At 44.4% G+C, this 72089-nt stretch overlaps 1 pseudogene; it reads right to left on the bottom strand.

The window, feature by feature from the left end:
* Window positions 1-22354: 22354 nt before the first annotated feature.
* LOC123408996 lies at window positions 22355-27698 on the bottom strand (annotated as a pseudogene).
* Between the last annotated feature and the right edge of the window lie 44391 nt (window positions 27699-72089).

Raw genomic sequence — 72089 nt, forward strand, 5'->3', positions numbered from 1 at the left:
TCTTACCTCTCTAAGCTCCATTGTTGCTCCACAAGCTTAAAAGTGCCCGATCTCTCTCCCTAGCCAATCAAACTTGTTGATTCTTTAGGGATTGGTTGAGAAGGCCTAGATTCACACTTCCACCGAGAGAAAAGTTGATTCCCCCACCTATCCCTTGCGGATCTTGTTACTCTTGGGTGTTTGAGCATCCTAGACGGTTGAGGTCACCTCGAAGCCATATTCCATTGTGGTGAAGCTTCGTGGTCTTGTTGGGAGCCTCCAAGCTTTGTGTGGAGTTGCCCCAACCTTGTTTGTAAAGGTTCGGTCGCCGCCTTCAAGGGCACCTATAGTGGAATCGCGGTACCTTGCATCGTGCGAGGTCGTGAGGAGAATACGGTGGCCTTAGTGGCTTTTTGGGGAGCATTGTGCCTCCACACCGCTCCAACGGAGACGTACTTCCTGTCAAAGGGAAGGAACTTCGGTAACACATCCTCGTCTCCATCGGTTCCACTTGTGGTTATCTCTATCCTTTACTTTGTGTTTGCTTTCGCGTGTGACTATATCTTAGTAGTCTTAATAGCTCTCGTTGTTAGCTTCTATAGGGTTCACCTCATTGTCATATTATTTGTGAACCCGTATAGTGTTTACCTTAACTTGCTAAGATTAATTAAAAAGTGGTCGTTGTCTATTCACCCCCCCCTCTAGCCAACCATATCGATCCTTTCAATCGCTCTCTGGAACTGCTCCCGCAACCCCCCGCTCACCCCGATCGCCCGCCGGCCCCGCGCCGTTCCTGCTCGCCCCCGCGCGCCGCTCCCGCTCGCCCCGCTCGGCCGGCGCTCGCCCCCGCGCGCCGCTCCCACCACCTCCTCGCGCGGCGTGCCGGCGCCAATCGCCATGGGCCTCAAGCTCCTGCGGCTCGCGGCGACGCTCCTCTCCCCGGGGGCCTCCGGCGCGGACGCGCAGAGCGCGGTCCTGCGGGCGACGGCGCACCACCCGTCGATGGCTCCGCTGTACGCGCACCACCTGGACGCACTCCTCGCCTTGGGCCGCAGTTCGCGCCTCTCTGTCGCGGCGCTCGAGGAGGCGTTCACGAACCGCCTGCGCTTCCAATGTTCCTGTTGAAATTTGACGTACCACATCCACGCTTCGAGGTAGCATCGACATGGTCATCTGATAAAGGTCGGACTTATGGGTATACAAAGGATCCACGAGGAACAACTTATGAAATAAGTCATATAGTTTTCGCATGGAAAAATGGTGAATCTTACGTATAGAAGAAGTTATAACAATAGGTCCTTTGGCCCGGTGTGCTAGACAAGACATCACCGTACCGGGTTACATAAGACCAAAGTTATAATTATTGGGAAATGTTCCAACCATCATATGTGCCCGAGATTCAGATCTGATTGGTGTGAGGACACCTCAGGCTCAAGATACCTGAGAAGAAAAGATGATGATGCAGGGTTCTCAGGATATGAACTACACAAGCAATCCTTGGATCACGAGTTGGATTGTAAGACACATGAACACAATGTCAAGACATTTGTGTCCACGTGGAATTCTTACAACACAATGCAACCGAGTTCTGGTTTGGGAACCATCACCGAGGATATCCAGGTCCTTGCGTAATCCTCGTTTAGCTCTTATGAAGGAACTTCTTTTCCCTTGATCAAATCAGTCAGTGGCTTGGGGTGCTAACAAAAGTTACATGAAGTGAAGATAGCAAATCTTCAAAACATATAACACTTCGCACATGCGTGAATGACTTGGGGTGGCCAGAGAGGAAGTGGAATAAAACTTCCTCGTATTCACGGTGGTAAGAACATACATGAACTTTGGGAAAACATTCCTGCTATCAAACATATTATTCATGAGGTAGGCACGAAGATAATGCTTTCAAAAGCTTCATCACGAACTATGGAGAACTTGAGGGTGCGACCGATGGGCTAAACAACAATCCCATAAGATTTTGATAGGGATGAATTTCCAAAATTTATAATATCAAGGAGATAGCATTTGTCAAATCAAATGGTATAATGTCGTATGTTCAAGGGAACAACAACAGTTAAACATTGGTTGAATGGTGCGCTCGGAAATACGGACGGAGCAGCACAACCAATGTCAAAAATGATGAGCCAACACCCAACACACTAAGAATGAAACAATCAATTCTTAACCTCAAGGCAAAAGGGTTGCCAGAAGTATTGGAATCACACATCAGGGTTCACTTGTTGGTATTCCGGTTTGAAACAACACGACACCAAGAAATGAATCGTGATGGCGAGAAGTATTACTATATCAAGAATTCTTAAGAGGTGCATAATTCTCACGACATCCTTGACATAAGGATGGTAATACTCCAAGGTAGAAGATAACATAAGCTGAATAGCAAGGAACTTAAGGGATCACACCAAACACGAACATGTTTGTGTTGGAGGGAAGGCAAAAAGGTTGTTGATGAAAACAGAAATCATCGAGGGGCAAGGATGGCATTTCTCATCATGCATCCGATCGGTGCCCTGGAAGAGCTCAGAATGCTAATGATGATCACGACACAATTGTCGAGAACTTCACGAAGATGTAATCAATCAGCGAAGATATCAAGCGAGGGAATGGTGAAGCAAGAGGTTGCCGGAATCACAGATAAGACTGCTAGCTTAGAATTGAGATTGCCTTTCAGGACAACCAACATGATGTGGAAAGCTCGATGCAAGCTTAACACACGGTTGGAATTGTGTTCGAGGGATGAAGGGTATAGATAGCATGGTCGAGCTCCAACATGACGATGATGACATAGCTTAACAGCTTGGAATGACATGATTGAGTACAAACTCGTAAACAAGGAAGATTACTAAAAATTGTTGAATCGCAATGCGTACTCGATTTCGTTATCGATGTACTCGCATGTCCAACAACTCAGACACGAGGAAAACTGGAATTAATGAAAATATCATAGTTGATGAGGAGCTCACACGAAAATATGTAGCTCCATGATATCCTCGAGATACGAGGGATAATACTCGAAGGTAGATCAACGTTAAGGCTTGGGCCGATGTGTTGATCTGAAGAAGACAAGTACCTTTAACTCGCCTGAGAATGAAGTCATTGTAGGACAACATGGTCGGAACCATGATTGTAAAGGAGAAGATCACAGATACCAGATTTAATCCACAGAATGAATGATTATCGATACGAGAAGTTTGATAGGATCAACATCGTTTCCATGGGCATGAACACAAAGTTCAAGGTCGACTCCCACTTCATCAATGCATCACCTGCCATTTATTCCTCGCCTTTGATCAGGTTGTAGCCTTGAAAGAACATTCGGCAAAAACACCAGAAGAGCAAGACTCGTGAAAACTCTTCGGGTAATATTGATTTAGTAAGGCACAGGTTCAACCCATAGGGGCATCTTAGGAACATATACCATACACTCCAAGAATAATTAACACATGCTTTACAACAGTGCATGGCCGACAAAAGTATAGGATAGAATTTATCAGAGGGAGGAGACACAATTTACCAATGGCATCATGTGTCAGGGGAAGCAGTCACAAGAATTTTCGAAAGCAAAAGATGCCGTCGGATAATAACCCAGAATGAGTCTGGCAGTCCACAAAGATCTTATGTGAGTATCGGTACTCAATCATAGGGATATAGGATGCAATGCATCGGGTAAATAGAACATCTGAAAAATACCGATACTTAAATACCAAGGGAATTCATAATTTCCAGATTGGTGTATCAGATTCAGAGGCTCCAATGAAGGATGAATAAGCTGATTAGAATTAGATGGGCAATCAATCAAAGTCATATTGTTGAGAACCAACTCTGTATGGAAGGACGTCTGAGCCGGAAGATAATTCATGAATATCAACAGATGATTGTGTGCATTCACACAAAGGCAGAATCAATAAGATCACAGGAAAATCACAAAGGATTTTAGTGTAGGCTGCTAGACATATGGATTTAACCATAACACCAGCTGGTGAGAAAGGTCAAAAGCAATAGGCTACTGGGGATTCCGAAAGATCGAATAGTAATCCGAAGAACTTTCGAAACCCATGACAACTGATGATGGACGAATCCCTGATAAGATAATTCGTTGCATCTCGTAAAACAAGAGCAATTAGAAAAGAAGGTACGAACGACATTTGCAGGTAGTCATCCATAGTGGTTGACGAAGGAAGGGTAATCGCAAGAGCGATGGGCACAAGTTCTCGAGAGAAAGCATCGGAGAATATCATCGGAGTTTCCTGACGAATCGAGTCATTATCAGGAATGAGGGGCTCTTCGGAAGGAAGTATTTACGAACCTAATGTTAGAGTTAGTAAAATCTTTAACCCGAAAGAGAAGAGAGAGTAGAGCCCAGAGTATAGGAAAGGAGTAAAAGATACTAATACCACCCAATTGAGATGTGGGCCCGTAAGCCACAACATCAGTGTTAGTAAAGTTTTTTTTTAAACACTAGACTCAACTTCGGCCAAGGAGTTGGAAAGGGGGCTACCTACAGGCAGTCGGCTCTGATACCAACTTGTGACGCCCTCGGTTTAATCGTACGCTAACCATACACGCAAATGTGTACGATCAAACCCAAGGACTCACGGGAAGATATCACAACACAACTCTAGACACAAATAAAATAACATCAGCTTCATATTACAAGCCAGGGGCCTCGAGGGCTAGAATACGGAAGCTCGATAAACACACGAGTCAGCGGAAGCAACAAATATCTGAGTACAGACATAAAACATGGGGTGCCTTAGAGAAGGCTAGCACAAAAGATACAACGATCGAACGAGGCGAGGCCTCCTGCCTGGGAACCTCCTAACTACTCCTGAGCTTCAGCGGCCTCCACGAAGATGACACCATCGGGGCGGCAGGCGTCGGCAGGAAACTCCACTCCTGGGCTCCATCATCTGGTCGCAGCAAACGGATCAAGGGGACAAGGGGGGAGCAAAGCAGCGGTGAGTACTCATCCAAAGTACTCGCAAGTCTTACATCTGATCTATTCTAAGTATGCATCAGTATCAAAGAAGGGGGGGTTATATGTGGACTGACTGCAGCAATGCGAGAATAGAGAGAGAAGGCCTAGTCCTATCGAAGACTAGCATCTTCAGGGTCTTGCAGCAATAGACGAGAGTAGAACACGGGTAAAACATTAATAGCCATATTGTTGCAGCAATATTAAAGTGAGGTCACGCCTAAAGATCCTCCCTCGACTCCCTGCGAGGAAGCAATCCCGAGGCAAACTAATGATCCAGTTAAGTAACAATTGTAGTTGTAAAAGATCGGGGCACAACTCCAAGTCGTCCTGTAACCGTGGACACGGCTATCTGAATAGTTAATTTTCATCCCTGCAGGGGTGCACCACATGTCCCGTCACGCTCGATAACACTCTGGCCGGACATACTTTTCTGGGTCCTGCCCGGCCTCGGAATATCGACACGTCGCAGCCCCACCTAAGACTAATTAGAGAGGCCAGCCCGCCGGTCTAACTCCTAAGCACAAAGGGTTCGTGGGCCCAGTTCCCCTTCGCGCTCCTGCACGTGGCGTGGGCGGCCGACATCACTCCTAGCATCCCTTAATCACAAGAGCGATGCATCTCGGGACCACTCGGGCGCGCGCCGCTACATTGCTAGCATCTGAAAAGCTTCGGCTGATACCGCGACGCCGAGTACCCATAATTCTTCCCGCGTAGCCGGTTAGTGCGAAAAGGTCTCCGACCAACCCAGATCAAATACCCAAATCCATTAACATTTTAATTAGGCCAACAACACAGTCTCACGGGAATCCACCCGTCTTACAACTAATCACCAATGATCCCAGTAACATGGTCGAGTAACTGTGTGGTTGTAATATCGGGGGGGAATCCGAGGTATCACCCTCGTTGGATTCCGAACGATGTACCCGTCAAGGTGGGCTTAGAGGAATCACCCTCGAGGGTCCCACACCTGAGGGGTTGCACGACAGAGGCATCGTCAGGAATGGTGAAAGAGGAATCACCCTTGATAACTACGACCGACTAGCTATACTGCAGAGGTATCATCAGGAGTACTTAGCGAGGTGTCACCCTCGGTACCCGATAGTATCTCTGTAGCGTCGTACAACTAAGGGGGGTGTATGTGCTATGTCAGGGCTGGCTCGTCGATCAGGGATCGAGATTTGAAAACAAGCAGGGCAACTGAACTACGGGGTCAAAGGGGATGACTGCTCCACCTATACTAAGCAGATTTAAAGTACATGACTGAATGTAGCAGTTCATCAAAAATAGGCTATGCATCAGATATAGGAGCCAACTACAACAGTAGCAAAATTCTAATGCAAGCATGAGGAAGAAAGAATAGGCGATATAGGAATGATCAAGGGGGATTTGCTTGCCTTGCTGCTCTGCGGCAAAGGACTGATCGGCAGGGTCGTAGATGTACCCGACAACAGCGTCAGTCTCGGGGTCTACCGATAAGAAGAGGGGGAAGAAACAATAAATAATAGCAACGGTGCAACACAAAGCATGACATGGCAAGATGCAGGCTAGACATGAGCTAGTGCAGCAACATCCGTCATAGACGGGTCGGAAGAATATCTGACGATATTCTCCGGGTCTCGGGCTACTACCAGTCATACTGGAAACAATGGAAAAGTTCCATGTTTGCTATGCTAGGGATGTGTGACAGACGAATGGACCGTGTATCCGGGTTCGTCTCGTTCTGCTGATCAACTTTCATGTTGAAAATATTTTGATCTGACTTACGGATTATTTAATTTTAATTTTTAAAGTTTTATTCAATAATTAGGAATTAAAAACAATTTTAAATAATTTAATAAAAAGCTATTATGACATCAGCATGATGTCATGCTGACATCATCAGTTGACTGGTCAACTGACTAGCGGGTCCCGAACGTCATAGGCACAAGTTTTAATTAAGATTAAATATTAATTAATCAGATTAATTTAGTGGGGGACCCACGTGTCATATTCTAATTATTCTAATTAATTAATATATCTATTTATTTATTTAATAAAAACATTATTTTTATTTTTATATTTTAATTTCACTTTTCTTTAAAAGGGGTGTGGGGCCTCCCTGTCATAGACAGCGGGGTGCGTTGGCCCCACCGGTAAGTGGCTTTAGGCCAAATACTCGATTTTATTCACAGATACATAATCATGCAAATATCGTATTCCTCCAAATATCTATATACGCAAATACATACATCGCATCTCATACATACATACATACATACACATCTAATACATCATTTATTTCATTTATTTATTTTAACTCTCACAACTCTCACCTCTCTGTTAACACAAAGAACTTCACAGAGAGAGAGAGAGCTACATCTCCACGAACTCCTACATGAACCTAACGGCGCCGGATCGGAGTGCCGTTCGTCGAAACGAAACCGGGACGGCGAGGGGAACGAGATCGTGGGAGGAGCCCGAGGAGGGGCTCACCGACGTTGACGAGAGGGCCCGGTGAAGCCGGAGTTCTCGGGAGGCGGAGGTGACGGCGAGGAGGAGGACGAGGCGGTGACGGTGACGGCGCGGTTCCGGTGAGGACGGTCGCCAGAGAGGTCGTCGAGAGGGGCCCCGGTGAGGAGGGCCCCCCGGAGATGGAGCCGCCGAGAGGGCTCCGGCCGGCGCGGGGGGCCGACGGGAGACGAGGTTCGGGGGGGGGGGTGAGGGCTTCGGCCGGCGATGCTTGTAGGGTGGAGGTGGTGCCGCGGGGGAACTGGGGGCCAACGAGGGAGATGGCAGGGAGCCGCCGACAGCAGGATGGGGGCCGACGGGAGGGGAGTCGGGCGAGGCTGCGGGAGGCGAGGTGTGGGAGGAGAGGGACTCGGTCCCTGGGAGGCAGGGAGGGGCCGATGGGAGCTGTCGGTTGGGAGAGAGAAGGGAGCGAGGGGAGGAGGGGTTACCGAGAGAGAGAGATGGGATGGATCGGGAGTAGGGAGAGGTGGGTTCCTCTCGTGGGTAGTGGGGGGGATCGAGCAGATGGGGAAGGGGGTCTTGTGCGGGGGGGGGGGGGGGGGGGTTGGTGGGCGCTGGGTGGCGGCGGCTGCTGGGAACGGGGAGAAGGCGCTAGGGTTTGGGTGAGAGTGGCCGGCTGGGCCACTTTGGCCGAGTCGGCCAGGGGGGCTCGGTTGCTGCTTCTTTTTTCTTTTCTTTTTTTATCTGTTGTTTCTTTTTTTCTTTATTTGTATTTCATTTTCAGTTTTATTTTACCCTTATTCTTATTTCTTTATATACATATTTTTCTACACGCTAGTTTAGAAAATATATTAACCAATATTATCTGCTACAACTCAAACATTTTTATTTCTTTACATTTGAAAATTTAATTCATTTGTCTTTAAACTAAATATGATAACTGCTTTGATTCTTATTAGATGACAACCTAGCTCGGTTAAACATGATGACCTAGCATCATTATGGTGTGGTTACTGTAGTTTAACTATCGGGGTGTCACAAGCATCCGATTCTAGGAGAGTACAATCGGCGTCATTGACATTCAGAAAAGCAGCTGGGGTAAAAGAAGCACGCAATGGTGCATTTGTTCTTGTAGCTGGTGGTCTTGGTGAAAGACTTGGTTACAAAGGAATAAGGTAATGTGGTTCGAGTTCCTAATAGTGTATTTACAACCAAGAATCGGAAAGACTGTCGTGTTGACGTATCACAGTTAAAATTTTGTATTCATGATTTGCAATGGTAGCAGGTATATACATCAATTTGCTCGACAAAATCATGCTTTAGAGCATCCATATCCCTAGGTGGTAAACAGACGCTAAGGGCGGAGGAACTGGCTAGCACCAGTGCTAAGGGATGTGAGAATAGGTGCTAGGATTTTTTTTAGCATCAATGCTACGCCAAATAAATTACTTTTAATTAGCTTATGTATATGAAATTACAATTTAAATGACAAAACTGAAGAACATAGCATCTATAGTTGGTGCTATGGGATGTGGTAGAAAATACTTAAAGAAGTGTATATATAGAAATCTGATTTATCCACCTTGGCACTCGATTTTTAGAGACAATTGGGATGTGGATGCTCTTAGCGATATTTTTTTTGCTGTCATGCAGCTATGGTACCGTTTTGTGTTATTTTATCAGAATATTTCCACTTTCACACACCGTGCTACAATACATTTTCAACACTTGTTGGATAGCAGTATTGCACATCATGCCAAACACATAACTTTTTAGACTGCACCGCAGGAAATTTGTGTAGGTCTTATTTCATATGTAATTCACAATATGAACACGGAACCTATTCCCCATGGAAATCTATTGTTCTGTTGGGTGACCTTGACATCTAGCAAAACTTCTGAAAGTATCATGTCACAGATTTTGTTAACTATTTCATCGCGCAGGTAGCATTCCCCAGGGAGACAACCACTGGGAAATGTTTTCTTCAACATTACATAGAGTCTATTCTGTCTTTACAAGAGGTGAGCTGCAAAATGGAGGGTATGTAGACTATGATGCTTGTCATTATTGATTAGTTTTCTCACTAGTATGGCAGTATTTGTATACTTCCTATGATACCTGCCACTGTTGATCATTTCAATTTAGTTTAAAATTTTCTTGAAATGAACTACCATTCTGTACAATGATGTTCTTGGTACAGTTTCTGTTGGTTGGTGTGGCTGCCCGAATGAGCTGCCGTCAGCCCGTAGAAGTACCTTGAATGGCTATTATTAGTATGTAAAAAAAGGATGACGTTCAAATATATATCACTTAGTATGTGAGGCCGAGGTACACCATTGGATTAGTACTGTTAATTTGATATTATTTACTTATATAGACTAGACCAACATGATTTTAGGCTAGATTAAAGACCTGAATCAGATAAGTTAAACCTGTTCTGTTTGGTCTCCAGTTTCTGAATTCAGTCTGCACATTGATAGAGTGCAATTCTACCTCTCCTTTTCCCAACCTGAAAGAACTTTAGAGAACATGTTGAATATAGAAACGTAATTTTTTGTTTCCTGTGAATGGCTCATCCAGCATGATTTTAACTGTTTATCTTCATTATGTCAAAATTCTCTTATCCAGGGCCTCAAGAAAATCCAGGCATTGCTTTAATTGATCAAATTTTCATTCTTTGAGTGTGCAGGTGAATGCCATACTAAGATCCCATTTGCTATTATGACTTCTGATGATACAAATGCACTGACCATCAAGCTTTTGGAATCAAACTCCTATTTTGGAATGGAACCATCACAAGTGAAAATTCTGAAGCAGGTGGCTTTCTATTTTGCCTTTTTTCCATGTGTTTCTTACGGTGCCAAAAACATACACATCTGTTGCTTTTGGTGCTGACTAATGCTTATTTGTTTTAGGAAAAAGTAGCATGTCTAGTTGACAACGATGCAAGGCTTGCATTAGATCCAAACAACAAGTACAAGATCCATGTTGATAATTTCATATGATGGCTTATACCAGGAGTATTAAGTATTGTTGTTTTCATCTTCTTGAGTTTGCACTTCTCTTACTTCTGGTTTTGTGTTTCGGCAGACAAAGCCACATGGGCATGGAGATGTTCATTCTCTTCTTTATTCAAGTGGATTACTTGAGCAATGGTATGCCTGTTGGTTAAGGAACTGGGTGTATTCTTTTCGTTGACTTCATGAATCGGACAACTTTGCCTTTTTTGCAACAGTGGCGAAGGTGTTGGGGAACGTCGCATGGGAAACAAAAAAAAATTCCTACGCGCACGAAGACCTATCATGGTGATGTCCATCTACGAGAGGGGATGAGTGATCTACGTACCCTTGTAGATCGTACAGCAGAAGCGATTAGAGATCGCGGTTGATGTAGTGGAACGTCCTCACGTCCCTCGATCCGCCCCGCGAACAATCCCGCGATCAGTCCCACGATCTAGTACCGAACGGACGGCACCTCCGCGTTCAGCACACGTACAGCTCGACGATGATCTCGGCCTTCTTGATCCAGCAAGAGAGACGGAGAGGTAGAAGAGTTCTCCGGCAGCGTGACAGCGCTCCGGAGGTTGGTGATGATCTCGTCTCAGCAGGGCTCCGCCCGAGCTCCGCAGAAACGCGATCTAGAGGAAAAACTATGGAGGTATGTGGTCGGGCAGCCGTGAGAAAGTCGTCTCAAATCTGCCCTAAAAGCCCCATATATATAGGAGGAGGGAGGGGGACCTTGCCTTGGGGTCCAAGGGAACCCCAAGGGGTCGGCCGAGCCAGGGGGGAGGACTCTCCCCCCCCAAACCGAGTCCTACTTGGTTTGGTGGGAGGGAGTCCTTCCCCCTTCCCACTTCTTCCTTTTTTTTCTTTCTTCCTTTGATTTTTCTTCCTTGGCGCATAGGATTTGGTGGGCTGTCCCACCAGCCCACTAAGGGCTGGTGTGACCCCCACAGATACCTATGGGCTTCCCCGGAGTGGGTTGCCCCCTTCCGGTGAACTCCCGGAACCCATTCGTCATTCCCGGTACACTCCCGGCAACTCCGAAAACCTTCCGGTAATCAAATGAGGTCATCCTATATATCAATCTTCGTTTCCGGACCATTCCGGAAACCCTCGTGACGTCTGTGATCTCATCCGGGACTCCGAACAACATTCGGTAACCAACCATATAACTCAAATACGCATAAAACAACGTCGAACCTTAAGTGTGCAGACCCTGCGGGTTCGAGAACTATGTAGACATGACCCGAGAGACTCCTCGGTCAATATCCAATAGCGGGACCTGGATGCCCATATTGGATCCTACATATTCTACGAAGATCTTATCGTTTGAACCTCAGTGCCAAGGATTCGTATAATCCCGTATGTCATTCCCTTTGTCCTTCGGTATGTTACTTGCCCGAGATTCGATCGTCAGTATCCGCATACCTATTTCAATCTCGTTTACCGGCAAGTCTCTTTACTCGTTCCGTAATACAAGATCCCGCAACTTACACTAAGTTACATTGCTTGCAAGGCTTATGTGTGATGTTGTATTACCGAGTGGGCCCCGAGATACCTCTCCGTCACACGGAGTGACAAATCCCAGTCTTGATCCATACTAACTCAACTAACACCTTCGGAGATACCTGTAGAGCATCTTTATAGTCACCCAGTTACGTTGCGACGTTTGATACACACAAAGCATTCCTCCGGTGTCAGTGAGTTATATGATCTCATGGTCATAGGAATAAATACTTGACACGCAGAAAACAGTAGCAACAAAAAGACACGATCAACATGCTACGTCTATTAGTTTGGGTCTAGTCCATCACGTGATTCTCCCAATGACGTGATCCAGTTATCAAGCAACAACACCTTGTTCATAATCAGAAGACACTGACTATCATCGATCAACTGGCTAGCCAACTAGAGGCATGCTAGGGACGGTGTTTTGTCTATGTATCCACACATGTAAATGAGTCTTCATTCAATACAATTATAGCATGGATAATAAACTATTATCTTGATACAGGAATTATAATAATAACTATACATTTATTATTGCCTCTAGGGCATAATTCCAACAGTCTCCCACTTGCACTAGAGTCAATAATCTAGCCCTCACATCACCATGTGAATTACATTGTAATAAATCTAACACCCATACAGTTCTGGTGTCGATCATGTTTTGGCCGTGGAAGAGGTTTAGTCAGCGGGTCTGCTACATTCAGATCCGTGTGCACTTTGCATATATTTACGTCCTCCTCCTCGACGTAGTCGCGGATGAGGTTGAAGCGTCGTTTGATGTGTCTGGTCTTCTTGTGAAACCTTGGTTCCTTTGCTAAGGCAATGGCACCAGTGTTGTCACAGAACAAGGTTATTGGATCCAGTGCACTTGGCACCACTCCAAGATCCGTCATGAACTGCTTCATCCAGACACCCTCCTTAGCCGCCTCCGAGGCAGCCATGTATTCCGCTTCACATGTAGAATCTGCTACGACGCTTTGCTTGGAACTGCACCAGCTTACTGCACCCCCATTAAGAATAAATACGTATCCGGTTTGCGACTTAGAGTCGTCCGGATCTGTGTCAAAGCTTGCATCGACGTAACCTTTTACGGCGAGCTCTTCGTCACCTCCATACACGAGAAACATCTCCTTAGTCCTTTTCAGGTACTTTAGGATATTCTTGACCGCTGTCCAGTGATCCACTCCTGGATTACTCTGGAACCTGCCTGCCATACTTATGGCCAGGCTAACATCCGGTCTAGTGCACAGCATCGCATACATGATAGAGCCTATGGCTGAAGCATAGGGGACGGAGCGCATATGCTCTCTATCTTCATCAGTTGCTGGGCACTGAGTCTTACTCAATCTCGTACCTTGTAACACTAGCAAGAACCCTTTCTTGGACTGTTCCATTTTGAACCTCTTCAAAACTTTATCAAGGTATGTGCTTTGTGAAAGTCCTATCAGGCGTTTTGATCTATCCCTATAGATCTTAATGCCTAGAATGTAAGCAGCTTCTCCTAGGTCCTTCATAGAGAAACTTTTATTCAAGTAACCTTTTATGCTCTCCAAAAGCTCTACGTTGTTTCCAATCAGTAATATGTCATCCACATATAATATTAGAAACGCCACAGAGCTCCCACTCACTTTCTTGTAAATACAAGATTCTCCAACCACTTGTATAAACCCAAATGCTTTGATCACCTCATCAAAGCGTTTGTTCCAACTCCGAGATGCTTGCACCAGTCCATAAATGGATCGCTGGAGCTTGCACACCTTGTCAGCATTTTTAGGATCGACAAAACCTTCGGGTTGCATCATATACAACTCTTCCTTAAGGAAACCGTTAAGGAACGCCGTTTTGACATCCATCTGCCAAATTTCATAATCGAAAAATGCAGCTATTGCTAACATGATTCTGACGGACTTAAGCATCGCTACGGGAGAGAAAGTCTCATCGTAGTCAATTCCTGGAACTTGTGAAAAACCCTTTGCCACAAGTCGAGCTTTATAAACGGTCACATTACCGTCAGCGTCCGTCTTCTTCTTAAAGATCCATTTGTTCTGAATAGCTTTGCGGCCCTCAGGTAGTATCTCCAAAGTCCATACTTTGTTCTCATACATGGATCCTATCTCGGATTTCATGGCTTCTAGCCATTTGTTGGAATCTGGGCCCACCATTGCTTCTTCATAATTTGCAGGTTCATTGTTGTCTAACAACATGATTGTCAAGACGGGATTACCGTACCACTCTGGAGCAGCGCGTGATCTCGTCGACCTGCGTGGTTCAACAGAAACTTGAACTGGAGTTTCATGATCATCATCATTAACTTCCTCCTCAACCGGCGTCGCAATCACAGGGGTTTCCCCTTGCCCTGCGCCACCATCCAGAGGGATGAGAGGTTCGACAACCTCGTCAAGTTCTATCTTCCTCCCACTCAATTCTCTCGAGAGAAACTCCTTCTCGAGAAAAGTTCCGTTCTTAGCAACAAACACTTTGCCCTCGGATTTGAGATAGAAGGTGTACCCAACTGTCTCTTTTGGGTAGCCTATGAAGACGCACTTTTCCGCTTTGGGTTCCAGCTTTTCAGGCTGAAGCTTTTTGACATAAGCATCACATCCCCAAACTTTAAGAAACGACAACTTTGGCCTTTTGCCATACCACAGTTCGTATGGTGTCGTCTCAACGGATTTCGATGGTGCCCTATTTAAAGTGAATGCAGCTGTTTCTAATGCATGACCCCAAAACGATAACGGCAAATCAGTAAGAGACATCATAGATCGCACCATTTCTAATAAAGTACGATTACGACGTTCGGACACACCATTACGCTGTGGTGTTCCAGGCGGTGTTAACTGCGAAACAATTCCACATTGTCTTAAGTGAGTACCAAACTCGAAACTCGGATACTCACCCCCACGATCAGACCGTAGGAACTTGATCTTCTTGTTACGATGATTTTCCACTTCACTCTGAAATTGCTTGAACTTTTCAAATGTTTCAGACTTGTGCTTCATCAAGTAGACATAACCATATCTACTTAGATCGTCAGTGAAGGTGAGAAAATAACGATATCCGCCGCGTGCCTCCACGCTCATCGGACCACACACATCGGTATGTATGATTTCCAATAAGTCACTTGCACGCTCCATTGTTCCGGAGAACGGAGTTTTAGTCATCTTGCCCATGAGGCATGGTTCACAAGTGTCAAGTGAATCAAAGTCAAGTGACTCCAAAAGTCCATTAGCATGGAGTTTCTTCATGCGCTTTACACCAATATGACCCAAGCGGCAGTGCCACAAAAATATGGCGCTATCATTGTTTACTCTAACTCTTTTGGTCTCAATGTTATGTATATGCGTATCGCTATCGAGATTCAATATGAACAATCCTCTCACATTCGGTGCATGACCATAAAAGATGTTACTCATAGAAATAGAACAACCATTATTCTCAGACTTAAAAGAGTAACCGTCTCGCAATAAACAAGATCCAGATATAATGTTCATGCTCAACGCAGGCACTAAATAACAATGATTTAAGTTCATCACTAATCCCGATGGTAGTTGAAGTGACATGGTGCCGACAGCGATTGCATCAACCTTGGAACCGTTTCCTACGCGCATCGTCACTTCGTCTTTCGCCAGCCTCCGTCTATTCCGCAGTTCCTTCTTCGAGTTGCAAATGTGAGCAACAGAACCGGTATCGAATACCCAGGCACTACTACGAGAGCTGGTTAAGTACACATCAATAACATGTATATCAAATATACCTGATTTTTCTTTGCCCGCCTTCTTATCTGCCAGATACTTGGGGCAATTGCGCTTCCAGTGACCCATACCCTTGCAATAGAAGCACTCTGTTTCAGGCTTAGGTCCAGCCTTGGGTTTCTTCGGCGGATTGGCAACGGGCTTGCCGCTCTTCTTCGAATTGCCCTTCTTGCCTTTGCCGTTTCTCTTGAAACTAGTGGTCTTGCTCACCATCAACACTTGATGTTCTTTACGGAGTTCAGACTCTGTGACTTTCAGCATCGCAAACAACTCGCCGGGAGACTTGTTCATCCCTTGCATGTTGTAGTTCAACACAAAGCTTTTATAGCTTGGCGGCAGTGATTGGAGGATTCTGTCAGTGATAGCTTCTTGCGGGAGTTCAATCCCCAGTTCAGCTAGACGGTTTGAGTACCCAGACATTTTGAGCACATGTTCACTGACAGACGAGTTTTCCTCCATCTTGCAAGCATAGAATTTATCGGAGGTCTCATACCTCTCGATCCGGGCGTTCTTCTGAAAGATGAACTTCAACTCCTGGAACATCTCAAATGCTCCATGACGCTCAAAGCGACGTTGAAGTCCGGTTCTAAGCCATACAAGACTGCACATTGAACTATTGAGTAGTCCTCCTTACGCGCTAACCAAGCGTTCTTAACATCCTGATCAGCCGTAGCGGGTGGTTCATCTCCTAGCGCAGCATTAAGGACATAATCCTTCTTTCCAGCTTGTAAGATTAGCTTAAGATTATGAGCCCAGTCTACAAAGTTGCTTCCATCATCTTTCAACTTAGCTTTCTCTAGGAACGTATTAAAATTGAGGATGACACTTGCGTGAGCCATGATCTACAACACAAATATATTCAAAGTGGACTTAGACTATGTTCAAGATAATTAGAGTTCAACTTAATCAAATTACATGCTAAACTCCCACTCAAAAAGTACATCTCTCTAGTCATTTGAGTGGTTCATGATCCACCTACACTATCCCAAGTCCGATCATCACGTGAGTCGGGAGTAGTTTCAGTGGTAAGCATCCCTATGCTAATCATATCATCTATATGATTCATGATCGACCTTTCGGTCTCATGTGTTCCGAGGCCATGTCTGCACATGCTAGGCTCGTCAAGCTTAACCCGAGTGTTCTGCGTGCGCAACTGTTTTGCACCCGTTGTATGTGAACGTTGAGTCTATCACACCCGATCATCACGTGGTGTCTCGAAACGACGAACTGTAGCAACGGTGCACAGTCGGGGAGAACACAATTTCGTCTTGAAATTTTAGTGAGAGATCACCTCATAATGCTACCGTCGTTCTAAGCAAAATAAGGTGCATAAAAGGATTAACATCACATGCAATTCATAAGTGACATGATATGGCCATCATCACGTGCTTCTTGATCTCCATCACCAAAGCACCGGCACGATCTTCTTGTCACCGGCGCCACACCATGATCTCCATCATCATGATCTCCATCAACGTGTCGCCATCGGGGTTGTCGTGCTACTTATGCTATCACTACTAAAGCTACATCCTAGCAAAATAGTAAACGCATCTGCAAGCACATATGTTAGTATAAAGACAACCCTATGGCTCCTGCCGGTTGCCGTACCATCGACGTGCAAGTCGATATTTCTATTACAACATGATCATCTCATACATCCAATATATCACATCACATCATTGGCCATATCACATCACAATCATACCCTGCAAAAACAAGTTAGACGTCCTCTAATTTTGTTGTTGCATGTTTTACGTGGTGACCAAGGGTATCTAGTAGGATCGCATCTTACTTACGCAAACACCACAACGGAGATATATGAGTTGCTATTTAACCTCATCCAAGGACCTCCTCGGTCAAATCCGATTCAACTAAAGTTGGAGAAACCGTCACTTGCCAGTCATCTTTGAGCAAAGGGGGTTACTCGTAACGATGAAACCAGTCTCTCGTAAGCGTACGAGTAATGTCGGTCCAAGCCGCTTCAATCCAACAATACCGCGGAATCAAGAAAAGACTAAGGAGGGCAGCAAAACGCACATCACCGCCCACAAAACCTTTTGTGTTCTACTCGAGAAGACATCTACGCATGAACCTAGCTCATGATGCCACTGTTGGGGAACGTCGCATGGGAAACAAAAAAAAATTTCCTACGCGCACGAAGACCTATCATGGTGATGTCCATCTACGAGAGGGGATGAGTGATCTACGTACCCTTGTAGATCATACAGAAGAAGCGATTAGAGATCGCGGTTGATGTAGTGGAACGTCCTCACGTCCCTCGATCCGCCCCGCGAACAATCCCGCGATCAGTCCCACGATCTAGTACCGAACGGACGGCACCTCCGCGTTCAGCACACGTACAGCTCGACGATGATCTCGGCCTTCTTGATCCAGCAAGAGAGACGGAGAGGTAGAAGAGTTCTCCGGCAGCGTGACGGCGCTCCGGAGGTTGGTGATGATCTCGTCTCAGCAGGGCTCCGCCCGAGCTCCGCAGAAACGCGATCTAGAGGAAAAACTATGGAGGTATGTGGTCGGGCAGCCGTGAGAAAGTCGTCTCAAATCTGCCCTAAAAGCCCCATATATATAGGAGGAGGGAGGGGGACCTTGCCTTGGGGTCCAAGGGAACCCCAAGGGGTCGGCCGAGCCAGGGGGGAGGACTCTCCCCCCCCAAACCGAGTCCTACTTGGTTTGGTGGGAGGGAGTCCTTCCCCCTTCCCACTTCTTCCTTTTTTTTCTTTCTTCCTTTGATTTTTCTTCCTTGGCGCATAGGATTTGGTGGGCTGTCCCACCAGCCCACTAAGGGCTGGTGTGACCCCCACAGATACCTATGGGCTTCCCCGGAGTGGGTTGCCCCCTTCCGGTGAACTCCCGGAACCCATTCGTCATTCCCGGTACACTCCCGGCAACTCCGAAAACCTTCCGGTAATCAAATGAGGTCATCCTATATATCAATCTTCGTTTCCGGACCATTCCGGAAACCCTCGTGACGTCCGTGATCTCATCCGGGACCCCGAACAACATTCGGTAACCAACCATATAACTCAAATACGCATAAAACAACGTCGAACCTTAAGTGTGCAGACCCTGCGGGTTCGAGAACTATGTAGACATGACCCGAGAGACTCCTCGGTCAATATCCAATAGCGGGACCTGGATGCCCATATTGGATCCTACATATTCTACGAAGATCTTATCGTTTGAACCTCAGTGCCAAGGATTCGTATAATCCCGTATGTCATTCCCTTTGTCCTTCGGTATGTTACTTGCCCGAGATTCGATCGTCAGTATCCGCATACCTATTTCAATCTCGTTTACCGGCAAGTCTCTTTACTCGTTCCGTAATACAAGATCCCGCAACTTACACTAAGTTACATTGCTTGCAAGGCTTATGTGTGATGTTGTATTACCGAGTGGGCCCCGAGATACCTCTCCGTCACACGGAGTGACAAATCCCAGTCTTGATCCATACTAACTCAACTAACACCTTCGGAGATACCTGTAGAGCATCTTCATAGTCACCCAGTTACGTTGCGACGTTTGATACACACAAAGCATTCCTCCGGTGTCAGTGAGTTATATGATCTCATGGTCATAGGAATAAATACTTGACACGCAGAAAACAGTAGCAACAAAAAGACACGATAAACATGCTACGTCTATTAGTTTGGGTCTAGTCCATCACGTGATTCTCCCAATGATGTGATCCAGTTATCAAGCAACAACACCTTGTTCATAATCAGAAGACACTGACTATCATCGATCAACTGGCTAGCCAACTAGAGGCATGCTAGGGACGGTGTTTTGTCTATGTATCCACACATGTAAATGAGTCTTCATTCAATACAATTATAGCATGGATAATAAACTATTATCTTGATACAGGAATTATAATAATAACTATACATTTATTATTGCCTCTAGGGCATAATTCCAACAGAAGGGAGGCCAGTAAATGTATCCAAAATTCAAAGTTGAGATCTTACATGATTCTGCAAACAGTTCAAGTAAAAAGGGCAAGAGATACAGTGATTCTGAGAGGGATGTTTCTTGGGATAGCGATCAGGAAGAGGTTACACGCGTGAAGCCTCCACAAAAGTGGGATGACTTGATTTCACGTGTTGTAAATTCAGGGTCAGGCTTGCTTCTGACGACATATGAGCAGCTAAGAATCATACGGGAGAAGTTGCTTGATATAGAATGGGGATATGCTGTATTGGATGAGGGTCACCGCATAAGGAATCCTAATGCCGAGGTAACTCTGGTGTGCAAGCAATTGCGGACTGTGCACAGGATAATTATGACATGAGCGCCTATTCAGAATAAACTTTCAGAACTGTGGCCTCTGTTAGATTTCGTGTTCCCTGGGAAATTAGGCGTCCTGCTGGTGTTCGAGACCGAGTTCTCTGTTCCAATAACTGTCAAAGGGTATGTTAATGCAACACCATTGCAAGTGTCCACAGCGTACAGATGTGCTGTTGTCCTGCATGACTTGATCATGCCGTATCTTCTTAGGAGAATGAAAGCAGATGTCAATGCACAACTTCCCAAGAAAACAGAGCAGGTTCTTTTCTGTAGTTTAACTCAAGAGCAACGTGCTACTTATCGTGCATTTCTTGCTAAGATTCAGGAATGAAATTCAGGAATCTGCCAAGATTGCTCTAAGTGTCTATTTTCTTTCTTGGCTTTTATAACAGGCACTCTGGAAACAGTTTGCCTTGCCGCATCTACGGAGTGGGAGCAGGACATACCTGACCTGCATATCTTTTTCATTTATACATTAGTAATGATGTGACGTACTAACCAATTTTTAGTAACCCTGATGATCCAACTATATATTTTAATCATATATTATTCAGTTCGTATTTGATTCCAACGGTTGTACTTCTGTATCACAGGCTTGTACAAATTAAATCATGAGAATGTCATGGGCTTGCTTGGCTACCGTGGAGAAGGGCATTCTTTCGCCGGTGCTGTTGATTTTTTGAATATGCTTCGAGTTGGCCGCTTTCAATATGTACATGTATAAGCTAGAAAGAGATTTGATCGCCTCAGATATCATGTAATTCCATGTGATGAGAAATAAGTCATTCATCTGTTTGACAAGCAATTTTCTCTTTACTGTACCATATTGTTATTTTTTAGTTGTCATTTAGGTTAATAAGAGCAGGGAGGAGCTTGACGATGCCGTCCGGCGGCATCGTGACCTTGACTAATATTTCTTCCTGATTTTGAGACTAATATTTCTATCAGCTTGACTATTATCACTCTGTTGCATCTCGGTTTATAGTGGGAGAAACCTATTTTAAAGACCTAACTAGCACAACAGTATATGAGATTCAATTCACATCGGTAGGTCAATGGTGGTATGCTCAAACTTCCTATGAGAAGTAAGCGAACTACCTACAGAATGATGCAAAAAATCATAATCCTTGTGTGCACGCTTGCCGCTTGTTGAATGATGATGATTTCAGTAAGTTTGGCTTTCACAGATGAAAAATTTGAATTATGAATTATGCAAATTAATTTTTAAAATAATTATTTTTAGATGAGCATTGTTGTGGTTAATATGATATTAAATTTTTCCTTGTATTATATTATGTTTGATTAGTATATACTGGCATACACGTGCGTTGCACGTGCCCGTGTACTAGTGTAAAATAAGATCACAACTTGCAAAAATAAATGTGTACCAAAAATAATCTAAATTTGCCAAAATAATAAAGAACTTACATAGTATCTTGCAAAACTTTTCGAAACTAAAGTTGGTTCAAGAATGTACAATATTGAAGAAAAAAATGTTTCTTTTAGAAACTATATAAAGTGACCTTACAGAAACTAAAGTAGTTTCTTTCTTTAGTTTTCAAAAATTAAACGAATCTTCGAGAAACTAAAGTTATTTCTTGTTTTATGATAAACGCGCGAGGTGTGCAACACTGAACAAAAGAGCCTACAAAAATATGTAGTCTCTATAGCACAAAAGAAATTGTACATGCTATTCCAAGACAAGTACACAATTGTTCACCTCCACCTACTGTTCCAGAGTTGCTATCAAATATACTACATATCCCAAATCAGGCATGACAGGTCAACTGACCGATGGATTGCTCGGAACCCTGCGTTGCAGTCCACCACCTGCCTCTGCCGCAGGCACCCCCTCCGCCGCATGGATCTGCCCATCGGTGCTTGTCGCCGCCATGGGGGCAGTTGATCTGCTACCATGGTAGACATGCCCGCCGGCGCCCCCTCCACCTCACCATTTGGGGAAACCTGGTGGAGCTGAGGAAACCGAGGTAGACGTGCCCGAACGCATCGGAGCCGACACCACTGGATCATCGGGATCTCCCCCGCTCGTCCGCCCCCGTCGGTGGCACGGGCGTCAGAGGCAGCACACGGTGCGGCGGAGAGGGGCTCTTGGGACGGCGGGGCGGCGGCGAGCGGGGTGGGGGGTGGGGTTGGGATGGCTGGCGAGGTTGGGCGGGTGGGGGCAGGTGCGGGGGTCGGCTGGCGCAATGTGGGGGTCGGCTGGGGGCTGGCGGGGCGGCGGCGGGGCTAGGCAGTCGGGGGGTGGGATGGCTGGTGCGCTGGGCGGGTGAGGGCTGGCGGGGCGGGTGCTGGGGTCGGCTAGCGCGACGTGGGGGCCGGCGGAATGGGGGTCGTGTGGAGGCTGGTAAACATTAAATCTTTTGTAGGATGTAGAACAAATAATGGAAGCCATCACCAAAGGTTTTCCACTCGACACACCATGTAAACTCGGGTGCTTCGAAAAATCGACGACGAAAGTGTGGCTGTCGTAGAAAGTAGAAATTTTAGAAAAAGAAGTAAAGCTGCTAAACAAATAAATCACAGTTCATGACCAGTCCCCCTTGCTCTTCTCTTCATGAATACTAATTAAAGATAAATCTTTAATTCTTTATATATCACGTTCATAACTATTGTGTGATATTGCTAAACAAAAGCTATATCCTTATTTAGTATCACCTCCGTTTCGAATTACAAGATGTTTTTGGATATTTCAGTATGGACCACATACTGACTAAAATGACTGAGCAAACACAGTAAAACATGTCTATATACATCTGCTTCAGAGAAAGTTAAAACATCTTATAATTCGGAAAGGAGGGAGTACTTATGTACAACACACAAATAGCATACCCACAAACCCAGAAAGAGCATATCATTGGGACATGCAAAGAAATGTGTATGAAATACAAAAGCGATGACAAGTGAAGGGCAAGAAAGAGGGATTCAGACGCCAAACCTGTCGAAGGTAATTGATATAAATTTGCCATCTGGCTTCAAAACCTTATGGATACCTTTTGTGCATTTTGGTTACATTATCCACTGTTGTAGGATTGGGGTTGCATGGATCACCACTGTCCACAAACAACACATTCTATCAAAGGATATTTCTGTATAAGTTTATAGGCAATATCTAATAATCTAATCGCAAGATGACAAAAATATCTAAGTTTGGATGCTATGAAAGAACAGAGATGTTAGGATAAGTCAATAGACATAGTGCATCTTTCTGTGTATTTTTTAAGGTGCTGAGTTAAGTATCTTGATTGTTCGAACTGACTCCTTTTCCCTGGTTGTGCAGCTATCCTAACAGTAAAATTGTTAGTTAATTATCAAGATAACATGCAGATGCAACCACCTCATTGGCCAATATGTTGTGTTAAACAACTTGTATTAGTTATCGCATTTGACAACCACACAAACGAATTTTTAACATAGTTATTAACTACGTTAGGAGTGTACCGATTGGTGAGAGGCTCTTCATAGGAGGAGACCTCAATGGAAACATGGGCACATCTAACACAAATTTTGAAGGGGTGCATGTGGGATTTGTCTATGGCATCAGGAATCAAGAAGGAGAAGACATCTTAAGCTTTGCGCTAGCCTACAACATGATCATAGCTAACACCCTCTTTAAGAAGAGAGGATCACATCTAGTGACTTACAGTAGTGGGCAACACTCTAGCCAGATTGATTTCATCCTCTCGAGAAGAGAAGACATGTGTGCATGCCTAGACTGTAAGGTAATACCTCAAGAGAGTTTTATCCCTCAGCATAAGCTTGTGGTTGCTAACTTCTACTTTTGGATTTGTGTCCAGTGGGACAAGCATGCCAAAGTCACGAGAACAAAGTGGTGGAAGCTCAAGGGGCAGGTAGCTCAGGCGTTTAAGGAGAGGGTCATTAAGGAGGGCCCTTGAGAGGAAGGAGGTGATGCATACAACATGTGGATGAAGATGGCGACTTGCATTCGTAAGGTGGCCTCAGAGGAGTTTGGAGTGTCCACGGGAAGTAGAAAGAGAAGCTAAAGATACTTGGTGGTGGAACGCTGATGTCCAGAAGGAAATTAGGGAGAAGAAAGATTGTTTCAGACGCCTATGTTTGGATAGGAGTGTAGACAATAGAGAGAAGTACAAGATGGCAAAGGAGGCCGCAAAGCGAGCTGTGAGTGAAGCAAGGGTTCGGGCGTATGAGGACCTCTACCAATGGTTAGACATGAAGGAAGGCGAAAGGGACATCTATAAGATGGCCAAGATCCGAGAGAGGAAGACAATGGATGTTGACCAAATCAAGTGCATCAAGGAAGGAGAAGAGCAACTCCTAGTGAAGAACGAGGAGATTAATCATAGATGGCGGGAGTAGTTTGACAAGCTGTTCAATGGGGAGAGTGAGAGCTCTACCATTGATCTAGACGACTCCTTTGATGAGACTAGCAGACGTTTTGTGCGGCGAGTCCAGGAGTCGGAGGTCAAGGAGGCTTTCAATAGGATGAAAGGAGGCATGTCGATGGGCCCTGATTGTATTCCCATTGAGGTGTGGAGAGGCCTCGGGGACATAGCTATAGTATGGCTAACCAAAATTTTCAACCTCATTTTTCGGGCAAACAAGATGCCATAAGAATGGAGACGGAGTATATTAGTATCAATCTTCAAGAACAAGGGGATGTTTAGAGTCGTGCTAATTGTCGTGGAATTAAATTGATGAGCCATACAATGAAGCTATGGGAGAGAGTCATTGAGAACCGCTTAAGAAGAATGACAAGCCTGACCAAAAATCAGTTTTGTTTCATGCCTAGGAGGTCAACCATGGAAGGAATTTTCTTGGTACGACAACTTATGGAGAGATATAGGGAGCAAAAGAAGGACTTGTATATGGTGTTCATTGACTTGGAGAAGGCCTATAATAAGATACCGCAGAATTTTATGTGGCGGGCCTTGGAGAAACACAAAGTTCCAGCAAAGTACATTACCCTCATCAAGGAGATGTACAATAATGTTGTGAAATGTGTTCGAACAAGTGATGGCGACAGCAGCAGGGATAGGACAGCAGCAGGGATCAGCTCGGAGCCCTTATCTTTTTGCCTTGGTGATGGATGAGGTCACAAGGGATATACAAGGAGATATCCCATGGTGTATGCTCTTTGCGGACGATGTGATATTAGTGATGATAGTCGGACGGGGGTTATCAGGAAGTTGGAGTTATGGAGGCAAACCTTAGAATCGAAAGGTTTTAGACTTAGTAGGACTAAGACCGAGTACATGAGGTGCGCTTTTAGTACTAGTAAGCACGAGGAGGAGGGGGTGTTAGCCTTGATGTGCAGGTGGTACCCCACAAGGACACCTTTCGTTATTTGGGGTCAATGTTGCAGAAGGAAGGGGATATCGATGAAGATGTGAACCATCGAATTAAAGTCGGATGGATGAAGTGGCGCCAAGCTTCTGGCATTCTCTATGACAAGAGGGTGCCACAAAAGCTAAAAGGCAAGTCCTATAGGACCGCGGTTCGACCAACTATGTTGTATGGCGTTGAGTGTCAGTCGACTAAAAGGCGACATGTGCAATAGCTAGGAGTGGTGGAGATGCGCTTGTTGAGATGGATGTGTGGCCACACAAGGAAGGATCGAATCATAAATGATGATATACGAGATAGAGTTGGGGTAGCGCCAATTTAAGAGAAGCTTGTCCAACATTGTCTGAGATGGTTTGGGCATATTCAGCACAGGCCTCCAGAAGCCCCAGTGCATAGCGGACAGCTAAAGCATGCTGATAATGTCAAGAGAGGTCGGGGTAGACCAAACTTGACATGGAAGGAGTCCGTAAAGAGAGATCTAAACGACTGGAGCATCACCAAAGATCTAGACATGAGCACGGGTGCATGGAAGCTTGCTATCCATGTGCCAGAACAATGAGTTGGTCGCGAGATCTTATGGGTTTCACCTCTAGCCTACCCCAACTTGTTTGGGACTAAAGGCTTTGTTGTTGTTGTTGTAGTAGTAGTTAATAACTACGTTTATACTGGAATTCGGCACACATGATCTTGTCTTCCGCATCTTTTATAATGTGAATGACTGAATGGTCATTCAGATAAGGATAGGAATAACACAGTAGTGTAAATAGCTCCTCGGCCCATCTTCTGAAATTGTGTAATAGATGCAGTTGTGCATTTCCACTAAAACACCAAGTAATACTATCACATACCACCGGTTGTATATATCTCGATGATCTTGATAATATGTTAAAAGTATAGAATCATGTTGCTATATAGCGAGGGCAGTATACTACTCTCTTCGTTCCTAAATATAAGAGCTTTTAGGATTTCATTAGAAACTACATACGGATGTATATAGACATATTTTAAAGTATAGATTCACTCATTTTGCTCCGTATGTAGTCCATAGTAAAATCTTTAAAAGGGCTTATATTTAGGAACAGAGGGAGTATTAGCTAAGACAGTCTATCTGCACACACTTCGGCTGCATTTGGCATTGAGGTGGATTACAATAATCTTGAAGGCCTAAGAAGCTTTTGCTTATTTTGTCATTTGACGAACCAACTTTTTCCTATTTCTCCGGATATTTTTCCTCAGCAGACTGTGCAACTCTAGCCGCTTGGAAAAATCTCTTTGATTTGTTTTTTCCTGTGACACAATCAAGCAAACTCAAATCCCATAGGATTAGAATGGACATGACATTCCATTCCTTTATTTTTCCTATTCCTACAATTCTACAATCCTGCGAATCAAAGAGGCCGTGAATTCACAAGAGCACAGTTCAAGAATTCAAACCAAGTTTTCATGTTGAAGGTGATATTACTGGCCGCATGTCAAATTGCAGGTGTAACCAGGAAAAAAATTAGTGTCTCAACACACATTACTACTATGCAACCACAACCTTTGTTGGTTAATATGTTTGTTATTTTGAGTTGCAGTTAGCGTTAAGCATAGCATAGCTTTTAAAAAATGACAACACAAAATATTGATAGGTTGGAACAGTGGGAGGCATCAAAGTCCACAACACGCATACCATGGTCCCTTTCTCGATCACGAGGTCGAAGCTCTCGCTCTCGAATGGAAGATCAACCATGTCAGCCACCACCACACCCACACCTTCATGTAGCAGAAGTCAATTTCTCACTCAAACGGCCAAATGCAAGCGGTGACAAACATACATGCACAAAGTACATTCCCGACCAAACTGGCGAACTCTACTGACCACTGGCGCCCTGCTCCGCTAGTCTGTCGCGCATCCTCTGGACGGCGACCAGTGAGAGGTTGATGCGGGTGATGCCGCCAGCGACGCCCTCCCGCAAGAGCTCATCCCCAATCCGCGAATTGCCGCAGCCGACCTCCAAAACTTGCTATAATTGCAGAGCACGCAACAAATCACGACACGGTTCAAAATTCAGGAGCTCACGAACTAAGATCCATGAAAGTTATGTGAGGAATCGGGGAAAGAGGCGCGGGGGAGCACGGACCAAGAGGGAGGGAGAGAGGAGCGGGGCGAGGAGGTGGCGGAAGTGGGAGAAGTCCTTGAACCACTCATAGTGCTCCTCCTTGTCGAACCTCCCGTCCCTGCGAAGCCACGAGGCGAGATGCATGGGTCCGCTTCTCGATGGGTGGCTTGGAGCTCCGGGGAGTAGAGCGGAGTGATAAGGAAGTTGTGAGCTACCAGTAGGAGGGGTCGAGGTAGCTGGACGCGGTGCACGGCGTGATGTTGTCAGCCATCGCCGCCGCATGCGGGGTGCGGGTGATTTGCTTGGCAGCCCCTGACGCTGGGAGAGCATGTGCGGGTAGGCGGGGCGGGTGTGGGGGTGGGGGTGGGTGGGCGCGATATCCGGGCGGGCATGGGGCTGGGTGAAGACGTGCAAAGGGTGTTGGGTTGTCCTTTCGTTAACGAAGTCATTTCGTTAACGATGTTTTTAGACATATAATGGTGTGATTAGATAGCTAAGATGACGAGTTGGATCTGCTCTCTCGTGCTTTTTTGTGGTAGTAGATGAAGCAGCAAAGCAACAGAGTTATAGATCAAATTATTACCACCACCTAAATAGAAAAGCAGCCACCCAAGCACAACACACATGAGATGTCTCATGGAGAGGACTAAAACGACACCCAAAACACGAGGAATAAGCGAACCCAAACAGTTTGGGCAAACACCAGCAACATAGTCTAACTTTTATTATTACAAACACCAAGGAAGATGATGATATGCTCATATCCATGCTATCCGCATGAGTCCCCCTCCCCGATGTTTGTCCAGCAGGAGGACAAATGGTCGTAGAGTGTCCTCCTGTGCAGCGTCGCACAGAGCTATCCATTGCTGCAATATCCCTTTTAGCTTGGCAAGGCCGCAACCCAACAATGTCGCCGAGTACGAGGCACTCGCTCACGGCCTCCGGCTTGCCAGAGAGATTGGCATCCGACTGATCCTTTGCTTCGGTGACTCAGATCTTGTGGTGCAGCAAGTCTGTGGTGAATGGGACGCCAGGGACGCCAACATGGCGAGCTACCACTTCCTCATCCAACAGCTCAGTGGTCCTTTCGAGGGCTGCGAGTTCCATGTCCCCAGGGCGGACAATGAGGCGGCTGACACCTTAGCCAAAATCGGCTCCACAAGGCAGGCAATCCCAACTGGCGTCTCCCTCGAGCAATTGCACAAGCCATCCATCAAGCCGTCTCCGGAGTCGGTATCGATCTTTGTACCGGAAGATCCTTGATACGTCTCCAACGTATCTATAATTTTTGATGGTTCCATGCTATTATCTTGTCAAACTTTGGATGTTTTGTATGCATTTTATATATTTTTTGGGACTAACTTATTAACTCAGTGCCAAGTGCCAGTTCCTGTTTTTCCGTGTTTTTGACCTTTTTCATAGGAGAATATCAAACAGAATAAAACCTCCGAAAAGATTTTTTCCGGAACAGAAGATACGCAGGAAGCTTGAGAACCAAGGCAAAAGGTACCGGGGGAGGCCACAAGCCCACTAGCCGCGGCCTGGGGGCGCCTAGCAGACTTGTGGGCCCTGATAACCCACAAGTATAGGGGATCGCAACAGTTTTCGAGGGTAGAGTATCAACCCAAATTTATTGATTCGACTCAAGGGGAAGCTAAAGAATATTCTAAAGTATTAGCAGTTGAGTTATCAATTCAACCACACCTGAAAGATTTAGTATCTGCAGCAAAGTATCAGTAGCAAGGTAGTATGATAGCAGCGGTAGCAATAGTAACCAGTAGCAGCAAAGTAATAGCAGTAGCAACAGAGTAACAACAGTAGCAACAAAGTAACAACATACACAGTGACAGCAGTAGCAGCAAAGTAACGTAGCAAGGACCAGTAGTAAAAGACTCGTAGGCATTGGATCGGTGATGGATGATTATGCCGGATGCTATTCATCATGCAACAGTTATAACACGGAGAGATATGTAACTAGCTCCAGTTCGTCAATGTAATGTAGGCATGTATTCTGTATGTAGTCATACGTGCTTAGGGAAAAGAACTTGCATGACATCTATTGTCCATCCCTCCCGTGGCAGCGGGGTCCTAATGGAAACTACAGGATATGAAGGTTCTCCTTTTAATAAAGAACCGGACCAAGGCATTAACACTTTTTGAATACATGAACTCCTCATACTATGGTCATCTCCGGGAGTGTTTCCGGCTATTGTCACTCCGGGGTTGCTGGGTCATAACACATAGTAGGTGACTACAACTTGCAAGGTAGGATCAAGAACACACATATATTGGCGACAACATAATAGGTTCAGATCTGAAATCATGGCACTCGGGCCCTAGTGACAAGCATTAAGCATGGCAAAGTAGTAGCAACATCAATCTCAGAACATAGTGGATACTAGGGATCAATCCCCGTCAAAACTAACTCGATTACATGATAGATCTCATCCAACCCATCACCGTCCAGCAAGCCTACGATGAGATTACTCACGAACAGTGAAGAGCATCATGGCATTGGCGATGAAGGAAGGTTGATGATGACGATGACGACGATTTCCCCTCTCCGGAGCCCAGAACGGACTCCAGATCTGCCCTCTAGAGGAAGAATAGGAGGTGGCGGCGCCTCCATATCGTAAAACGCGATGAACTCTTCTCCTTGATTTTTTCGAACGAAAGAGGCTAAATAGACCTGAGATTGGAGGCGGTGGAGCTTTGTGGCCCCCACAAGCCTGCCAGGTGCGACCGGGGAGGGGGGGGGGGGCGCCTGGTGGGCTTGTGGGCTCACAGCTCCACTTCCTCCGTTGATTCTTGCGCCAATATTTTTTATAAATTCCGCAAAAATTCTCCTAAATTTTCAGGTTATTCCGAGAACTTTTATTTGTGCGCAAAACAACACCATGGCAATTCTGCTGAAAAGAGCGTTAGTCCGGGTTAGTTCCAGTCAAATCATGCAAATTAGAGTCCAAAACAAGGGCAAAAGAGTTTGGAAAAGTAGATACGACAGAGACGTATCAACTCCCCCTAGATTAAAACCTTGCTTGTCCTCAAGCAATTCAGTTGACAAACTAAAAGAGACAAAAGAAAAACTTTTACGAACTCTGTTTGATCTTGTTGTTGCAACTATGTCTAACTCATAACCAGAATTTCAGCAACATCACAAGCTAACCACATAAGAAAATGACATCTAGGTCTCACAGTAAACTCATATCAATGACATAATCAACTAGCGAGCAAATAATAATAAGTTTCAAACGTCAACACTTCAATCAAACACAATCATGAAGCAGTACGAATAGATGGTATCTCGCTAGCTCTTTCTGAGACCGCAAAACATAAATGCACAACACCTTCAAAGACCAAGGGCTGACTAAACATTGTAATTCATGGCAAAGAAGATCCAGTCACAGTCATACTCAATATCAATTAAAAGCAAAGCATAAAAATGATAGAGGTGCTCTCTAATTGGTGCTTTTATAGAAGAGGATGACTCAATAGAAACACAAATAGACAGGCCCTTCGCAGAGGGAAGCATTGATTTGCAGAGGTGCCAGAGCTCAAGCTTTGAAAATAGAGATAATAATTTTGGGTGGCATGCTTTCATTGTCAACGCAATGACCAAGAGTTTTCACCATCTTCCACGCTACACATGCTATAGGCGGTTCCCAAACAGAAAAGTAAAGTTTTGACTCCCCCACCACCGATCAATCACAATCCATGACTAGCCGAATACTCGGTTGCCGTCCATACCAACATCAATCCAAGGGGAGTTTTGTTTGCAATTATCTTTTCGATTTGAGCATGGAACTGGGCATTCCAATTATCGGCCCCTTTCTCGTGAATGATAGTGAATAAACAGATATCGAGGATAACACGCCTAGCATGGAAGATACTGATAGCCCCCTGTCACCACATGAGCGGTTCGGGCATGGAAAACAGATCATTTCTTGAAGATTTAGAGAGTGGCACATGAAAATTTACTTGGAACGGCAGGTAGATACCGCATATAGGTAGGTATGGTGGACTCATATGGAACAACTTTTGGGTTTATGGAAGTGGATGCACAAGCAGTATTTCGGCTTAGTACAAGTGAAGGCTAGCAAAAGACTGGGAAGCGACCAACTAGAGAGCGACAACAGTCATCAAAATGCATTCAGATTAACCAACATTGAGTGCAAGCATGAGTAGGACATAAATCACCATGAACATGAATATCGTAGAGGATATGTTGATTTTGTTTCAACCACATGCGTAAACATGCGCCAAGCCAAGCCACTTGAATCATTCAAAGGAGGATACCATCCTATCATACTACATCATAGTCATCTCAAAATTCATGTTGGCATCCAAGACAAACCATTATAAGCTCCTAGCTAATTAAGCATGGCATCAGAAACTATGATCTCTAAGTTGTCATTGCAAACATGTTTCTCTCACAACAAAGCTGAATCAGGAACGATGAGCTAGTCATATTTACAAAAACAAAATAGATCGAGTTCATACCAACTTTTCCAGGCTCGGTCACTTCATCATATATCGTCATTATTGCCTTTCACTTGCATGACCGAATGATGTGGACAATAATAAGAGTGCTCGTGCATTGGACTAAGCTGGAATCTGGAAGCAAACACAAAGGAGAAGACAAAGTAATATGGCTCTTTAATAGATAAACAAATATGCATGCGAGAGCCACTAAACATTGTAACCATGGTCTTCTACCTTGACCCAAAGAAAAAGAAAACTATTTACACGGGAAAGCTTCGAACAAGCAAAAGAAGAACAAGAAAATCTTTTTGGGGTTTCTCAAATTATACAAACACATGAAAAGAAAACGAGAAAAAGAAATAAACTAGCATGGATGATAGAGTGGCAAAGTGTGAACACCGACTAACAAAGTGAAAGTGTAAGCAAGAATATAAAGTCGGTGAGAAACACGTACTCCCCCAAGCTTAGGCTTTTGGCATAAGTTGGTCTACTCCCATGGATGGTCCGGGCGATACCCAAAATCATAATGAGGGTTATACGGGAGCGCTGCAGCCACTGCCTGAATAGCTGCCTCACAGAGACGAGCAGCTTTTGCCTCCTTCTCATACTCTTCTGCCTCTCCTCTGGTTATGTAATATCTCCGTTTTACCTGAAAGTCAAAGAGGGCAGGAGCAGGAAGGGTAATATGGAAAACACGCTGCTGGTTAAATATTAACCGGTATAGGAGGGATTCATCATCCCTCTCAAGGAACTGATAGCGTGTCAAAGCGGTGCGATCAAGGAAAGCTATATGGAGCGGGGGATCTCCTTCACGGATGGGTACTCCAAGAAAATTTGCTATGCGAGTGGCATAGATCCCACCAAAGAAATCCCCTTCATTAGCATTATTATTCAGCCTCCTTGCTATTATAGCTCCCATGTTGAAACTTCTATCACCCGTAATTGCGCTCTTAAGAATACTAAGGTCGGGTGCGCAGAGGTGACAATGCTCAATCTTGCCATTAATGCATCTGCCTATGAAGAGGGAAAAATAATGCAAGGCAGGAAAATGAATGCTCCCCATGGTAGCCTGTGTAATATCTCTAGTTTCTCCAACAGTTATACCACAGAAAAAATCTCTAACCGAAGATTTAGGAGGATCATTGAGACTACCCCAAATAGGTATCTTGCAAATTCTATTGAAATCCTCTAAATCCATGGTATATGATTTGTCATAGAGATCAAAGAGTACATATGTATCACGACCAACTGAAAATTTGAATCTACGAACAAAAGAGGCAGTGAGAGCAACATACTGTTCACATTTATCGGAGATGAATTCTTCGAGTCCGACATTGTGAACAAGTGTATCAAACTCGTCTTTGAAACCTGCCTCAATCATAAATTCATCAGAAGGCCATTCACATGGTTGTACCTGCGCGTTCCTTGGTTGGTAAGGATCGGGCTCCCGCATCGCGAGACGGGGACCTCTCTTGCTTGAGGAACCACCATGATAGTTTCTCCTGAACATCTTCCTTTTCTGAAATTTTTAGTGACTCAAAGGAAAAGTGAACAAGGCTCAACTAAACTCGTAGCAACTACTCCCACAAGTGCCTAGAGGCCATATTACGCATCAAAACTACTTGGGACCAGCTAAAATTAGCATGCAAAGCTCAAGAACAGGGTCACCAAGGTAGCAAAAATACGCGAAGTATAAGGCACTAGAGCAAAAACTAATTGGACCAATGGAGGAGTCACTTACCAAGGAGCAATTTCCCCAAAATAGTTTGGTGAATGGTGCTTTGCACAAGGAGATCGAAAATCCCAGCAAGAAGAGCAAGAACACGGGTTTGAGCTGTGAAACGATTTTTTCTGGAGGTAGGAGAAGCAGATGGGAGCTAGAATGAGTGGAGGGGGTGCACGTGGGCCCCACAAGCCTGGTAGGCGCGGCCGGGGGGTGCCCGCGCCTCCAGGGCTTGTGGCCCACTAGTGTAGCCCCTAGACTAGCTCTTCGTCTCAGTATTTTTCAAAAATTCCAGAAAAAATCATACTTGATTTTCAGGACGTTCGGAGAACTTTTATTTTCGGGGTACTTTTCTAGGGGACGCAAAAAACAGAAAACACGGAAAACTAAACTAAATCTATCATTTTTCTTCTAAGCAACCGAAGGTGAAGGCTTGTAATAGAGGTTTGTGACTCCTCGATTCATCCATCTGATGGTCATCGAAAGAAATCCGTCAATGAGGTTGATCAAGTCTCCTTGACAAACTTTTCCAAATAGCAAAAGAAGACGGAGAATTTTCGAATAGTCACTAAGTTACCTCAATGGGGATGTGAATCTCCCCAGCAAGCAAATCATACTTCATCTTAACACGAGGAATAGGGCATTCAAAGCTCCCAATAATAATCGATGAAGTTTTTTCGATAGCATTGATGCAATGTACTCGATATTGTTTCTTCGGAAAGTGCACTCTATGCTCATTACCGTTGACATGGAAAGTGACATTGCCTTTGTTGCAATCTATAACAGCCCCTGCGGTGTTTAAAAAGGGTCTTCCAAGGATGACTGCCATGGCATCGTCCTCGGGAATATCCAGAATAACAAAGTCTGTTAAGATAGTAACGTTAGCAACCACAACAGGCACATCCTCGCAAATATTGATAGGGAAAGCAGTTGATTTGTCGACCATTTGCAGAGAGATTTTAGTGGGTGTCAACTTATCTAGTTCAAGTCTACGATAAAGAGAGAGAGAAATAACACTAACACCGGCTCCAAGGTCGCATAAAGCAGTTCTAACGTAGTTGCCTTTAATGGAGCAAGGTATAGTGGGCACTCCGGGATCACCTAGTTTCTTAGGAGTTCCACCCTTGAAGGTATAATTAGCAAGCATGGTGGAAATCTCAATGTGACAGCCCGATGCCGACGTTCCAGAAGATTCCCTTTTCTTTCCATTTTCGTCGTGTGGGTATTTTCGTTTGTCGCATCATCATCGCATCATGCGCATCATCAGCATTGCATCGGCATCCCGTTGCCGCCCGTTTTCAAAACTTGCGTCCGTTGTTAGTTGCCGGTTCTCGTCGTTGTCCGTTGTGAGCCCGACTGCACACGCACGCGCCCGCGGCACCGTCGAAACCCTGTTTTTAAAGTGTGCGTAAAACTTTCTCTGATTGGGTTGAGATTTGACGTGCGATGTTATTTTAATATGGCTAGGCCGCATGTTAAATTTCGTCACGATCGGAGTCCGTCTGGTACCCGATCGGTCGTCCGTAGCGGCACCGTATCCGGTCTATCGTCGGACGATTATCGGTGTTTGAAAAATCGCTGCCGCGCCGCCCATTTTCCCTCTCGTCTCCGGATAACTACACTACACAGTCACTCGTCCGTCCCGCGTTCGGAATCGACCGATTCCGACCGCACGGTTGGATCCGGGTTGAGATTTCGCTAAACCTAGCCCCCCATTTGTCTATAAATAGACCCCGTGCATTTTAGACAGCCCCTCCCTCTCTGTGCCTCAAACTCCGCGCCACCAACCCCCGAAACCCTAACACCACTCTCTCTCCCGTAGCCTCTCTCTCCCTAGCCGCCGTGGGCCCGCCGAGCCCATCTGAGGCCCGCCCGGGCCCGGATCGTGCCGCCCCCAGCCGAGCCTCTCCCTGCCCGAGGCTCTCGAGCTCCGCCATGGCAGCAGCCGGCCCGCAGTGGGCCTCGCCCCGCCGTCTCCCGTCACGCCTGCCTCCGGCTGCCGCTTCACTGGAGCTTCATCCTTCGCCGTCGGCCAGCTTCCTGCCTCACCGCCGGCTGCCGGAGTTCCCCCCGTCGCGCCTCCCCTTCTTCCGCCAGATCCAGATCGGCCGCAGCCGCCGCTTCGCCGTGGCCTCCCTGTCTTGCCCCGCCAGGTGGGCGATGTCCCCAGATCCGGTTCCCCGCAGCGGAGCCGCGCCGGAGCTGCCAGCCCCCCCACCGGCGCTGAGCTGTTTCCCCGTCGAGCCTGCCGCCAGCGTCCCCTGTTGCACTCGGGAGCGAGCAGGGCTCGAGGGAAGACGACGAGTGTCCCAGCTGGGCCTCGCCCGAGGCCCACCTCGCCCCCGCGGCCCAGGTGGACGACCCCCCAGCGGCCTGCCTCTCCAGCGCGAGCTGGGCCGGCCTCCCTTCGAGGCCGAGCACCGCTCCCCTCCCAACCGGCCCGAAGGCCTCTGGTGAGACCCCTCCCCCCAGCCTATTTTCCGCCTGCGTGCCTTTTAATTATGTAGCGCCCATGCCACTGTAGGCCCAGTTAGGTAGATTCGGCCCGTTGGATAATATAGATGACTTTCGGATTCATTTATATTCCAGAAAATAGATGTATTTTGGAACGTTCGTAAGTTTTTACCCGTAAGTCGGATTGAGGCGTATTGTATATGGTTTTAGGGTAGAATTTCGCGTAGAATCTGAATTTATAACATGCATATTTGTTTGACGTCGTTTAGCATGCCGTATGTACAGTTTTACGTGCTGTCTCGATAGGTTTATTGCCCGTAGTTATTTTCGCGCGTGTCCGGATTGCCCGAACCCCGTAGATAAAATGTTCACGTTTTAGGAACCCCTTTGCCATGTATTTTGGATTATCCTTTGGTATTTTTGCGCGTAGGGATTTGCCGCTAGTTTATTTTCTGTGTTTAGGTTACTATCTTGCATTTACGTGTGGCAATATTTTCGTGTTGGAACCCCACATATTTTATATGTTTTCGGGGTAGAAAAATCCATGAGATTTTTCTGTGCAATTAGTTTTAGCTTTTGAGCAAGTTAGTTCACGCGATATTTTGCCATGTTGCCCTCTTGTCTATTTTGTAGGAATTATTTCGTGCTTCGTTTGATTAAGTTGTCAACTAGGGAGTTGTTCTAGGGTGTTTAGACTAGCCCATGGTAATTTTGGTTGCAATAGAAATGCATGTTTAGGAGTGGTTTGCTTGCTCTCAAGTTGCTAGAAATAAAGCTGATTTGGAGGTGCTGAAATATTTCTAGTCTGGAATCTGTTATATTTTGTTGCTGTTTTGTTTTGCTTCTATCTTGTGATCTGTAGCTCTTTTGAGGTTGGTCCAATGGAGTTAGTTGTAAACCTTGTGCTTCTCTAGCATGTTGTGAATTTTCATGCCATTTGGAGTCCTGTAGCTTATGATTTTGCTGCTGTCAATATGTCTCCAGATCGAAAACTGCACTTTCATGAAGTGTAATTTTCACTAATTCTGAAATTGTGTGTGAGAAGCCATTTTGTGACTTCTTTTCCTAGTGTTCCATGATGCCATGCTAGTTGTTGTTAGTGGTTTTTTGTAGTGATTCTTGCCCTCTTTCGTGTCATGCCTTGGTTGAGTTTATAGAAGTTGTGTAGCTCGTAGTTGTGGGGTATAGAAAATGCTATGTGGCTGATTTTGGCAGTTTGTAGTGATATCTTGTTTTGCTCGGAGTTTTTGATCCGTAGCTCCGATTTGGTCGTGTCCTACATGAAACTTGCTTAGAATCTCGTGTAGTTTCATTTTATCTTGCTGGTTGTATGTTTTGAAGTGCTCGTGACCGTCGTTGCACACATATTGCATTCATGCCATCATATCTTGCGGTGCTTGTATCTTTTGAACCATAGCTCCGTTGGAGATGTTCTCTATGTGTAAATTGCTTGTAACGACGCATAGAATCATGTGAACCTATTTGTTTTGCTGTTTAACAACCAATTAAATGTGTTAGTTCAGATCTGGACAGAATTGTAAATTAACATGTGAGGTCGTTTCGGAAGTGCTATATGTCATTTCCGACCTCATTTAAAATGCCTAGATAGGTAGATTAATTGCGCTTCACCTCTTGCCATGTTTAACCACATTTAATATTTCCGTGTATCTAATCGGGATAGAACTAAATAAATTAACGTGGAGTTTCGTCAATATGCAACTTGTTGCATATTGAACTTCACTTAATGTGTCGTGTCTGTTTGTGTGAATTGTCATGCCGTGACTTGCATGTATTCAGCTTCTCATGCATCATTTGTGTTGTGCATCGTGTGGTGAATTCGTGTGTTGATTTGTGTTTCCGGTTTGCTTCATCTCGATAGAGTTCCGCAGCGTGCCGGATTGTGAGGACCCGTTCAACTACGTCGGTTTGTCTGCTTCACGGAGGCATTCTTCTTCCAAGCGGGATCTCAGGCAAGATAACCATTTCCCCAGATACCATTACTATCATTGCCATGCTAGTTTTACCGCTTCTATCGTTATGTCTCATTACCTACCACATGTTAAATATCAGCCTCTCAACAATGCCATGTTAACCTTCAACCTGTTCGACCTAGCAAACCACTGATTGGCTATGTTACTGCTTGCTTAACCATGTTGTTAGCGTTGCTAGTTGCAGGTGCAGTTGCTTCCATGTGATAACATGGGTTCCTTGTCATATCACCATATTTAAATGCTATTTAATTCAATGCACCTATATACTTGGTAAAAGGTGGAAGGCTCAGCCTTTCTAGCCTGGTGTTTTGTTCCACCTTTGCCCCCTTAGTTTTGGCTACCGGTGTTATGTTCCATAATTGAGCGCTCCTAACACGATCGGGGTTGTTATGGGGACCCCCTTGATAATTCGTTTTAGATTAAAGCTGGTCTGGCAAGGCCCAACTTTGGTACTACATTTGCCTAATCACCTAATAAAATTGCATAGGGACTTTCCGGACCCCGAGGATAATTTAATCAACCCCCGGGCCAGTGCTCCGCTTGAGTGTTGGTCCAAAACAGAGCAGCTTATTAACGGTACCCGGGGCAACTCGGCGTTTGGCGTGGTAACCATCGCTCATCCGTCGTGTCCTGAGAATGAGATACGCGGCTCCTATCAGGATCGTCGACACGTCGCGCGGCCTTGCTGGATTAGTTTTACCTTTGACGAAATATCTTGTGCATCGGGATTTCGATGATGCTTTGGGTAATCTCAGAGTTGAGGTTTTCCACTAGGTAATTCGATGAGATCGCGAGCTTCGTGATTGAGGATTTCTATGCGGCTTGTGGTAATTTGTGATGGACTAGTTGGAGCACCCCTGTAGGGTTAAATCTTTTCGGAAAGCCGTGCCCATGGTTATGTGGCAACGTGGAAACTTTGTTTAACACTGATTCTAGATAACTTGAAGTTAACTTAATTAAAATATGCCAACTGTGTGCGTAACCGTGACTGTCTCTTTCGTGAGTTCCTTCTCCAATCGAGGACACGGTGGGGTTATGTCTGACGTAGGTAGGTGTTCAAGATCATTCATTTGATCATCAGTAGCTCACGTACGTTATGCGTAGGTCTCCCCCCTCTTATTTCTTGTACTCGTAAGTTTAGCCACCAAATACGTGCTTAGCCGCTGCTGCAACCTCACCACTTAACCATGCCTCACCCATTAAGCTTTGCTAGTCTTGATACCTTTGGAAATGAGATTGCTGAGTCCCCTATGGCTCACGGATTACTACAACACTAGTTGCAGGTACATGTAAAGATTACTTGACGCGAGCGCGTTGATTGTTCATTTGGAGTTGCTTCTTCTTCTTCTTCTTCTTCAATCTAGGATGGGTTCCAGGCCGGCAGCCTGGGATAGCAAGGATGGACGTCGTTCTTCTTTTGTCGTTTCTTTTCGTCCGTAGTCGGACCCTGCTCTTCTTCATGATGTTTATGTATTGTACTGATGTGACTCTGATGTACCTTGTGGCGAGTCTAAGACAATTCTATATATATATATATATCTTCTTTTCAGTACATGTACTTGTAACGATATCCATTCTTGCGACACGACGAGATGCACTTCTATTCCTGACGAGGCCCTCGTGCCAAATTGAGGATAGGGTCGCATCTTGGGCGTGACACTCAACCTCAGGTATCCTCCTCTTATTAGTCACAATATCCTTCATGTACTTAGCATACGGAAACATCTTGAGCATATCTGTCAAACACATTTGTAGAAAGACATGTCTAATCATTTCAACAAATTGCTCAAAATCCTCATCATCCTTTTTCTTGGATGGTTTGGGAGGAAAGGGCGTGAGTTTCTAAACCCATGGTTCCCTTTCTTTACCATGCTTCGTAGCAGCGAAGTCGTTCTTATCGTATCTCCTAGTCTTAGGTTGTGGGTTATCAAGATCAACAAGTTCAATCTCCACATCCTTATCATTGCTAGATTGAGCATCATCATGAACATCACTATTGATATTATCATTAGGCTCATGTTCATCACCAGATTGTGTTTCGGCATCAGAGACAGAGATATCGTTTGGACTCTCAGGTGTAGCAACAACAGGGTTGCTAGCGTGCATATCCCTATCATCTTTCTTCTTCTTCCTAGGATGACTAGGTGCATTAGTGCTAACTCCTTGAGAATCTTGTTCAATTCTCTTCGGATGACCCTTAGGATACAAAGGTTCCTGGGTCATTCTACCGCCTCTAGTAACGACTCTGACATAATTGTCATTCAACTCATTGAGAAAGTCATTCTGAGCTTTAAGTACTTGTTCTACCTGAGTAGTAACCATAGAGGCATGTTTACTCAAGAGCTTAAGATCATTGACATTTCTGTCCACACAAGCACTTAAATGACTAAGCATCCGAGCATTCTGTTCCAGTTGTCTGCTAACATAATCATTGAAACTTTGTTGTTTGGCAACAAAGTTATCAAATTCATCCAGGCATAAGCTAGAAGGTTTATCAAAAGGAATATCACTCTCATTGAATCTACGAGGAGAATTTACTTCTAATACCTTGTAACGACTAAGATGCGGTCCTTTCTGGTTTAGGGGAACGAGGCCCCAAAGAGGAAGAAGCGCATCTAAGCGTTTCGCAAGCACGATAACATAGCACATACATAATAAGAATGACAATTAGGGATTCAACTGTCATCTCTTAAATAATATCAGAGTTTACATCACGCATTTATTCAAACAAGGTAATTCCGCTATGGACTACATAACATGAGAAAAGGCTATGCTACCCTACATGCTTGCCCATGATCACGACCATGCCTCAGTCTTCTGGATAGTTCACATATAGGCGGTCGTTCTCCTCATCGTACTGCCACGCTAGCTGCGTGCCCTCGGGATCACCTGTGTCGGGCGTACCTGTACCTGTTGGTGTGTTGAAGGAATCTGTGAGCCACGGGGACTCAGCAATCTATGACCTCGGTGCTAGAACTATTCAAGTTATTAGGTAAGGAAGGTTCAGTGTTTAGGTTGCAGCATCCTAAGCATATATGATGGCTAACTTACGTAGAACAAGTATTCAAAGTGGTCTACCTAGCGATCGACGACTAGCTGATCAAGAAGTGATCCTAAACACCTACTTACGTCAATCATAACCCCACCGTGTTCCCGATCGAAGAGAGGTCTTCGAAGGGGACAATCATGGTTACACACACAGTTGGCAATTTTATTAGATTAGTTCAAGTTATCTATAACCGGATGTTAACAAATATTCCAAGTTGCCACATAACCGCGGGCATGGCTCTCCGAAAGATTAAACCCTGCAGGGGTGCTCCAACTAGTCCATCACAAATGGTCGCGGGCCGCAAAGTAATCCTGTATCACAAATCTCGGGATCTCGTCGGATTCCTTAGAGGAAAACCTCAACTCTGGGGAGAACCAAAGCTTCACCGGGATTCCTGTACGCAAGATATATTGCTAAGGTAAGACAAGACTAGCAGGACCTCCCGTCGTGTCGACGACCCCGATAAGAGCCGCGTATCTCAGTCTCAGGACACGACGGATGAGCGATGGTTACCACGCCAAAACACCGAGTTGCCCCGGGGAACGTAATAAGTTGCTCTGGGTTGGACCAACACTCATGAGGAGCACTGGCCCGGGTTGTTGATTAAATTCCACGGGGTAGCTATTCCCTATGCAGATTATTATTAAGTGATTAGCAAATTAACACCAATGTTGGGTCCTGCCGGACAAGTCTTAACACTACACGATTTATCAAGGGGTCCCCATAACAACCCCGAACGTGTTAGGAGCGAACAGTTATGGAATCAAACACCGGTAGCCGGTAACTATGGCGGCAGTAATGGAACAAAACACCCGACAAAAGGTTAGTCCTTCCGTTATTTACCAAGTATATAGGTGCATTAATTAAATAACAGATTTAACATAATGATATCAAACTCATGTTATCACATGAGACAACTGCACCTGCAACTAGCAACGCTAACATTAGAAGCTGAGCACGCCTACTTAGCCATTCAAATTTGCTAGGAGGGGATAAGTGTTTGGGTTTCATGGCATTATCAGGAGGCAATTATTTCAGTGGTAGGCAGCGAGCATATGACGAAACAAACGTGAATCTAGCATAACAAGTCTAGAGATGGAATCAAGGTCATATCATCTTGCGTGTGATGTCCTCAGCTTGGAACTGCTCTTGTTCGTCCTGCACGTACTCTCCCGGATCCACGTATTCGTTCTCCGATCCCGGTGCTACCCAACATAAAAAATAGCATCCAATGAACAACATCACAACCAGATGCAGCAAGCACATGATGCATGAGATGTAAATGAACATGCATCTCTATCCTAGCTACTAGCACAAGCATGAGAATAAAATACAAGTTCCTGGACAGAACTGCACTCTAAGCTATCTTGACATGCATGAGGATAACATGAACAGACGCGTCACGCGAAAACGATGCAAAACTTACAAAGAACGTTACGAACGGAGCTACGGATCAACCGGAAACAACAAAAGAAGAAATATAGTCCGACGGATCAAATCCATCACAACACACTCCAATGTCATACTTCTGGTATTCCCAGGTTGCCAAATCACAAAACAAACAAGCATGGATGGGGTGGTGCAAGGAACATCACCACACCATCAACTATGCACTCACAAGCATCAAAACATCAAAACTATACAATCTGCCATAAACAGCATCATAGCAGTTTGAGAGCTACATGCAAAGCACCTATAGCCACCCAAATATGCCAAATATGATATGTGGCAGAAGCTATTCAAAAGCTCTACAAGCATGAGCAAAAAGATAATACCAAGGAGTTTCACACAGAAAGTTATACAGCTTCTAACTTGGACAAAAATATCAGTTTTCAGGGACTTAGTGAAAATTCCAGATTCTCACTAGCTGTTTATGCTCTAAAGCATTTTGACAGCACCCAAAACAATATCTACAGGAATCCAAATGGAATGAAAGTTGACAAAGAGCTAGACAAACACAAAAGCTACAATTTCTCAGTTGATTGCAGGGGATGATTCCCAACACACAAACTTCTACAAGCACAACAACAGGAGAAGAAAATATAAGCAGATTCTCAGACTTAGTGAAAATCACAGATTTTCACTAAACTGGAATTTTCAGCCACATATCTACTTTGACTAGGCACAACTTGAACATATGAACTACTAAGCATGAAAAAAAACCAACATGCTATAGAGGGGGTCACCCTCTAATGCCACAACAAGGAATCAACCTCTTGAGCTCATCACATCACATGGAACCAAGCTCTAAACATTGAACAAAACAGAAATATGACATTCCCAGAAAGTGTTCCAAAGTGGAATCTGAACCCACCATTGGATTCCTAGGATGATTCTACCCCAAAAGCATATATAATACATAGGCACTTGCATAGAACAAATGAGCACAAAGTTAAGAAGAAAATGAGCATGGAATCACATAGAGGTGAATAGTGCATCATCACATGTGCTTCCACTAGCTCATCACCTACACAAGCACTTGCACACTCTCACAAGTCCAATGGTGCACATGAGGGGTAGACCTCATGTTCATGTGCCTTATCACAACACCACACACTCACTTACAACAAGCACACACATAATATCACCTGCACATGCTAGTTATCACACCACACTAGCTCACTCACATATGATTCTCTACACGTACACAAATTAACTTGCTCATGTGCTCATCAAGGCACATAATGCCTTGGGCATGTGGGTGTCACACACACATACACACACACACACATGCACACACAAACATCACATGATCAATTATACACACACACACACACACACACACACACATGTGGAGGGAAACCCACACACACACAAACACCACACTTGCACATCATAGTGCACAAGATCATCACCTATGCACAAGAGTAACCACACCATCAACTCTAGCCTAGTGCAAGGAACACTTATTACCACACATACGTAGATAAGCTAGCTCACACAACATATATGCACACAAGGTCCTACACATGCATATTGACATTGCTAGCAAAAATACTAGGAACCCCTACTGGTTGTGGGCTAATATAAATCCACATGAGTGACTAAGCCTACCACATACAAGTGTTCAAGAAAGCAAAATGCAAAACACTGAAGGAATGCAACAAAAAATAAAGGGGCTGGTGTGGGATTCGAACCCCAGACCTACAGGTATAACCCACTGTAACAACACCACTGCGCTACTACTTTCTCATACGACAGAACAGGGGAGTTAACAGGATCAGCTACTCAACGCGCTACTGATGCTACTGCCGAAAACAAAAATCAAAAAGGGGGTGTGGCGCCGCGGGGACTCGATCCCACGACCACCTGATCAACTCACACCCATCCTACCACTATGCTGCGCTTCGGGACTTGACAGAGAGGAGGAATCCTACTAGGTAACACACACATAAACATGGATGCCCTGCTCTGCTGTGCACAGAGATGACGCCGGCAGAGATGATCGCCCGAGCACCTCTAGTACTGCTACTACTGCGCCAGAGAGGGGGGGGTACACCTACGTTACCACTACTGCTCTGCTACGTGCACAACCAGGAGCACCCACGAGCCGAGCTCACCACACACAAGAACAACCATGCACTCATCTACTCTCATCAGAGAAGCACGACACGAAACCTAGGCCGATCTAACGAGGGGGAAGGGAGGAAGAGAGCTAGGCTCACCCTGCGGAAGAAGGAGAGGTCGATCCGAGGAAGGAGCCGCCTGGAGATGAACAAAGACGATCTGAAGAAGTCCTGCTACAGAACCGAAGTAGGGGAAGGAGTTCGCCGGGAACACGACGGAGACGTGGAGCTGCCCGTCGGTGTGGTCGCTCCCTAGCCTCATCGAGGACGGGAATGGAGCGCGGGCGCCTTCCCCGAGCTTTCGGACATGCTGGCCAGCGCCGGAGACGAGGGACGCACGAGATCGACAGGGCGTGCTACTGCTCTTTCTCTACTACCGGATCTACAAAGCTTACCTGGAGGAGGAAGAGAGAGATGGAGGGGAAAGTGGCGGCGCAAGGAGGGGGACGCGGAACCCTAGGCCAAGGGGGCACGCACGCCGAGGATTATATGAGGGCCTCGATGTCCGTGAGCCTCACGGCGTGCTCGCTCTCTCACTGAAGCCTGACGGAAAGCAACGCATGGACGACGACGCTGTTAGAGAAAGGAGAAGGACGCGCTAGGTAGGCTGCCGCGGGGAGACAGAGAGGGAGTGCTAGGCCTCGGGAGGGAGAAGAGAGGCCCAGATGGCGCCTGATAGCAGGAAAAGAACCCACTGGGGTTTCTTATTTTTAAAACAAACAGAGAAGGAAATAAAACATAGACAATTCTGTAGGAGTTAAAAAAATAAAACAAAATACCCCTAGTCATAAGGGAATTATGACCCATTTAATAAAAATAGAAAAAGGGATTTTTGGAGCAAGTAAATATTTACAAAACAGCATTAAGTTGATCTATTTTGTGAATATTTGCACCACCAAGACATAGCTTCAAAACAACAAATACAAACCACCACATCACCACAAAACATACTAAAACATGGGCATTTTACAAATAGGAATGGAACAAGTGAATCTTGACCTAGAGATAAATAGAGAGGGAGTTGTTTTGAATCCTGTTGCAAACCACAAATACTTCCTACTATAAAACTACATCCACATCGTTTCACATATCCAACATCACACCATCATATCACATGGATTCACAAGGTAACAAACACAAGACATGGATGAATGGAATAGATGCATGCATGCAAAGGGAAACAAAACAAGGTGACACACATGAAATAACACATGCATATAATTCTCATGGCACTGGCATGATGGACCCACATACAGAAGGTTCCATATATGGCAAGATACACTCTTGGGGCATTACAAACTCTCCCAGACTATAAAAAGATCTCGACCCGAGATCTAAGACTGAAAAAACTCTGGGAATTCAGAACGGAGGTGATCCTCGCGTTCCCAAGTATCCTCTTTATCGGAATGGTGTGACCACTGCACTTTGAGAAATTTGACAGTCTTGTTGCGGGTCTTGCGCTCAGTCGCATCGAGAACCGCAACTGGATGCTCACGATAGGATAGGTCGGGTTGAAGGTCGATGTCTTGAAGATGAACAATGCGCTCGGGAGTCTTGAAGCATCTCTGGAGTTAAGAGACATGGAACACGTCATGCACATTTGCAAAGTTTGATGGGAGCTTGAGCTGGTACGCAAGGTCACCTCTCTTGCCAACAACTCTGAAAGGACCAACGAAACGAGGCGCAAGCTTGCCTTTGATGCCAAAGCGTTGTGTACCCTTCATAGGGGACACCTTGAGATAGACGAAGTCATCAAGCTCATAAGACATGTCACGATGCTTGCTATCATAATAGCTCTTCTGACGGGACTGAGCTGCTCTGAGATTACTCCGAATGACCCGACACATATCTTCAGCTTCTTCTATCAAGTCATTCCTAAGAATCTGACGCTCGTAGGTCTCGGACCAGTTGAGCGGGGTATGACACTTCCTGCCATAGAGAATCTCAAACGGAGCTTTGCCTGAACTAGCTTGATAACTATTGTTATACGAGAACTCAGCGAAAGGCAGACAGTCTTCCCACTTCATGCCAAAAGAGATAACACAGGCTCTCAGCATATCCTCAAGAACTTGATTGACTCGCTCCACTTGACCACTAGTTTGAGGATGAAAAGTTGTGCCGAAGCGTATCTTCGTGCCCATTGCAGACTGAAAAGAGTCCCAGAACATGGAAGTGAAGATACTTCCGCGATCCGAAGGAATCATCATAGGCACGCTGTGCAAAGACACTATCCTGGAAGTGTACAACTCTGCAAGCTGAGCTGCCGAAATGGATTCCTTGACTGGAAGAAAATGAGCCACTTTACTCAACTTGTCGATGACGACGAAGATGGGATCATTACCCTTCTTGGACTTCGGAAACCCGGTGATGAAATCCATCTCAATATGATCGAACTTCCACTCGGGAATGGGCAAAGGATGAAAAAGACCTGCTGGACATTGATGCTCTGCTTTCACCCTTCAACATACATCACATTCATTTACGAACTGAGCAATCTCACGCTTCATGCGAGTCCACCAGAAGGTCTGTTTCAAGTCCTGATACATCTTGGAGCTTCCTGGATGTATAGAGAGCAAGGAGTTATGAGCTTCTTCCATGATTACCTTTCTGAGATCACCTTTCGGAACGACAAGACGATCCTCAAAGAACAACGTGTCTCAGGCATCAACACTGAAGCACTTATATTTGGGAAGACCCTTTGCCACGCCAATCTTGGCTTTGTTCACCATTGCATCAAGAAGCTGTGCTACTCGGACCTGATCTTCCAAGGTAGGAGAGATCTGAAGATTTGCAAGAAATCCCTGAGGTACTAACTGAAGGTTGAGCTTCCTGAAAGACTCACAGAGGTCAGGCTGGTGAGGTTTCAGAATGAGACTGTTGTAGTAAGCCTTCCTGCTCAAAGCATCTGCCACGACATTAGCTTTGCCTAGCGTGTACTCAACGCTCGGATTAAAATCTTGGAGCATTCCACCCAACGAGTTTGTCGGAGATTCAGGTTAGGCTGGGTGAAGATGTACTTGAGACTCTTGTGATCGGTGAACACTTCAACCTTTCGTTCCAACAAGAGGTGTCTCCAAGTCATCAGAGCATGTACCACTGCTGCGAGCTCAAGATCATGCACACGATAATTCTTCTGCGCTGGCTTCAACTGCCTGGAGGTATAAACAACCAATTTCTTCTCTTGCATCAGAACTGCACCAAGACCTTGAAGAGAGGCGTCGTAGAACACTTGGTAAGGCTTGGAATCATCAAGAGGAACCAAGACTGGAGTAGAGGTGAGCTTCTCTTTGAGTGTGTCGAAGTCCAACTGACACTCTGGAGACCAAGCATACTTCACACCTTTCTGAAGAAGATTTGAGAGAGGCTTAGCAATCTTGGAGATGTTCTCAACGAACCTTCTACAATAGCTTGCAAGCCCGAGAAAGCTTCGAAGCTGCTTCACATTCTGCGGAGGCTCCCATTCAACAATGTCCTGCACCTTCGATGGATCAACTTTGATGCCCTCGGTAGAGATGATGTGCCCAAGATAGATGACTTCTTTCAACCAGAACTCGCACATGGAAAACTTGGCATATAATTTGTACTCCCTCAGCTTATCAAGCACTAATCTGAGATGTTCTTCATGTTCTTCCTCAGTCTCTGAAAAGACCATAATATCGTTGATATACAGCAAGACGAACTCATTCTTGAACGGAGAGAATATGTAGTTCATCAATCAACAAAATGTCGGAGGAGCATTTGCTAGACCAAAAGACATGACCGTATACTCATACGAGCCAAAACTAGTCCTGAAAGCAGTCTTCGAAATATCTCTTCGCGAATGCGAATTTGATGATAGCCCATTCTGAGATCGAGCTTGGAGAAGATCTTAGCCCCTTTCAACTGTTCGAACAACTCAGTTATGTTCGGAAGTGGATATTTGTTTCTGATTGTCTTCTTGTTCAATGGACGGTAATCGACACACAACCGGTCCGTGCCATCCTTATTCTTGACAAACAGAACTCCACAACCCCACGGAGACGAGCTCGGTCTGATCAAACCCAAACGCTCCTGCTCATCGAGTTGCCTCTTAAGTTCCTTCAACTCTTCTGGACCCAATTTGTACGACCATTTGCACACAGGCTCAGTACCTGGTTCAAGCTGAATGACAAATTCATCTTCTCGGTGCGGAGGCATTCCTAGCAGCTCTTCTAGAAACACGTCTCCATATTCGCAGACCACTGGGACTTGCGAAATAGGATTAATCTCACCCTTTTCATTCAACGAGAACAGACGGATTGTATCATCGCGCGCCGCGAATATAATCACATCCTCCGAAGAATGGGTAAGCTTCACTTCTTTAGTATCACAATCAATCGATGCCTTGTTCATGGCCAACCAGTCCATACCAATGATCAAATCAATGTCGGAATTTCCCAAGACAATAGGAGACGCCAGAAAAGAATAATTGCCTATCTTGACAGAAGCATCCGGAACCAACATGTGAGAACTCATACGCATGCCCGGAGAAACCACACGGAAGGGACTATCCAAGTGAATTACAGGAATATCATGCTTAGCAATGAAAGGCTTAGAGATGAAGCAATGCGATGCACGAGAATCAAATAACACTTTAGCAGGAATATCATTAACGAGGAGGTTACCCATGATTACATCTGACGAGTTTTCTGCCTCAGCTGCATTCACCATGTTGACTCGAGCAGACCTGGGGTTGAACTTCACGAGAGCATTGCTTGGAGGTTTGCCTGGAGGAGGAGGCGGAAGACGGAGCTGAGAAGTGCACTTGTTGGCACAGTGACCCTTCTGCCCTCACTTGTGACAAGTAACCTCTCCTGGCTGACGGTACTGTGTCTGAGGAGGCCCTTGCTTGTGCTGCTGGAATCTCTGCTGGAAAGCTGGGTTGGGTGGGTGGGAAGAACCACATCCACCAGAATGCTTGAACTGCTGCGTGTGCCGAGGAGGAGGAGGAGACACCCAAAACTTATGTTGCTTTTGAACCACGTGAGTAGAAGACGAGCTGGAATATCTGAAGCGCTTCTTAGAATTCTCCACTCTGAGCAAAGCTGCCTCAGCCTTGAGAGCTAAGTTGTAGAACTTATCGAACTCCTCAGGGTCGTGCAAAGCGAGAGGTAACTGCAAATCTCCTTTCAAGACACCTATGAACTGATAAATCTTGCTCTTATGATCAGGGATATCCTGCAAGGTGTATCGGGCTAGCTCGTGGAACTCGATGTTGTACTTGTACACGGAGTTACCACCTTGCTTCAATGTCTGGACTTCTCACGCATCTCGTCCACGAAGCTGGACGGAATGTAGTGAGTTCTGAAGTCATGGCAGAACTCATCCCAAGTGATCACTCTAGCACCCCTGGAATCCTTCAACTGTTGCGAGCAGATAGATGCTTGCCCCTTCAGCTGGAATGTTGCAAACTTGACGAAATCCTCAAGACGAACATTGCCGCATTCAAAGTGCTTGTTCATGTCACGGATCCAATACTCAGCATCAAACGACTGGTCACAGGAAGTGAAAGTCTTCGGCTAATTTGACAGGAACTGACTCAGATTAGCAAACTGATTGCCACCATGCTGGAAATTGCCTTGCTGCTGATTAGTCCTCTCTTGCAACAGCTGTATCAGCATCTGAGTGTTTGCATTTGTAGCAGCCATCACCGCTTGCCAAGCCTCTGAAGGAGGAGGCGGCGGCGGAGGAGGATTCTCCAGGCGAGGAGGTGGTGGCAGCACATCTTCACGGCCTGGATTCTGACGAGTTGGTGGAGCCATCCTGAAGACGGACAACACATTAGCCCACATAATAAATTGATGGTATAGCTGAATCAAAATGGCAGGAATATCTAAACAAGAATATTAGCAATTGCACTCGAACAAAATAGTAAGAATGCTTCCTCAAAGTGATGGTCGACAAAATTCTGATTAAGACCACTTAAAAACAAGTATGAGCTAGAATTGCTCGGAACAAACGTATGATCGAGATTTCATCCAATATCTTTGTGGATAAGATCGCACGGGCTCGAATTTACAGTAGTCATCCCGTGCAAGGTAGTGCACACGACTTACGAAGTATCCCCGAGTCGTAGCAAGCTACAAGGACTCTTTAAGACACAACGAGAACCGCTATAAGACGACCGTGAACAAACATACCCACTGAATGTCGAATCCCAACCTCACATCATGCATCTATAGTAAGATTGTCCTATAAGTTACTACTTGATATCCCACCTATGAATTCCCGAAATATTTGGTCATGCAATCAGGTACACGGATACAAGGAGTAATATTCACACAACTCCTATACTAACCCGTCCACTGTATCACATCCGTCAACACATAACCAGAATCTCGGACCTTCATCTACAACAGACCCTCGTGATCACAACGATACAAAGTATGGCAGTACTCCCGAACAATCTGCACCAGTACTGGGGACATCGGGGTTATCTCGCCACTACTAGTATTGAAGCAATTACGAACATCCTTCGTTCTGAGATACTCAGAAATCTGAATGATGGCGATGTGCACAAGAATCCCGTGGAGCTCAACTCCCCGGAAGAAATCAAGGCAGACAGGAGGCACCAAGACAGAACTCCATCACACCGATATCATATAGATTACAAAAATACCCGCGTGATCCTAATTTTTTTTTGAGCGAGAAGAGGAGTAGAATTAAGATTTCCTAAGTCGGGAACCTCACCAGAGCACGAAAGAGGAGAAAAAAGAATCCTACTCTCCGATATAACTAAGACTCAAACATTTTACTAGACTCGACTCGGCCAAGTACGATCACACAAAGGCTCCTATGGTCGTAAGGCTCTGATTACCAACTTGTAACGACTAAGATGCGGTCCTTTCCGGTTTAGGGGAACGAGGCCCCAAAAAGGAAAGAAGCGCATCTAAGCGTTTCTCAAGCACGATAATATAGCACATACATAATAATAGAATGACAATTAGGGATTCAACTATCATCTCGTAAATAATATCAGAGTTTACATCACACATTTATTCAAACAAGGTAGTTCCGCTACGGACTACATAACATGAGAAAAGGCTATGCTACCCTGCATGCTTTCCCACGATCACGACCATGCCTCAATCTTCTGGATAGTTCATGTACAGGTGGTCGTTCTCCTCATCGTACTGCCACGCCAGCTGCGTGCCCTCGGGATCACCTGTGTCGGGTGTACCTGTACCTGTTAGTGTGTTGAAGGAATCTGTGAGCCACGGGGACTCAGCAATCTATGACCTCGGTGCCAGAACTAGTCAAGTTATTAGGTAAGGAAGGTTCAATGTTTAGGTTGCAGCATCCTAAGCATATATGGTGGCTAACTTACGTAGAACAAGTATTGAAGGTGGTCTACCTAGCGATCGACGACTAGCTGATCAAGAAGTGATCCTGAACACCTACTTACGTCAATCATAACCCCACCTTGTTCCCAATCAAAGAGAGGTCTTCGAAGGGGACAGTCACGGTTACGCACACAGTTGGCAATTTTATTAGATTAGTTCAAGTTATCTATAACGGAATGTTAACAAATATTCCAAGTTGCCACATAACCGCGGGCACGGCTCTCCGAAAGATTAAACCTAGCAGGGGTGCTCCAACTAGTCCATCACAAACGGTCACGGGCCGCAAAGTAATCCTCTATCACGAATCTCATGATCTCGTCGGATTCCTTAGAGGACAACCTCAACTCCGGGGAGAACCAAAGCTTCACCAGGATTCCTATACGCAAGATATATCGCTAAGGTAAGACAAGACTAGCAGGACCTCCCGTCGTGTCGATGACCCCGATAAGAGCCGCGTATCTCAGTCTCAGGACACGACGGATGAGCGATGGTTACCACACCAAAACACCGAGTTGCCCCGGGGAGCGTAATAAGCTGCTGTGGGTTGGACCAACACTCATGAGGAGCACTGGCCTGGGTTGTTGATTAAATTCCTCGGGGTAGTTATTCCCTATGCAGATTATTATTAAGTGATTAGCAAATTAACACCAATGTTGGGCCTGCCGGACAAGTCTTAACACTACACGATTTATCAAGGGGGTCCCCATAACAACCCCGAACGTGTTAGGAGCAATAGTTATGGAATCAAACACCGGTAGCCGGTAACTATGGCGGCAATAATGGAACAAAACACCTGGCAAAAGGCTAGGCCTTCCGCTATTGACCAAGTATATAGGTGCATTAATTAAATAACAGATTTAACATAATGATATCAAACTCATGTTATCACATGAGACAATTGCACCTGCAACTAGCAACGCTAACATTAGAAGCTGAGCAAGCCTACTTAGCCATTCATGATTTGCTAGGAGGGGATAAGTGTTTGGGTTTCATGGCATTATCAGGAGGCAATTATTTCAGTGGTAGGCAGCGAGCATATGACGAAAGAAACGTGAATCTAGCATAAGAAGTTTAGAGATGGAACCAAGGTCATATCATCTTGCCTGTGATGTCCTCAGCTTGGAACTGCTCTTGTTCGTCCTGCACGTACTCTCCCGGATCACCGTACTCGTTCTCCGATCCCGGTGCTACCCAACATAAAAAATAGCATCCAATGAACAACAGCACAACAAGATGCAACAAGCACATGATGCATGGATGGAAATGAACATGCATCTCTATCCTAGCTACTAGCACAAGCATGAGAAGAAAATACAAGTTCCTGGACAGAACTGCACTCTAAGCTATCTTGACATGCATGAGGATGACATGAACAGATGTGTCACGTGAAAATGATGCAAAACATATAAAGAACGTTACGAACTGAGCTACGGATCAACCGAAAACAACAAAACAAGAAATAGAGTCCGACAGATCAAATCCATCACAACACACTCCAATGGCATACTTCTGGTATTCCCAGGTTGCCAAATCACAAAACAAACAAGCATGGATGTGGTGGTGCAAGGAACATCACCGCACCATCAACTATGCACTCACAAGCATCAAAACATCAAAACTATACAATCTGCCATAAACAGCATCATAGCAGTTTGAGAGCTACATGCAAAGCACCTACAGCCACCCAAACATGCCAAATAGGATATGTGGCAGAAGCTATTCAAAAGCTCTAAAGCATGAGCAAAAATATAATACAAAGGAGTTTCACACAGAAAGTTATACAGCTGCTAACTTGGAAAAAATATAAGTTTTCAGGGACTTCGTGAAAATTCTAGATTCTCACTAGCTGTTTATGCTCTGAAGCATTTTGACAGCACCCAAAACAATATCTACCGGAATCCAAATGGAATGAAAGTTGACAGAGAGCTAGACAAACACAAAAGCTACAACTTCTCAGTTGATTGCAGGGGATGATTCCCAACACACAAACTTCTACAAGCACAACAACAAGAGAAGAAAATATATGCAGATTCTCAGACTTAGTGATGGAATTTTCAGCCACATATCTACTTTGACTAGGCACAACTTGAACATATGAAGTACTAAGCATGAAACAAAACCAACATGCTATAGAGGGGGTCACCCTCTAATGCCACAACAAGGAATCAACCTCTTGAGCTCATCACATCACATGGAACCAAGCTCTAAACATTGAACAAAACAGAAATATGACATTCCCAGAAAGTGTTCTAAAGTGGAATCTGAACCCACCATTGGATTCCTGGGATGATTCTACCCCAAAAGCATATATAATACATAGGCACTTGCATAGAACAAATGAGCACAAAGTTAAGAAGAAAATGAGCATGGAATCACATAGAGGTGAATAATGCATCATCACATGTGCTTCCACTAGCTCATCACCTACACAAGCACTTGCACACTCTCACAAGTCCAATGGTGCACATGAGGGGTAGACCTCATGTTCATGTGCCTTAGCACAACACCACACACTCACTTACAACAAGCACACACATAATATCACCTACACATGCTAGTTATCACACCACACTAGCTTACACTCACATATGCTTCTCTACACCTACACAAACTAACTTGCTCATGTGCTCATCAAGGCACATCATGCCTTGGGCATGTGGGTGTCACACACACACACACACACATGCACACACAAACATCACATGATCAACTATACACACACACATGTGGAGGGAAACCCACACACACACAAACAACACACTTGCACATCATAGTGGACAAGATCATCACCTATGCACAAGAGTAACCACACCATCAACTCTAGCCTAGTGCAAGGCACACATACTAACACACATACATAGATAAGCTAGCTCACACAACACATATGCAGACAAGGTCCTACACATGCATATTTACATGCTAGCAAAAATACTAGGAACCCCTGCTGGTTGTGGGCTAAAATAAATCCACATGAGTGACTAAGCCTACCACATACTAGTGTTCAAGCAAGTAAAATGCAAAACAGTGAAGGAATGCAACAAAAAATAAAGGGGCTGGTGTGGGATTAAACCCCAGACCTGCAGGTATAACCCACTGTAACAACACCACTGCGCTACTACTTTCTCATACGACAGAACCTGGGAGTTAACAAGATCACCTACTCAACGCTCTACTGATGCTACTGCCAAAAACAAATATCAAAAAGGGGGTGTGGCGCCGCGGGGACTCGATCCCACGACCACCTGATCAACTCACACCCATCCTACCACTACGCTGCGCTTCGGGACTTGACAGAGAGGAGGAATCCTACTAGGTAACACACACATCAATATGGATGCCCTCCTCCACTCTGCATAGAGATGACGACGGCAGAGACGATCGCGGGAGCGCCTCTACTACTGCTACTACTACACCAGAGAGGGGGGGGGGTACACCTACGCTACCACTACTGCTCTTCTACCTACACAAGCCCGAGCACCCACGAGCCAAGCTCACCACACACAAGAACAACCATGCACTCATCTACTCTCATCAGAGAAGCATGACACGACACCTAGGCCGATCTAACGTGGGGAAAGGGAGGAAGAGAGCTAGGCTCACCCTGCGGAAGAAGGAGAGGTCGATCCGAGGAAGGAGCCTCCTGGAGATGAACGAAGACGATCTGAAGAAGTCCTGCTGCAAAACCGAAGTAGGCGAAGGCGTTCGCCGGGAACACGCTGGAGACATGGAACTGCCCGTATGTGTGGTTGCTCCCCGGCCTCACCGAGGACGGTAATGGAGCACAGGCGCCTTCCCCGAGCTCCCGGACATGCTGGCCGACGCCGGAGACGAGGGACGCACGGGATCGACGACGGCGTGCTACTCCTCTCTCTCTGCTATCGGATCTACAGAGCTTACTGATACGTCTCCAACGTATCTATAATTTTTGATGGTTTCATGCTATTATCTTGTCAAACTTTGGTTGTTTTTAATGCCTCTTATATATTTTTTGGGACTAACTTATTAACTCAGTGCCAAGTGCCAGTTCCTGTTTTTCCATGTTTTTGACCCCTTTCAGAGGAGGATTTTCAACGGAGTCCAAACGGAATGAAACTGCCAAAAAGATTTTTTCCGGAAGTGAAAAAGATCGGAGAGCCGGAGAATCAGGGCAGGGGACCACCAGGAACCCCACAAGCCCTCACGGCACAACTAGGGGGGCCCGCAGCTACCAGGCTTGTGGGTTCCCTGAGGCCCCTTTGCCCTAGGTTTTGCGCCTATATATTCCCTAAAAATCCCAAAAAATCAAGAGATCATCGAAAGTACTTTTCCTCCGCCGCAAGCTTCTGTCTCCGCAAGATCCCATCTGGCGCATGTTCTGGTGCCCTGCCGGAGGGGGGATTCGGACACGGGGGGCTTCTTCATCAACACCATGACCTCTCCGATGATGCGTGAGTAGTTCAGCATAGACCTATGGGTCCATAGCTAGTAGCTAGATGGCTTATTCTCCCTCTTGGATCTTCAATACAATGTTCTCCATGATCTTCATGGAGATCTATCTGATGTAATCTTCTTTTGCGGTGTGTTTTTCGAGATCCGATGAATTGTGGATTTATGATCAGATTATCTATGAATCTTATTTGAGTTTCTTCTGATCTCTCTTATGCATGATTTCATATCCTTGTAATTCTCTTCTAGTTGTGGGTTTTGTCTGGCCAACTATATCTATGATTCTTGCAATGGGAGAAGTGCTTGGTTTTGGGTTCATATCATGCGGTGACCTCGCCCAATGACAGAAGGGGTTGCGAAGCATGCATCATGTTGTTGCCATCAAGGGTAAAAAGATGGGGTTTTCATCATTGGTTTGAGATTATCCCTCTACATCATGTCATCTTGCTTAAGGCGTTACTCTGTTCGTCATGAACTCAATACACTAGATGCATGCTGGATAGCGGTCGATGTGTTGAGTAATAGTAGTAGATGTAGAAAGTATCGGTCTACTTGTCTCGGACGTGATGCCTATATGTATGAACATTGCCTTAGATATCGTCTTGACTTTGCGCGTTCTATCAATTGCTCGACAATAATTTGTTTACCCACCATGATATTTGCTATTTTGAGAGAAGCCTCTAGTGAACACTATGGCCCCCGGGTCTACTCCACACCATATTTTCAGCCTTACAGTTTGTACTTCGTTGCACTTTCCGCCTTCAGACCTCACTTTGCAAACAATCTTGAAGGGATTGACAACCCCATTAAAAGCGTTGGTGCAAGCTCTTTTGTGTTTGCGCATGTACTCTAGACTTGACGAGATTCTCCTACTCGATTGATACCTTGGTTCTCAAACTGAGGGAAATACTTACTGCTCCTGTGCCGCATCACCGTTTCCTCTTCAAGGGAAAAAAACCAACGCAAGCAAGTCTCCGTCAACGTGTCAATTTCTGGCGTTGTTGTTTGAGAAGTAGCAGAAGGATTTCTGGCACCGTTGCCAGGGACGATCAAGTCAAGAACTCATCCAAGTAAGTGTCGCAAACTCATCTCTTGCATTTACTTTGTTTGCCAGTTGCCTCTCGTTTTCCTCTCCCCCACTACACCAATTTGCCTTTTTATTTGCCTTTTTCGTTTACCTTTTCGTTCGCCCTTTTTCTCGCTTGCTCTTTGTTCGCTTGTGTGCTTGCTTGCTTGCCGAAGTCACCATGAATGAAAACACCAAACTTTGTGACTTCTTGAATAATAATAATAATGATTTTATTAGTACTCCGATTGCTCCCGCCACTAGTGCGGAGTCATACGAAATCAATGCCGCTTTGCTGAATCTTGTTATGAAAGAGCAATTCTCTGGCCTTCCTAGTGAAGATGCTGCATCCCATCTCAATACCTTAATTGAGCTTTGCGATATGTGCTACGACAACAAAAGTCCTCCCTTGGCGCTAGGAATTCTTCTTGTTACTTCTCTGGTTTGCGTTGGTTTTTCCCTTGAAGAGGAAAGGGTGATGCAGCACAGGAGCAGTAAGTATTTCCCTCAGTTTAAGAACCAAGGTATCGATCCAGAAGGAGGGTCTCGTCAAGTCCAAAGTACCTACGGAAACACAAACAAACTTGCACCCAATGCTTCAAAGGGGTTGTCGATCCCTTCAAGATTGTTTGCAAAGTGAGAGCTGAAGGCGGAAAGTGCAACGAAGTAAAAAGTGTAAGGCTGAAAATATGGTGTGGAGTAGACCCTGGGGGCCATAGTGTTCACTAGAGGCTTCTCTCAAAATAGCAAGTATTACGGTGGGTGAACAAATTACTGCCGAGCAATGGATAGAACCGCACAAAGTCATGACGATATCTAAGGCAATGATCATGCATATAGGCATCACGTCCGAGACAAGTAGACCGATACTTTCTGCATCTACTACTATTACTCCACACATCGACCGCTATCCAGCATGCATCTAGTGTATTGAGTTCATGATGAACAGAGTAACGCTTTAAGCAAGATGACATGATGTAGAGGGATAATCTCAAACCAATGATGAAAACCCCGTCTTTTTACACTTGATGGCAACAACACGATACGTGCCTCGCTACCCCTTCTGTCATTGGGTGAGGTCACCGCACGGTATGAACCCAAAACCAAGCACTTCTCCCATTGCAAGAATCATAGATCTAGTTGGCCAGACAAAACCCACAACTCGAAGAGAATTACAAGGATATGAAATCATGCATACGAGAGATCAGAACAAACTCAAATAAGATTCATAGATAATCTGATCGTAAATCCCCAATTCATCGGATCTCGACAAACACACCACAAAAGAAGATTACATCAGATAGATCTCCATGAAGATCATGGAGAACTTTGTATTGAAGATCCAAGAGAGAGAAGAAGCCATCTAGTTACTAGCTATGGACCCGTAGGTCTATGGTGAACTACTCACGCATCATCGGGTGTTGATGAAGAAGCCCTCCATGTCCGAATCCCCCCTCCGGCAGGGCACCAGAACGTGCCCCAGATGGGATCTTGCAGAGACAGAAGGTTGCGGCGGCGGAGAAGTACTTTCGATGATCTCCTGATTTTTTTGGGATTTTTAGGGAATATATAGGTGCAAACCCTAGGTCAGGGCATGCTGAGGGGGCCCATAACCCTGGATGGCGCAGCCTCCCCCCTTGGCCACGGGGTGGGGGCTTGTGGGGCCCCTGGGGCTCCCCTGCCTTGGCTCCCAAGCTCGTCGATCTTTTCAGGGATTTTCTTCCGTTTGGACTCTGTTTCAAAATCTCCTCTAAAAGGGGTCAAAAACATGGAAAAAATAGGAACTGGCACTTGGCACTGAGTTAATAAGTTAGTCCCAAAAAATATAGAAGGTATACAAAACATCCAAAGTTTGACAAGATAATAGCATGAAACCATCAAAAATTATAGATACGTTGGAGAAATATCAAGCATCCCCAAGCTTAACTCCTGCTCGTCCTCGAGTATGGAAGCGATAAAGAATGAATTTTTGATGTGGAATGCTACCTAGCATAGTTGTCCTTTGCAACTTCTTTCACGTGACATGAATGTTCAGATCCGTACGATTCAAAACAATCGTTTGCTATTGACATGAAAACAGTAATACTTCAAGCAAACTAGCAAAGTAATCATGAACTTTCAAAATAACAAGGCCAAAGAAAGTTATCCCTACAAAATCATATAGTCTGGATATGCTCCATCATCCTCACACAACTAATGTAAATCATGCACAACCCCGGAATTGGCCAATTAATTGTTTTCGCACTCTTACTTTCTCAAACTTTTTATAACTATCACGAAATACATGAGCGCGAGCCATGGATATAGCACTATAGGTGGAATAGAGTGTGGTGGTGGTTGTGAGAAAAAAAGGAGGAGATGGTCACACTGACTCGGCGTATCAATAGGCTATGGAGATGCCCATTAATAGATATCAATGTGAATGAGTAGGGATTGCCATACAAGAGATGCACTAGAGCTATAAGTATGTGAAAGCTCAAAAGGAAAACTAGTGGGTGTGCATCCAACTTGCTTGCTCACGAAGACCTAGGGAAATTTTGAGGAAGCCCATCATTGGAATATACAAGCCAAGTTATAAAATGAAGATTCCCACTAGCATATGGTAGTGACAAAGCAAGAAGCTCTCAACCATGAAGAACATGGTGCTAACATGAAGCACAAGTGTGGAAAAAGATAGTAGCATTGTCCCTTTTCTCTTTTTCTCTCTTTTCTTTTTTTTATTTGGGCTCTTAGGCCTCTCTTTTTTTCTCTTTTCTCTCCCTTTTTTTTGTTTTTGGGCTCTTTGGCCTCTTTTTTTTATTTTTTATTTCCTCACATGGGACAATGCTCTAATAATGATGATTATCACACTTTTATTTACTCACAGCTCAAAGATCACAATGATGATGACTCCATAGGAAATGCCTCTGGCAGTGTACCGCGATGTGCAACGATCTAGCATGGCGTATGACATTGAAACATCTCGCTAGCTATCTTACGATCATGCAATGGCAATATGAGAGTGACGACACAAGTCATGAGATGGAACGGTGGTAGTTGCATGGCATTATATCTCGGAATGGCTATGAAAATGCCATAGTAGGTAGATATGGTGGCTGTTTTGAGGAAGGATTTTGGTGGGTTTGTGCACTAGCGAGAATTTCGCGGCACTAGAGAGGCTAGCAATGGTGGAAGGTGAAAGTGCATCTATACCATGGACCCACATTAGTCATGAAGAACTCACATACTTATTGCGAAAGTTTTTATTAGTAATCGAAACAAAGTGCTAAACGCATACTCCGAGAGGAAGGGTTGGTAGGTGTAAACCATCACGCGATCCCGACCTCAACACAAAGGATGACAATCAATAGATCAATTATGCTCCGACTTCCTAACATAGCGGTTCACCATACGTGCATGCTACGGGAATCACTAACTCCAACACAAGTATCTCTAGATTCACAACACCCTACTAACATAAGTCTTAATATTACCGAAACCATGCCTCAAAACTAATTGAGAGGAATCGATACTTCTCTTTATACTCAATGCACATGAAGATGGAGGTTTTTGCATCCTCTTTGGGTACCTAGAACAATTGGGACTACTTTCATAGCATAAGCCAACTACCAAATCACGCACCGCCGTGCTCTAAAGATATAAGTGAAGCACAAGAGCAAAAGTATCTAGCTCAAAAGATATAAGTGAAGCACTAGAGCAAAAGTATCGAGCTCAAAAGATATAAGTGAAGCACTATGAGCAAAAGTATCTAGCTCAAAAGATATAAGTGAAGCACTAGAGTAAAAGTATCTAGCTCAAAAGATATAAGTGAAGTACTATGAGCATTCTAGCAAAATCAGGATGAGTGCATGTCTCTCTCTCTCAAAAAGGTGTGCAACAAGGATGATTGTGACAAAAATAATAATAAAAGACTCCTATGATAGAAGACACTCCAAGGAAAACACATATTATGTGGTGAATAAAAATATAGCTCCAAGTAATGTTACCGATGGATTGAAGACAAAAGAGGGGATGCCTTCCCGGGGCATCCCCAAGCTTAGGCTTTTTGGTGTCCTTGAATTTGGCTTGGGTGCCTTGGGCATCCCCAAGCTTGAGCTCTTTCCACTCCTTATCTCTTTGTCCATGAGAACATCACCCAAAACTTGAAAACTTCACAACACAAAACTTAAACAGAAACTTGTAATAACATTAGTACAAGAAAACAAACTACCACTTCTTTTGGTACTGTAGAAAACTTAAATTCCATCTATATTGATGATGGGCTACTGTATTCTCACTTTTCCATGGCTAGTACCCCCCGATACTAACCATAGTTTCATGAAAACAAGCAACCAACTCAACAAAAACAGAATCTGTCAAAAACAGACCAGTCTGTAGCAATCTGTATACTTCCTATACTTCTGGTACCTAAAAAAATATGCACAATTACGACTGCCTGGGAAAAAGGCATATAAACCAGTAGAAAAAAGAATCAACTCAAAAGATCTTTCTGAATAAGAATGAAAAATCATCTCGTGAGCGAAAAGTTTATGTCTTTTTCCAGCAGAATCAAACAACCATTACCAAGACTAGTCATAAAGGCTTTGCTTGGCTCAAACACAAAAAGAAACACAAAAAACACAATCACAACAGAATTATGAAAGTGTGGACGCAACAAAACATAAAGAAAAAGATAAATTCATTGGGTTGCCTCCAAACAAGCGCTATTGTTTAACGCCCTTAGCTAGGCATAAAAGCGATAGAATCACGTATCGTCGTCTTTGGTGCTTAAAGCATAAGTGGCCCTCATCATGGATTCATAAGGCAATCTTATTTTCTTTCTAGGAAAGTGTTCCATGCCCTTCCTTAAAGGAAATTGAAATCTAATATTCCCTTCCTTCATATCGATGATAGCACCAATAGTCCTTAGGAAAGGTCTACCAAGAATAATAGGGCATGTAGGATTGCAATCAATGTCAAGCACAATGAAATCGACGGGTACATAGTTCCTATTTGCAATAATAAGAACATCATTGATCCTTCCCATGGGTTTCTTGACAGTAGAATCAGCAAGATGCAAATTAAGAGAACACTCTTCAATCTCATTAAAACCTAGAACATCATATAAAGAATTTGGAATCGCAGAAACACTAGCACCCAAATCACACAAAGCATTGCAGTCATAGTTTTTGATTTTGATTTTGATGGTAGGTTCCCACTCATCATGAAGATTTCTAGGGATAGAGACTTCCAATTCAAGTTCCTCTTCAAGATATTTTATCATAGCTTTGACGATATGATCGGTAAAGGCTTTGTTTTGGCTATAAGCGTGTGGAGAGTTCAACACGGATTGCATCAAAGAAATGCATTCAGTCAAGGAGCAACTATCATAATTGAATTCCTTGAAATCCACGGTAGTAATTTCATTACTACTCAAAGTTTTAACGTCTTCTACTCCACTTTTAATGCTTTTAGCATCAAGATAGATGGACTCCGAATCATTGGGGCACTTTTCAACCAAAGTGGATTCATATCCAGCCCCATAATAATTAGGTTTGACACAATAAAACAAAGATTCAATGGGAGTCACACCAAGCACTTTAAGATCTTCGTGATTCTAATCATGAGAACACGCCTTTTTAAGCCATTCATGTCTAGCACGAATTTGGGCGGTTCTTTCTTTGCTCTCAATCATGGAAACACGCATAGCTTTCAAAGTTTCATCCATGTTGATTTTGGGAGGAGCACATCTAACTTTCAAAGCATCAACATCACTAGACATTCTATCAACGCTCTTAGCCAAATCGTCAATTTTGAGTAGTTTTTCCTCTATGGACGCATTGAAAATCTTTTGGGAGTTGATGAACTCTTTGATATGACTCTCTAGATCAGAGGGTAATCTATTGTAATTCCCATGAGTTTTGTTGTAGGAGTTGCCAAATTTATTAGAGGAGTTACTAGGAAAAGGCCTAGGAACATAGTTTCCTCTAAAGGCAATGTTGTTGCCAAAGTTATTCCTACCAACAAAATTAACGCCCAAGCTAGCGTTGCTACTCTCAATCAAAGAAGACAAAGGCATATCATTAGGATCCAAAGGAGCACTTCTACTAGCAACCAAATTCATTAACTCATCCATCTTAGCACTCAACGAGTTAATTTCTTCTATAGCGTGTACCTTCTTACTAGTAGGTGACCTTTCAGTGTGCCATTGAGAGTAGTTTGTCATGATTTTGTCTAAGAGCTTTGTGGCTTCCCCTAACGTGATATCCACGAACGTTCCACCTGAGACGGAGTCCAAGATATTTCTAGAAGCGAAATTCAAGCCAGTGTAAAAGATTTGAATAATCATCCAAAGGCTCAAGCCATCAGCGGGACAATTTCTAATCATTAACTTCATTTTCTCCCAAGCTTGTGCAACATGTTCATGATCAAGTTGCTTGAAATTCATGATATCATTACGGACAGAGATGATCTTAGCCGGCGGAAAATACTTGGATATATAAGCATCTTTGCACTTATCCCAAGAATTGATATTATTTTTTGGCAAAGAAGAAAACCAAGTTTTTGCGCGATCTCGCAACGAGAAAGGAAAAAGCTTCAATTTAATCACGTCATTATCCACATCTTTTTTATTTTGCATATCGCAAAGCTCAATGAAGGTATTGAGATGGGATGCTGCATCTTCACTAGGAAGGTGAGAGAATTGCTCTTTCATAACAAGATTCAGCAAAGCGGCATTGATTTCGTATGACTCCGCACTAGTGGCGGGTGGAATCAGAGTACTAATAAAATCATTATTATTAGTATTCGAGAAGTCACAAAGTTTGGTGTTTTCGTTCATGGTGACTTCAGCAAGTAAGCAAACACACAAGGAAACAAAGAGGAGGCGAGAAAAAGGGCGAACAAAAAGGCGAACGAAAAAGGCAAATTGGTGAAGTGGGGGAGAGGAAAACGAGAGGCAACTGGCAAACAAAGTAAATGCAAGAGATGAGTTTGCGACACCTACTTGGATGAGTTCTTGACTTGATCTTCCTCCCCGGCAACGGCGCCAGAAATTCTTCTGCTACGGCAACAAATGTCCTCCCTTGGCGCTAGGAATTCTTCTTGTTACTTCTCTGGTTTGCGTCGGTTTTTCCCTTGAAGAGGAAAGGGTGATGCAGCACATGAGCAGTAAATATTTCCCTCAGTTTGAGAACCAAGGTATCGATCCAGAAGGAGGGTCTCGTCAAGTCCAAAGTACCTGCGCAAACACAAACAAGCTTGCACCCAACGCTTCAAAGGGGTTGTCAATCCCTTCAAGATTGTTTGCAAAGTGAGATCTGAAGGCGGAAAGTGCAACGAAGTAAAAAGTGTAAGGCTGAAAATATGGTGTGGAGTAGACCCAGGGGGCCATTGTGTTCACTAGAGGCTTCTCTCAAAATAGCATGTATTACGGTGATTGAACAAATTATTGTCGAGCAATTGATAGAACCGCGCAAAGTCATGACGATATCTAAGGCAATGATCATGCATATAGGCATCACGTCCGAGACAAGTAGACCGATACTTTCTGCATCTACTACTATTACTCCACACATCGACTGTTATCCAGCATGCATCTAGTGTATTGAGTTCATGACGAACAGAGTAACGCTTTAAGCAAGATGACACGATGTAGAGGGATAATCTCAAACCAATGATGAAACCCCCATCATTTTACCCTTGATGGAAACAACACGATACGTTCCTCGCTACCCCTTTTGTCACTGGGTGAGGTCACCGCACGGTATAAACCCAAAACCAAGCACTTCTCCCATTGCGAAAATCATAGATCTAGTTGGCCAGACAAAACCCACAACTCGAAGAGAATTACAAGGATATGAAATCATGCATAAGAGAGATCAGAAGAAACTCAAATAAGATTCATAGATAATCTGATCATAAATCCATAATTCATCGGATCTCGACAAACACACCGCAAAAGAAGATTACATCGGATAGATCTCCATGAAGATCATGGAGAACTTTGTATTGAAGATCCAAGAGAGATAAGAAGCCATCTAGTTACTAGCTATGGATCCGTTGGTCTATGGTGAACTACTCACGCATCATCGGAGAGGTCATGGTGTTGATGAAGAAGCCCTCCGTGTCCGAATCCCCCCTCCGGCAGGGCACCAGAACGTGCCCCAGATGGGATCTTGCGGAGACAGAAGCTTGCGGCGGCGAAAAAGTACTTTCGATGATCTCTTGATTTTTTGGGATTTTTAGGGAATATATAGGCACAAACCCTAGGTCAGGGGACGCTCACGGGTCCCACAAGCGTGGAAGGCGCGGCCTCCCCCTGGCCGCGGGGTGGGGGCTTGTGGGGCTCCTGGGGCTCCCCTGCCTTGGCTCCCAACCTCCCCGATCTTCTTCGTTCCAGGAAAAAAATCTTTTCAGTGATTTTCTTCCATTTGGACTCCGTTTCAAAATCTCCTCTAAAAGGGGTAAAAAACATGGAAAAAACAGGAACTGGCACTTGGCACTGAGTTAATAAGTTAGTCCCAAAAAATATATAAAATTTATACAAAACATCCAAAGTTTGACAAGAGAATAGCATGAAACCATCAAAAATTATAGATACCTTGGAGACATATCAATATGCAAAAGAAGAAAGATGTGGATAATGATTTGATTAAATTGAAGCTTTTTCCTTTCTCATTGCGAGATCGCGCAAAAACTTGGTTTTCCTCTTTGCCCAAAAATAGTATCGATTCTTGTGATAAGTGCAAAGGTGCTTATATTTCCAAGTATTTTCCGTCGGCTAAGATCATCTCTCTCCTTAATGATATCATGAATTTCAAGCAACTTGATCATGAACATGTTGCACAATCTTGGGAGAGAATGAAATTGATGATTAGAAATTGTCCCGCTCATGGCTTGAGTCTTTGGATGATTATACAAATCTTTTACGCTGGCTTGAATTTCGCTTCTAGAAATATCTTGGACTCCGCCTCAGGTGGAACGTTAATGGAAATCACGTTAGGGGAGGCCACTAAGCTCCTAGACAATATCATGACGAACTACTCTCAGTGGCACACTGAAAGGTCACCTACTAGTAAGAAGGTACACGCTCTAGAAGAAATTAACTCGTTGAGTGCTAAGATGGATTAGTTAATGAATTTGGTTTCTAGTAGAAGTTCTCCTTTAGATCCTAATGATATGCCCTTGTCTTCTTTGATTGAGAGTAGCAACGCTAGCTTGGACGTTAATTTTGTTGGTAGGAATAATTTTGCCAACAATAATGCTTTTAGAGGAAACTATGTTCCCAGGCCTTTTCCTAGTAACTCCTCTAATAACTTTGGCAACTCCTACAACAATACTCATGGAAATTACAATAGGTTACCCTCTGATCAAGAGAGTAATATCAAAGAGTTTATCAACTCGCAAAAAAATTTCAATGCGTCCATAGAGGAAAAACTACTCAAAATTGACGATTTGGCTAAGAGCGTTGATAGAATGTCTAGTGATGTTGATGTTTTGAAAGTTAGATGTGCTCCTCCCAAGATCAATATGGATGAAACTTTGAAAGCTATGCGTGTTTCCATGATTGAGAGCAAAGAAAGAACCGCCCAAATTCGTGCTAGACATGAATGGCTTAAAAAGGCGTGTTCTCGTGATAAGAATCACGAAGATCTTAATGTGCTTGGTGTGACTCCCATTGAATCTTTGTTTTCTTGTGTCAACCTAATGATTATGGGGCTGGATATGAATCCACTTTGGTTGAAAAGTGACCCAATGATTCGGGGTCCATCTATCTTGATTCTAAAAGCATTGAAAGTGGAGTAGAAGATGTTAAAACTGTGAGTAGTAATGAAATTAATACTATGGATTTCAAGGAATTCAATTATGATAGTTGCTCCTTGATTGAATGCATCTCCTTGACGCAATCCATGTTAAACTCTCCACACGCTTATAGCCAAAACAAGGCCTTTACCGATCATATCGTCGAAGCTATGATAAAATCTCTTGAAGAGAAACTAGAATTGGAAGTCTCTATCCCTAGAAAGCTTCATGATGAGTGGGAACCTACTATCAAAATCAAAATAAAAAAAACTATGAATGCAATGCTTTGTGTGATTTGGGTGCTAGTGTTTCCGCGATTCCAAAGTCTTTATGTGATGTTCTGGGTTTTAATGAGATTGAAGAGTGTTCTCTTAATTTGTATATTGCGGACTCTACTGTCAATAAACCCATGGGAAGGATCAATGATGTTCTTATTATTGCAAATAGGAGCTATGTACCAGTGTATTTCATTGTGCTTGACATTGATTGCAATCCTACAAGCCCTATTATTCTTGGTAGACCTTTCCTAAGGACTATCGGTACTATCATCAATATGAAGGAAGGGAATACTAGATTTCAATTTCCTTTAAGGAAGGGCATGTACCACTTTCCTAGAAAGAAAATAAGATTGCCTTACGAATCCATGATGAGGGTCACTTATTGTTTGAGCACCAAAGACGACGATACGTGATTCTATCGCTTTTATGCCTAGCTAAGGGCGTTAAACAATAGCGCTTGTTGGGAGGCAAACCAATGATTTTTTGTTTTTGTTTGTGTCCACACCATCATAATCTTGTTGTGATTGTGTTTTTTGTGTTTCTTTTGTGTTTGAGCCAAGCAAAAGCTTTTTGACTAGTCTTGGTAATGGTTGTTTGATCCTGGTGGAAAAAGACAGAAATTTTTCGCTCACGAGATGATTTTTCATTTTTATTCAGAAAGAGATTTTGAGTTGATTCTTTTTTCTGCTGATTGATATGCCTTTTTCCCAGGCAGTTGTAATTGTGCAGATGTTTTGAGGTTCCAGAAGTATAAGAAGTATACACATTGCAACAGACTAGTCTATTTTTGACAGATTCTGTTTTTTGTTGAGTTGGTTGCTTGTTTTGATGAAACTATGGTTAGTATCGGGGGGTACTTGCCATGGAAAAGTGAGAATACAGTATCCCAACACTAATATAGATAGAATTCAAGTTTGCTACAGTACCAAAAGAGGTGGTAGTTTGTTTTCTTGTGCTAATGTTATCACGAGTTTCTGTTTAAGTTTTGTGTTGTGATGTTTTCAAGTGTTGGGTGATGTTCTCATGGACAAAGAGATAAGGATTGTAAAGAGCTCAAGCTTGGGGATGGCCAAGGAATCCCAAGCCAAATTCAAGGACACCAAAAAGCCTAAGCTTGGGGATGCCCCGGGAAGGCATCCCCTCTTTTGTCTTCAATCCATCGGTAACATTACTTGGAGCTATATTTTTATTCAGCACATGATATGTGTTTTGCTTGGAGCGTCTTGTATTATAGGAGTCTTTTCTTTTTGTTGTGTCACAATCATCCTTGCTGCACACCTTTTTGAGATAAATAGACATGCACTCATCGTGATTTTGTTAGAATGCTCATAGTGCTTCACTTATATCTTTTGAGCTAGATACTTTTGCCGTATGTGCTGCACTTATATCTTTTATAGCACGGCGGTGCGTGACTTGGTAGTTGGCTTATGCTATGAAAGTAGTCCTCAAGGTGATAGGTACCCAAAGAGGATACCAAAACCTCCATATTCATGTGCATTGAGTAGAAAGGGAAGTCTTGATTCCTCTCAATTAGTTTTGAGACGTGGATTCGGTAATATTAAGAGTTATGTTAGTAGGGTGTTGTGAATCTAGAAATACTTGTGTTGAAGTTAGTGATTCCCGTAGCATGCACATATGGTGAACCACTATGTTAGGAAGTCGGAGCATAATCGATCTATTGATTGTCATCCTTTGTGTTGAGGTTGGGATCGCGCGATGGTTAACACCTACCAACCCTTCCCCTAGGAGTATGCGTTTAGCACTTTGTTTCGATTACTAATAAAAACTTTCGCAACAAGTATGTGAGTTCTTCATGACTAATGTGAGTCCATGGTATAGATGCACTTTCACCTTCCACCTTTGCTAGCCTCTCTAGTGTCGCGCAACTTCCGCCGGTACAAAAACCCACCATATGCCTTCCTCAAAACAGCCACGATACCTACCTACTATGGCATTTTCATAGCCATTCCGAGATATATTGCCATGCAACTCCTACCGTTCCGTCTCATGACTTGTGCCGTCACTCTCCTATTTCCATTGCATGATCGTAAGATAGCTAGCGAGATATTTCAATGTCGTACGCCATGCTTGATTGTTGTACATCCCGGTACACTGCCGGAGGCATTTCCTATAGAATAATCGTCGTTCTAAGCTTTGAGCTGTGAGTAAATAAAAGTGTGATGTTCATCATTATTAGAGCATTGTACCATGTGAGGAAATAAAAAAAAAGAGGCCAAAGAGCCCAAATAAAAAAAGGAGAAAAGATAAAAAAGAGGCCCAAGTGCCCAAATAAAAAAAGAGAAAAATAGAGAAGGGACAATGCTACTATCTTTTTCCACACTTGTGCTTCATGTTTGCACCATGTTCTTCATGATTGAGAGCTTCTTGCTTTGTCACTACCTTATGCTAGTGGGAATCTTCATTATATAACTTGGCTTGTATATTCCAATGATGGGCTTCCTCAAAATTGCCCTAGGTCTTCGTGAGCAAGCAAGTTGGATGCACACCCACTAGTTCTACTTTTGAGCTTTCACATACTTATAGCTCTAGTGCATCCCTTGTATGGCAATCCCTACTCATTCACATTGATATCTATTAATGGATATCTCCATAGCCTTTTGATACACCGAGTCAATGTGACCATCTCCTCCTTTTTGTCTCACAACCACCACCACACTCTATTCCACGTATAGTGCTATATCCATGGCTCGCGCTCATGTATTGCGTGATAGTTATAAAAAGTTTGAGAAAGTAAGAGTGCGAAAACAATTAATTGGCCAATACCGGGGTTGTGCATGATTTACATTAGTTGTGTGAGGATGATGGAGCATAGCCAGACTATATGATTTTGTAGGGATAACTTTCCTTGGCCTTGTTATTTTGAAAGTTCATGATTACCTTGCTAGTTTGCTTGAAGTATTATTGTTTTCATGTCAATAGAAAACTATTGTTTTGAATCTTACGGATCTGAAAATTCATGTCGCGTGAAAGAAGTTGCAAAGGACAACTATGCTAGGTAGCATTCCACATCAAAAATTCATTCTTTATCACTTCCCTACTCAAGGACGAGCAGGAGTTAAGCTTGGGGATGCTTGATACGTCTCCAACGTATCTATAATTTTTGATGGTTTCATGCTATTATCTTGTCAAACTTTTGATGTTTTGTATGCCTTTTATATATTTTTTGGGACTAACTTATTAATTCAGTGCCAAGTGCAAGTTCGTGTTTTTCCATGTTTTTGACCCCTTTTAGAGGAGGATTTTGAACGGAGTCCAAATGGAATGAAACTGCCAAAAAGATTTTTTTCCGGAACAGAAAAAGATCGGAGAGCCGGAGAATCAGGGCAGGGGACCACCAGGGAACCAACAAGCCCTCACAGCGCGGCAATGGGGGGGCCCGCGGCCACCAGGCTTGTGGGCTCCCTGAGGCCCCTTTGCCCTTGGTTTTGCGCCTATATATTCCCTAAAAATCCCAAAAAAAATCAAGAGATCGTTGAAAGTACTTTTCCACCTCCGCAAGCTTCTGTCTCCGTAAGATCCCATCTGGGGCACGTTCTGGTGCCCTGCCGGAGGGGGACTCGGACACGGAGGGCTTCTTCATCAACACCATGACCTCTCCGATGATGCGTGAGTAGTTCACCATAGACCTACGGGTCCATAGCTAGTAGCTAGATGGCTTCTTCTCTCTCTTGGATCTTCAATACAAAGTTCTCCATGATCTTCATGGAGATCTATCTGATGTAATCTTCTTTTGCGGTGTGTTTGTCGAGATCAGATGAATTGTGGATTTATGATCAGATTATCTATGAATCTTATTTGAGTTTCTTCTGATCTCTCTTATGCATGATTTCATATCCTTGTAATTCTCTTCGAGTTGTGGGGTTTGTCTGGCCAACTAGATCTATGATTCTTGCAATGGGAGAAGTGCTTGGTTTTGGGTTATACCGTGCGGTGACCTCACCCAGTGACAGAAGGGGTAGCGAGGCACGCATCGTGTTGCTGCCATCAAGGGTAAAAAGATGGGGTTTTCATCATTGGTTTGAGATTATCCCTCTACATCATGCCATCTTGCTTACAGCGTTACTCTGTTCGTCATGAACTCAATACACTAGATGCATGCTGGATAGTGGTCGATGTGTGGAGTAATAGTAGTAGATGCAGAAAGTATCGGTCTACTTGTCTCGGACGTGATGCCTATATGTATGATCATTGCCTTAGATATCGTGAAGACTTTGCGCGGTTCTATCAATTGCTCGACAGTAATTTGTTTACCCACCGTGATATTTGCTATTTTGAGAGAAGCCTCTAGTGAACACTATGGCCCCCGGGTCTACTCCACACCATATTTTCAGCCTTACACTTTTTATTTCGTTGCACTTTGCGCCTCCAGATCTCACTTTGCAAACAATCTTGAAGGGATTGACAACCCCTTTAAAAGCGTTGGGTGCAAGCTCTTCTGTGTTTGCGCAGGTACTATGGACTTG

The sequence above is a fragment of the Hordeum vulgare genome, chromosome 7H (assembly GCF_904849725.1).
Source record: "Hordeum vulgare subsp. vulgare chromosome 7H, MorexV3_pseudomolecules_assembly, whole genome shotgun sequence".
Classification (NCBI taxonomy): Eukaryota; Viridiplantae; Streptophyta; class Magnoliopsida; order Poales; family Poaceae; genus Hordeum; species Hordeum vulgare.